Source organism: Eucyclogobius newberryi, unplaced genomic scaffold, assembly GCF_026437365.1.
Source record: "Eucyclogobius newberryi isolate DKJ021-1_F unplaced genomic scaffold, fEucNew1.0.hap1 SCAF_20, whole genome shotgun sequence".
NCBI classification, from domain to species: Eukaryota; Metazoa; Chordata; class Actinopteri; order Gobiiformes; family Gobiidae; genus Eucyclogobius; species Eucyclogobius newberryi.
In genome coordinates, this window is record NW_027315835.1 from 12,545,371 (window position 1) to 12,617,459 (window position 72,089).

A 72,089-nucleotide genomic window follows, 5' to 3' on the forward strand; every position below is an offset into this window, starting at 1 on the left:
GCAAAGTCTTATTCTGTTGACAAATTGTAAAGGTAAGAAACCATATTATTTGCTAACATCAATTTGTCCAGAATAGTGGAAGAGAAATGCTACAACAAGACCAAAATTGCATTTAAAGCTTTAAACCTAGACTTAGAAATGCCTAAAATCACCTGTGTGAGATTTGCATGTTGCATTGGTGCGGATTAAAATAGGTGTTCGAGCTTCACTACACAAAGGATCCTTATTCAAGAGTGTGCTTTAAGTCTTTACTTTTAATAAAATAATTTAACCTAGTCTTCTTACTGTGTCTAGACTTCAATATTGCACAAGCAGGCGCTCTTTGGTGGAAGATTTATAATTCAAAATTGGATTAAAATTTGCTGATGCACAACCTGCATCAGGCGCCGTCGCTTGACGGCTGAAGCGAGGCACGCTACGCTTGCACTTTGAAGCCGAGCAGCCGCACCAGCCAAACAAATCTGTCCCAGGTCTAAATCCTTCCTCCGCAGTAAACAAATTCAAACAGGGGAAGGGAAAGTGGCATCGCTGGATTTGTTAAAAATCGGCTTCAGCATGTTTGCGAAAACCTCTTGATCCGTCTTGAATATGGACGCTAACCCGATCCCTCGCCGTACACTTTTCTACGCGGCAATTTGTGGTGAGTTCCCGATTAGCCCATACGTGATATTCTTTTGTCCAAATGCAAACAAGTGAGAGTTAATCTAACAAATGGCTGTCAGTGGCTGATACCAGAGAGGCAGCGCTCTGAATAATGGATCAGTCCATCTGTGCCTTTAATGGCAGCGCCGGCCGAGGCAGTGCGTGATGAACTTCTTTGTTGATTGAAGCTAGCGTGCGGCTCTTTGCTCCGTGTAGCAGCACTGCGTTAAAGAGTACCTGATAATGCCAAATCGAGTGCTAGCTAAACTAACGTTGACTTCAAAGGTGACTATTCCAAAGTCGAAGTAAAGATGGGAGAACTTAGCTGGAGAGCGAGCTTGAATGGTTTTTGGGGGGTTAGCCAACTTAAACGCAAATGACGAATGGATTTTCCGAGGGCGCTAGGAAACTTTTCGAATAATATATAGATACAAAGAGATGAAGGTACATGTTGAACGATTTACTCTATAATCTATCTTGCTTTTTACATAAGAAACAGTAAAACCATATGTGCGCTCTTTAAAATGAATGATGCTACGTTGCGCAACACGCAGCTGGTGGAAAGCAAGTAAAGACTGTCAAAAGTATTCATTAAGGACTAGTATTCAATCAGCTATTTTTCAGATTTATAACAAAAGAGTAAACACAGGAAAAACAAAACAAGACCAGAGAGAAAAGACATAAAAAAAAAAAATAAAAAAAGAGAAAAATCAGGGCAAACAGAAGCCAAAGAAAACGTCCCATTTAGTCTAAAGTCTGTCAAATTGCTCCATTTTCAAATTAAGTCCAAATGTAATCTTTTCCATTCACAAATGTCCAGAATAATGTTAGTCCAGTCTTTGTTCATTGGTGCATTTTGTGTCGTCCATTTTTATTGTGAGAGCCTTTTTCGCTGCACCAGGAGGATGCTCCAGAAAAGCTGCTGGTTGTGTCCACGGCAGGAATCCTGAGGCCCAAATACATCGTCCTGAGGCCCAAATACATCGTCCTGAGGCCCAAATACATCGTCCTGAGGCCCAAATACATCGTCCTGAGGCCCAAATACATCATCCTGAAATCCAGTGGGATGATGATGTCATGAATTGTCTGAATTGAGCTTAATCCAATACTTGAGAATTATTATAAGACCATGTTGGAATAGTCAGAAAGTACTATCATTTTGTATAGAAAATTACAAAATTGTCTAAAAAAACTGTGAGTATTGTTGTTTTTGTCATCCTTGTGGCATCAAAATGTGCATTGATTATCAAGCTTATTCCTTAGTATTGAAATGAAAATAAACTGTAAAAGAAAGTCCACGAGTGCATAAATCACTTTTTGTTGCACTATTCATTGAGGATTAAATGAGGAAATGAACTAAAGTTGTGGCTGTATGACGTAAGAAAATACAGAAGATACATTTTGTTGACATTTTTACACATTAAATATATCAGATTTCACTACTGACTGAAAAAAGACTCAATATTTTCAGTAGTCAATATAGCAGCAGTATCTTTGGTGGAATATTCGCTTGATACTAAAGAGATCTTAAGATACAGAGCCCCTAAAGTCTAAACATAAAAAACAATGATCTTGTTCACAGGAGGCAGTATCTCTTGACTTGAAGGGCTCTGTATTGATGAGTTCATTCAACTGTGACAAAAAAAAACCATTTGAAACAAAGTGCAAGTGAGTATCAGTACAATTAATTTAGTTCCAGTTCAATCACATCTGACAAACACTTATATTAAAAAAACGACCTTCAAAGTGGCTGTATCCAGTTTAAATGAGTCAATATTGTGATTCAAACGTATACCTCTGTGTGTTTGCTTTATTATTATGTCCCTAACTCAGACCAAACTAAAACATGGCTGGAGACATTATTCAAAGTCTGCACTAAACAGATTTTATAGGGGGAACAGTTGTGTGTGTGGAGGTGTCGAGGAACTTTACAACACTGTTTACCATTTCAGCTACACCGCTTTGTGCAATATAATACAGTATTTATAAGCTTATTTATGTTTCTGAAAGTGAAGGGCTGATTTGTGTTGCCCTGAGCTAATTCCACAATAATGTCCAGCCAGCAATGTTCTTTTCCACATATATTTTAGAAAGGAAAATATCTCCTAATCCAAGTATGTTTTGTTTTTGTTCATCGGGCAGTAATCACGGGCTGTAAGAATGTATGAGAGGAATTTATTAATCATAACATTTAATTTGAAACCAAAGTGTGGGCTATTTCCTGCTATTGCAGTTATATTTCAGTCATTTGAAATGCCAACTTACTGTGCAAATGGATAAAGAAAGAAAGAAGCAACAAATAAACACAGTAAATTCTACTTTTCCACTTTGTAACAAAACAAAAACAATATATTTAAAAAAAATATGAACATATTCTTTATGCCAATTTAAAACCAATGCATTGCACATCTTTTAATACTTGTCTTTAATCTTCATTACTTGCACTTTGAGCTTTCGTTACCATTATAATACAGAAAAGGTACGGTACCGTATTGTCAGCACTATAAGGCGCACTGGATTATAAAGCGAACTGTCAATGAATGGTCTATTTTTGACCATTCATTGACATTATTGCGCATTAAACGAAACGTGTACCAAACAAAATCGCTTCAAGGTCAGTAAGCACAAACGGAATTAATCCATATATATAAGGCGCATTGGATTATAAGGCGTTTTTTGAGAAAATGAAAGGCTTTTAAGTGCGCCTTATAGTGCGTAAAATACAGTAATCCTGTTTTACGACACAGTTCACAATATAGTACGAACACACGCCTCCTAACTACTCATCTTTCTTTGTATCCTCGCCTTCAGTGCTTTTTGTTCACACATACCCACTGGTGCTGCAGAGAAGGACGTTTCATCAGCGCGATTGGATACTCCGTCGCCCTGATGTCCCCAAAATCTCATCATCAGCAAATCGGCGTCGGCAATGGCCCTTTCCTTCACGGATGGAGGGAAAGAGGAAATCCCTTCTGAGACAAAGCAAAGAAAAAAAAAAAAAAAAGTCAAAGTCTGAAGGTGAAAAAGCATTGGTAAAAGCGCAAAGATGGACAAGAGTGTAGTCTAAAATGTAGTGTTAAAGATAATTATATCAAAGTCTGAAGGTGCAACAAGGTCAAGTTACAAGTCAGATCTGTGGAGAGGAGAAGGTAAGAATGCATGTTTTTAACCACAAAAAGCACCTGTAATTAAATAAATGCAAGATAGATATGTTTAATGCTCTATTTTCGGACATTTTAAGCAATAAGTAAGCTAAGCAATGTTACCAGAAATGTTACACAGTGGACCTTTGAGTAAAAAAAGCATGTTATAGAATAGTATTCAACTCAAGTCAGTGTAAATAAATAATTCACCATGAATATTTTTATGGTGAAAACAACATTTTATCTGCTCTCCCAGTTCTTTTTGGCCTAAACTGTAAAAAAAAATGAAATTGAATAAAAATGACGACTGACCAAAAGAGGACACTCCACCGTAAATAATCAGAATTGATATGCAAAGAGTAAAGCTCAGATGCCATTTAGCTGCAATTAAACCAGTCCAGTAAGAACTTCACCTATAATGAGTGAGTTCGTTGATATGCAGTGGTCTAACTTCCTGCTCTTTACCGCTCCACTGCAATTAGGATAAATGTCAACCTGGATTACGCGGGCCCCACGTTTCAGCCGCATTATTTTCATGATCATTCCATTATTTTGCCTAATTACCACATTTTTGGGCTGCTTAAGGCACTTGAAGGCGCCACAGAGAAAAATTACATAAAAGAGGCTGTTTTGACACATTTTTGAGGGGTGATTAGCCGCATGTGGCGAGGCTCAAGCGGCGACGTGTTTGGAAGCGTCCTGTCTTTATTCATAGCAATGGAATCAAAACTATTTTCTACACATGTAAATACCACTAACATAAACAATGTAGAAAATGAAACAAATACAAAAAAAAATACTTTTACTGCATAAAAGAGAAGTGTGTTTTGGCTACAGCTGTAAACTGTTAGCCACAGTTTAGATCATGTGTTGTTTATATTATTTTCGACTGTATTGCTATTGGTTACTATTGTTGAAATGTTTCCCTCCACAAACCTTTCAGAGCATTGCAAACATAAATATGTTTGATAGTTGGTCCTCATGGTCTGGTTCTCATGACATAAGACCGGACTGACATCATAAATGGCAAATAAAAAACATTCTGACTTTGTTTGACAGACTAAATGGGACACATACAGTTTTATTTTGTTCTTTCTGTGTTATGTTTTCTGTTTGGTTTTAAATATTGAAAACTCCTTTATTTGCCTTAAACTCAAACATCACTATTTCCCTCTCATATAATTGTCTGACATAAGCCAAAGGTTAAATGGAGTGGTGGTTTGTGCATGACAGTGGCGCAGTGGTTTAAGAAGTAACCACCTCAGGGTGGTGAGTTTGCTTCCCAGCCTTGCCCATTTGATGAATGTCTATCTCTTCTCTCCCTCCATTTCAGGCTGTTTTGTCTGATAAAGCATTCAGGCCAGAAAATGTAAAAGGTAAAAATAAAGGTTTGTTGGTTAATACAGTCACACCAGGCATCACATTTGTATAAATGACTTTGAAGGTCCAGGAGTGGTCTATGGTAACAAAAGCTTCTGTGGTCCATGCATTAACATCATCATATGAACTTTGAGGAATAGAAATACAGTTTAATTGGCTCTGACTCATGCTAAAATAACACATACTGACAGATTACACTGCGGCAGCAGACAGTTACGACTGGGTGTCAGTGACATGTTAATGACTTTACAAATGAGGTAAATACTTCACTGAAGAACACTTCTGTTCTTTTTGTAAAACATTTCAATTGGTGCTGCTCAGGGGTCGGGTGGATAGCACACATGTACCACACCGCTGTGAGTTCCAATCCGGCTCCAACAATTTGCAGCAGGCCCTGCCCCAGTTTATTACGCTCCAAAATGATCATTAGCATAAACATCAAGACAGAAAAACTTACCTTTATCAACAGAAGTGTCCTTCACAATGACTCTTTTAGTGACCAAAAGAGACAATTACTTTTATTTCAAACTTGTCTAGTGTTTCAAACTGATCCGTGGCATCTCATGTATTTTCCGACAGCTCAAAATGTGAAAACAACATTTCTTCAAGGATTGATAAATGCCGGCCGTATTGAACATTGTGTATAGGTCCGAGTGCAGTTGGACCAGAGGATTCACATAGAGTCTTTCTTTCATATCTTATCCAACACGGAGGAGCACAAACATTTACTCATCTGAGTGGGTAGTGAGAAAACAGTGGTTAAGTAACAAGAAACCTTTACTCAAATATTATTGCAGAAGAAAACATACTTCCAGTGAAGATTATTGTTTTATTATTTAAATCCCAAAATTAATATTCGACAACTGGGGTTTCTGTTGTAGCAGCAAAAATTACCCAATCCCAATTACCCATACGATTATTATAAGTGTCTGGTACATGATAGGCCCATTATTTGTTATTGACAACAACATCCCTGTCATCGCCCCTGCCTTCACACCAGCCCTGGGTTCCCCCTGCAACATCTACTCCCACTAAAGATTCATCATATTTCTTCTCATCTCCACTCTCACCCATGGGCCCATCCCCCCTCGCCTCTCACCTGGTCCCAAACTCTCCTTGGCTACAAAAGCCCCATCACCCATCCAACCTCGCCTTTCACCTGGTATCTCCCATAGCTAGGATGCACTGGGTCTCAGCGTTGCCGGGATTAAAAATCAAACCAACCCGGGGCCCTATGTAAAAAGAGCCCCCCCTAGTGCTATTTCTGTAGTCACATCATCACACAGATGGAAAAACAAAATGCGAGTCAGGCCCAATCTGAGAAATGTGTTTCATATTCCCTGTGAAAAGATAAAGCACAGTCCCACTGAAACTAGTCTGAAACTTGCTGTGCTGAATGTCAGATCCTTATGTAACAAATCTCTCTTAATTAATAATTTTATTTCTTCTTATAATCTTGATTTTATGTTTTTAACTGAAACATGGCTTGACAAAAACACAGGAAATGTAGTTCTGATAGAATCTGCTCCACCCAACTTTAAGTTTGAATCTGAAACACGAGAAAACAAAAAAGGGGGTGGAGTCTGTGCTGTCTTTAGAGATGAAATAATTACCCGCAGGTTGTCTTTTGGGGTGTTTTCATCATTTGAGTATGTATCCTTTAAAATGGAGCTAAAACGGTCTCCATCCATTCTCTTCATTGTTTTATACAAGCCTCCCCAGCACAGCCAAAGTTTTATTGATGGTTTTACTGAGATGCTTTCAGTCATATGCACAGACTTTGATGGTTTGGTCATTACAGGTGATTTTAATGTGCATGTTGATAATATTTGTGACAGAAACGCTAAAGAGCTTGATGCTTTCCTTGAAACCTTCAGTCTTACTCAGCATGTGAGAGGCCCCACCCACAGCAAAGGACACACTCTAGATCTCATAATTACAAAGGGGGTAAATATTTCAAATGTTAATGTGATCGATGTTGCTCTGTCTGATCATTTCTGTGTCTTCTTTGACCTGTCTGTTTCTCCCAAACCACCTGTTGTACTATTATTATTATTATTATTTTGAAGACATTTATAATCTCCTTTTAACATATTCATCAAGTACACATCAGCAGTTTACGTAGTACCACTTTATAATAACTACACCTTAATTACGGTAGTTACTAAGCCTGAATAATTCTCAATAAAGTATTTGTTCATTATGAATTAAGCTTTTGTTCATGCTTTATTAAGGTCCTGCAGTTGTTCAGAGGAGACACATAAGTGATGGCACAGGTGCACTGTTTATGGAAATGATAAACTTTGAAAATGTCTCATGTTCTAATGTAAATGATTTGTTGAACTCTGTTACATCTAGTGTTTTGAATGTTCTGGACACCATCGCCCCTATAAAGGCTAAAATGGTTAAAAATAAGCAGAAGGCGCCGTGGAGAAATGATGATTCGGTCAGGGCACAGAAAAGGGAGTGCCGCAGAGCCGAACGGAAATGGCGCAAGTCAAAGCTCCAGGTTCAAAAAGAGATTTACAAAGAGAAGCTGAACATGTACAGCCTAATCTTACGTAGAACTAGGGAAAGATATTTTTCTGAAATTATTGGAAGCTGCAGTAACAACGCGCGTGTCCTGTTTGCCACAGTAAACAGATTAACAAACCCTCCAGCTCAGCTGCCGTTAGAACTCATTTCCACATCCAAGTGTAATGAGTTTGCATTATTCTTTAATGACAAAGTTCAGGGCATTAAAAATGCTATAAATTCCACAATGCAAAAAAATACCCTAAAACCACCAAGACACTTAGAGCTAACTCACTTTGCACCAGTAACTGACAAAATTGTCCATGAGATCATAACCAGTCTGAGTTCATCTACATGCTGCCTTGATGTGTTACCCACCAGATTTCTAAAGTCTGTGCTGAACAGTTTGTTAGCACCATTCACTCACATAGTTAACATGTCGCTTCAATCTGGAACATTCCCAATGTCTTTGAAAACTGCGGTCATAAAGCCTCTCCTAAAGAAGAGCAGTCTTGATGCCGCAGTACTGAGTCATTACCGGCCCATCTCTAATTTGCCATTTTGGGGCAAAGTCCTTGAAAAGGTTGTTTACCAACAGCTCACAGATTTCCTCTTAATAAACAACTCATTTGATGTTTTTCAGTCAGGTTTTAGACCTCATCACAGCACTGAGACTGCTCTTGTCAAGGTGACAAATGACATCCGCCTGAACACTGACACGGGCAAAGCCTCAGTCTTAATTCTGTTAGATCTGAGTGCTGCTTTTGACACTGTCGATCATGGGATCCTCTTACAGAGACTAGAGGACTGGGTGGGCATCACTGGCACTGCCCTAAACTGGTTAAGGTCCTATCTGGAAGACAGGAAGTACTTTGTTGAAATTGGTAGCTGTGTCTCAGACCACATGACCCTGACCTGTGGAGTGCCCCAAGGGTCAGTCCTGGGTCCCCTTCTGTTCAACCTCTACATGCTGCCGTTAGGTCAGTTGATACGCAGTGAAAATGTGTCCTATCACAATTATGCAGACGACACTCAGATCTATGTTTCACTGTCGGCAGGTGACTATGGACCAGTAGATTCACTCTGTCACTGCATCCAACAGATCAGTTTGTGGATGCAAAACAACTTTCTCCAGCTGAACTCAGACAAGACTGAAATAATCGTCTTTGGCCCACAGAAACAAAGAGAAAGTGTTAGCGGTCACCTCCAGAGTCTCGCTCTAAAACCTACAAACCAAATTAGAAATCTGGGGGTAATAATGGACTCAGACTTGAACTTTAATAGCCACGTCAAATCAATAACATCAGCAGCTTTTTACCATCTAAAAAACATTGCCAAAATCAAAAATATAGTGTCAAAACCAGATTTAGAGAGACTTATCCATGCGTTTGTCTCCAGTAGATTAGACTACTGTAATGGCCTGCTCACTGGCCTCTCCAAACGAGCTGTTCTCAGGTCTCTGCACTGGCTCCTGTGGCTCAGAGAATAGACTTTAAAGCAGCTCTGCTTGTGTACAAGTCTCTCCATGGCCTAGCACCAAAGTACATCTTGGATATGTTAGTGCCATATGAACCATCTCGGACTCTGAGGACCTCAGGGACCGGCCTCTTGCTGGTGCCCAGAGTCAGGACAAAACATGGGGAATCTGCGTTTCAGTTTTATGCAGCTAAAATCTGGAACAGTCTTCCTGAAGATGTGAGACAGGCTTCTACTCTGACAATGTTCAAATCTAAGCTAAAAACAGTTTTGTTTAGCTGCGCATATGACTGAAAGGATTTTTTCTTTGCACTCTTCTATTTTATTAGTTTAGACAATCAGTTGGATTGATAGTTTTTAATTCAGTTAATTTTATTGTACTTCTGTTTCTGTAATTTCTTTGTGATTTGAATGCATTTTTCCTGCTGTGTGAAGCACTTTGAATTGCCTTGTGTATGAAATGTGCTCTATAAATAAACTTGCCTTGCCTTGCCTTGCCTTGAATATTTGCATGTACAATTCTCCATAGGTAAAAAGCACAAGCACAACTTTAAATTCTGTGTACACAGTGAGACCTCCCTTACACCTTACATACTCTTTCCTCTGAGCCCTCCTTGAACAGATCTCCTCCCAGATTCTTTGCTCAGATATAATGCATCATTTACATGCGGCGCCGCTGTGTTGTCTCCGTGTGTTTCAAGGTCACATGTTGCTCTCGCTTCGACAAACGCAAGTGAAGAACGAGGGAGAATTGCATGAGGAGAGAGGCGAGAGGAGAGAGGAGAGAGGAGAGTGGAGAGAGGACAGAGGAGAGTGGAGAGTGGAGAGAGGAGAGAGGAGAGAGGAGAGTGGAGAGAGGAGAGAGGAGAGTGGAGAGTGGAGAGTGGAGAGTGGAGAGAGGAGAGAGGAGAGTGGAGAGTGGAGAGTGGAGAGAGGAGAGAGGAGAGAGGAGAGAGGAGAGAGGAGAGAGGAGAGAGGAGAGAGGAGAGAGGAGAGTGGAGAGAGGAGAGTGGAGAGAGGAGAGAGGAGAGTGGAGAGAGGAGAGAGGAGAGAGGAGAGAGGAGAGAGGAGAGAGGAGAGAGGAGAGAGGAGAGAGGAGAGAGGAGAGTGGAGAGAGGAGAGTGGAGAGAGGAGAGAGGAGAGTGGAGAGAGGAGAGAGGAGAGTGGAGAGAGGAGAGAGGAGAGTGGAGAGAGGAGAGAGGAGAGAGGAGAGAGGAGAGTGGAGAGTGGAGAGAGGAGAGAGGAGAGAGGAGAGAGGAGAGTGGAGAGAGGAGAGAGGAGAGAGGAGAGAGGAGAGTGGAGAGAGGAGAGAGGAGAGAGGAGAGAGGAGAGAGGAGAGAGGAGAGAGGAGAGAGGAGAGTGGAGAGAGGAGAGAGGAGAGTGGAGAGTGGAGAGTGGAGAGAGGAGAGAGGAGAGAGGAGAGAGGAGAGGAGAGAGGAGAGAGGAGAGGAGAGAGGAGAGAGGAGGGAGGAGGGAGGAGAGAGGAGAGTGGAGAGTGGAGAGAGGAGAGAGGAAAGAGGAGAGTGGAGCGAGGAAAGAGGAGAGTGGAGAGAGAGAGAGGAGAGAGGAGAAAGGAGAGGGGAGAGAGGAAAGAGGAGAGTGGAGAGAGAGAGAACAAAGGATTGTTACGATGTTAAAGCTACGGACTCAAGGTAGAATTCTCTGTATGTTGCTAAGTGCTTTTGCAATTGGATCGCATAATTCCATGTCCTTACATATATTTATAACGCCCACTGTTCCTTATACAATACCAAGCTATGATATTTAATACACATGTGCACATACTGGATCACATTTGAGAACAAACAGAACCATGCCAGGCCAGTTTTATTTCCAAAACAATGCTGTGTAATACAAATATGGGCGGTTTATGGTATGAAGGGAAAATGCACACAGCACACATTACTTTGTGGTCAGTTGGTGGAGCCGCCATCGGGTCAGGAGTTTATACAGCCGGAATGACCGAGATGCAGATTTCATAGTGAACTGAGACCGACTTGCATGAATAACTTTCCCAACTTGAACTTCCGTTGCCCTTTAACCCCTTTAACGGAGCTGGAAACGCTGAGGTTTATTTGGTCTTCTGATAATGTATTTCAAAGGTTTTTTTTTCAGACTAGAGTTTGTTTGTTTGTGTGTGTGTGTTTGTTTGTTTGTTTACCTGACTCTCTTCTTCATAGTGTCACGTGATGTCGCTGTGACGTGTCTCGTCAGCTGATTTACACACAGGACAATAAACCGGGACGAGGGGGCCTTTTTACTCCGCCACACCTGGGATAATGTCCTAAAGAAGTGGGAGTGCAGACGGTGCTGTCGTCCTGCCCCTGGTGGTTAGAAGGCAGCGCCAAAACGTGTGTAAATGTGTAAATCAGTTGACAAGACTATGCACTAGTTCTAGGTTCTCATAGTACAGTGTTATTTTAAAAGTTATTAATGATATGATACGTGTGTTTAATCTTGTAGCAAAAGAAATTTTCCTCATGTGGGTTTATTTGAACATTTTGATGATATATGATGCTACACCTGTCATCTACTGAACTGAAGAAGATCTACATATACCGTATTTTCCGGACTATAAGTCGCACCTTTTTTCACAGTTTTGGCCGGGGTGCGACTTATACTTATATTTATACTTATAGACTGATACTTATACTCCGGAGCGACTTAGTGTGATTTTATTTGTTATTTTCACACTTGCAACCGCATTTCATACTCTAGTACAACTTATATATGTTTTTTTCTTCTCTATACTGCATTTTTTGACTTATACTCCAGAAAATGCGGTAAACGTTTGCCAGTAAACAGTGTATTAATATGATTAAGGCAGTTATTTCTAGTGAATTTAATGAATAACAGGGCAATATAGAGAGTTTTTTCAGTAATTATCCCCAGTATAACTCAACATCATCAACAACCACCTCAGCCTCTTCACCTTCTCCTCATTACCAGCCTCATCACACTGCAGACATCCAATCTTTTGGGATTTAAACTCATTAATACCTCTCTTCATTAAAAACTGTAAACTGTTATTCATGAGCTCAGCAGCACTTGTTGGATGCCAGTGCATCCAACAAGTGCTACTAACAGAGCAAGAAACCAGCCAAAATGTTCAAATCTGTAAAAATCAATGTAGTATTCTGCTGCTGTGTGCTGTGTACAATGAGTGAAGCGAGAAAATCAGTGTACAGATGTTTCTTTTGTGTTGAAATAGCCACATCCCCTCAAATCAGCGAAACAAAGACAAGTTTTGATTCATCCCTAATTCATTTTCGTTACTACATACAATACATAAGCAGTGAAAGTCAATTTGAGTGGATTTGATTAAGAAGGGATTCACTTGTTTTATTCTAAAATACATTTGGCAGCTGAAAACACTGCAGTGCAAACGGTAAACGACTGAACTGAACTGATTTGTTTTTAAACGGCACTTTTCTGTTTATGCAAATCAACCTTCAAGTGTTCAATTCATAATCGTAACGGCCACGTCTGACACTACGCATTTGACTAGCGCCGAATAGAGATATTTCACCCGTGCCACTTCATTGTCTGCCGTGCAAAATTCTGCCTTGCATTCTTGTCGCACTTTGCATACTGATAACTATAATTTATCCATATGACAAGAATGTATCACAATTAGGGCGACGTTAAAAAGCCATTATGGAAGAATTGGTTCAAGGTATTTAGGAGCATCAAGCACTATTTATTACATCTGTGAACATTGGCAGAAAGAAGAAATAATATCCATTTATTTATGCAGGAAATATTTTGCATATTATTGCTACTGTATATTCTTGATTTATGGGATTTGCACTCAATAAAAAATTTAAATAAAAAGATAGTTAGGTTAAGCAAGCAAATACTTAAAATGGCCATTTCTCACAGTTGCAAGATTCCTTTAAAATACACATTAACCTTTTTTTTGCCAGTTTAAAGTACAAAAAAATATAAAAACATCTGGTAAATAAACTTGCAAATTCATTCTACATTTACAACATTTGAAAAACTAAAAATGGTCAATATTGTTCAGTTCATATAAATCACAGTTTGAATCGAATTTTTCTTCATGCCTTTGCACACTTTAGCATCGCGCCCATGCTAACAATATACCAATAAACCTATTAATCTTTGATACACCATGAACCTGTCGAGAATGCACAATGAACACAATTGATCTCCAGATGGGGAAGGAGTGCACCTCGCCTCGACACTATTGAAGTAACAGAACAGAAACCCTTTTATTCTTTCTCTTTTGAGCATAATATACAACCCCAAACCAGGTATAGCTCCAATATCTGAGAGCCACAGCTGCAAGGACGGAAAAAAAGGGGGGAATTGAAAAAAAAGAAGTGTCCCTGGCCCTCGATGCCCCATGTTCATCCCAGTGTAATGACAGTATCCACAGGCGCTGGTGTATACAGCAGGGCATTTGTCAACAGGAGCCCAGAATACACTCCAAACCACAGAAACACATCAAACAACTGCGCCGTCTTGTGTGTGCATGAGATAAAGTAGCTCCAAACAAAAGCTGAATTAAAATTGATCCAGTGTTTGTGTGGAAAGTTGCCTCTCTGTTAGGTCTTTGCCAACATCACTCTGTGGCTGTTGTGGTTGTTGTTGTTGTTGTTGTTGTCTTGTCAATTGGTCTTGAATCCACGGTGCACTGGAGCGGTGAATGTGTAGTGAGTGTGGAAATGTAAGTTGTCGGAGTAAACACCGTGCAGTAAATGCAGGATAGTGGTACGATACAACGCGAGGTGTTCAAGGTTGACTTGGAAAAGAAAGAAATATCAATAATATACAGATTTGTAAATGGCATTATGAATGAGTGAGTGTGATCTCCGGGACACAAAACTATTGAGCATGTTCTTTCTGATTCTGACTCTGATGTTGTCCTATAATGTTTGTAGAAAAGCTTAACCAAGTAGGTCGGAGTATAGTAATAGTAACTAGTAGTATATAGTAGTAATAAATAGATACATAAACAAATAAATAGATAATTAAATAAATAAATAAACAGCAGGTATTGAACAGTGGTGGAAGATGTACTTAAGAAAAAGTACAGATACATAAGCAAAATAATTACATAAAAGTAAACATTAAAACAGTAAAGTATTTCACACAACTGTTTAAGCGTTAAATGTTATTTTGATAAAGAACAAAGCAATCCCAATCAATTTTCAAATGTTTCTAGTGAATTTGTTATAGTTTGCTTGTAGTGGGAACTTAAACCCAAAACCAAGGCAGAATGTTATCAGGAATGGGCTAAAAAGAACCCCTCAAACCGCACTTCTTTTCAGTCCAGTTGAAAACGTGGAGTTGAAAGCACAAATACTAGTACTTTTAATGTTGTACTTTATGTTCCACCACTGGAAGTAGTTAGTGTCCTCCTGCAAGTCTGGAAACAAGGCAGGAGACAAGGAGAAAAGTGTTTAGAATATTAAAGTGTCAGATGAAAAAGCAAAATGTGGGGGACATCATTATTCCAGTCAAAACTAACACAACCTTTTATGAAAATATATGCTCAGATCAAAAGAGGGGCAGTTTTGTTCATGTAAAATGCAAATGTAAAAAAACATTCTGAAGGTTTAGGCTGTTTCACATTAACATTATATACATACAGTTATGGAATTACCTCGAACTACGTCACATCTGCTCATGTCCAACCAGGAAGTAACATTATAAACATCAACAAACTGGTCAAACTGGGGCGAAACAGCCAACCTTTTAAGTAAACCGTAATCATCGAACCACGTCGAACCACGTCATGGGCACTTTTAATCTTATTTCAAATCGTTTCATGCTCACATCGACCTCGCTCGCGTCGAATAGACCTCAAAAGCGGCCATTGAATTTGACATTTCTAATCAAGCGTTGCCTTCCACAGCTCTTCACTGAACATGGCTTCACTGTTTACCGTCTCCACATTTCCACATAGTCATGATTTTAAACGTGGCTCCGGCGAGACCCCCGTGAACCCGTTTCATTCCTTGAAGTGGCCCTCGTCCCCCTTTCGAGCAGCTCCAGTACGGGCTCGTGTTTTTCTCCGCCGCATACTAATGTAACGGTTTGATGCGACGCACACAGCTCCCAGAATCCCCTTTGACAGCGTCTTTTCATATTGTGCCAAGCGGGGCGCCAGGTCCCGCGCGCTACGCTAGCACGGAAGAGCGGGGATGACACGCGGAGAGGGAGTTTGATAACATGCAATTAGGGCATAATTTGAGTGCATATATCTGTCAGTAGAGGAAGGAGGACAGCTGAAATGACTCCTTCTATCCTCAGTGTGTCTGAGCCAAATGCGCGAAAGCCTGGCGCCGTTTCATCTTCTTATGTTCAGAAATGTGGAGAGGCAAAAAAAATAGAGAAACATGCCAACAGTGCTACCTGGAGCGTTCAAATTGACTAAACAAATTCACTCTTTTTTTCAATTCACTATATTTCAGTCCAAGTGAGTAGAAGGCTCTGAGACAAAATGTGTTAAAATGTGTGGGTGGGCTAGGTGTCGCCCAGGAAGGTGTAAAGTGTATTTTGTGGGATAATACTAGGCAAAACAAAGGAGTAGTATGGCCAGTTTAATGAAAATGTAGGATATATAGCATATTTTCGAGTTTAAACATGTAAATCTGCTGTAAAAAGTAGCACATCTGTGTGATTTTAAAGATGCAAGTGAATACAGTTTGTAGAAAAAACATATCTCCCAGAAAATGTCAGCTTTGTGAGAATGAAGTACTGTGGATAAGAGGAAGTTGGTTTGTTTTGGAGGCATTTACAGGAGGAATAATGACTTATGGCTGCAAAGTAGATCAAGCTTTCAGGTGAGTTTTGCTTTGGATAAACTACAAGGATATAGTTTATGTTTTCTTCTTTCGACTTTGATGAGAAGAGTGATGGTAGTTGCTTGTGTTCTATAATAATGTGACGAACTGATGAGGATGCTGCACTGTGCTGTGGGATCAGAAATAATAGGAAAAAGAAGCAAAAATATGAGAGAACGACAGTCAATTTGCATGTTTTTATAGCAAAATGACCACTTTTATGGCGTGTTTAAACTCAACAACATATTTTTTCTCTCCTCCAACTATAAGTAGCCCTAATACACCTTTATAAAACATATGAAGAGAATATCGTTTCATTTTTCGTAATTTCTTTCTTTACAGTTTCATGAATACAAGTTTGCTCTTGCACTGTTCAGAGCAAATGTACGGAATAAAAGCAATTTGATGCCTGTGGTTGACCTTGAAACAGTTGAATGTTGGATTCAACGAGAAGTGTTTCTAAGTGTTGTATAAGTTCAGTTCACCTTTGTTTGCTGAATCATCACTTCTATTACTGCTGCATGTGTTCCATAACCCTCTTTGGAAAAACTCTAATCTCGCCTTTAGTAGAAGTGTTATATGACTTTTCTTATTGGTAAAAAAATATATATACTGCACATCTTGGAACGGAGAACAATACTTTCCATCAAACAATACTACAAACAGCTTTATCTCTCAGTATGCAAAAGTATTTGTTTGGTATTAATTGTGCGGCTTCATGTGCATTGTTATGTGGTTAGTGACTATACAACTTGTTTTTGTGCATCTTATATTACCCACGTATAATTCACATTACCCTGTATGTTAGATCACACAGAAATATGCATACATTTTTAATTATACAATGTTATAAAACCATCTTAACCAGTTCAGAAGGAGCGGTCTGTACTAGGAATCAGTTTAAACCAGGGGTGTCCAAACTTTTTTCACCTAGGGCCGCATTTTGAAACATACAGAGCAGAGGGCCTCAAACGACCCGACAATGTCAAACTTGCCGGATGAAATTTTGCATTTGACATAGTTTCGATGCTTTAATAAGACTTGGAACATCAAGATTAGGTTGGTATATCATCAAATTGCTTGAATTTTTCCCAATTTTACAGTAAATGTGCTACTTTTTGTTGTTTGGACCAACTTAGGAGGAAGCTGGAGGGCCAACAAAAATTGGTCTAAGCGCTGCATTTGGCCCCCGGGCCGTAGTTTGGACATACCTGGTTTAAACAAATACCCAACACATAAATTAATTCACTTTTCATTAATCTCTATTCAAAATATGCTGAAGAGGTAATTTTGTATGCAGCAAATCTAAACAGCTTCATGAAATTCACATCCACAAGCTCCAAAACAATGGTTGCTTCCAGGATGCAAAGCAGTCGTCCATTGGCGTGCTGGAGATTGTCGCTGCCGGAGTGGAGGATACACCCCAGCACGGCTCATAAGTCCTGCTCGATATTCATAGTCAAAGAGAGAGAAGCACGGTCCGTGTCCTCCTCAGAGACGTTCTGCCTCTGTGTTCACAGCAGCTGTGAAATTCATCTGGAAAAAAATCCCGTTTTACAGCGTGTGTCCCTCAAGTGTTTATATGCCTCATGTTTATGTATGACGGACATTGACAAACTGAACTGTTCACTGCATGCCTGTTTCTGTCCTGACTTAAACTGACAGCAACGTGTTGGAAAAGCAAAACACTTGGTCAAGTATGGTCATCAGACAAGTTTCTCAATGCAAAATGAGTCACATTTATTATAGTGCCATGGATCAATTAAAGGTGCACTATGTAAGTTCATTCATTCATCTCCTGCTTGTTCACATTAGAGGTCACAGGTGACTGGAGTCTATCCCAGTGACTGTAGGCCTTAGGGGGGAACACCCTGGACTGGGTCGCTGTGTTAACAAAGAGACAACCATTCACTCTCATTAGGGCCATTAGGTGGTGGGGGGAAACTGGAGAACCTGGAGAGAACCCGGAGAGAACCTGGAGAGAACCCGGAGAGAACCCACGGTAACACGGGATGGACATACAGACCCAGAGAGATGGAACCCACCATGCACACTCTATGTAAGTCGTTTAATGGAAATCTTATTGCTTTGCCTGGAATGCTCCATCGTATGGTATGAAACTTCTATCTTTCAATAATTCAAGGTGTTTTTATTGCTAAAAATAGTTGGCTTTTCCAGGCAAAAACAACCACATAAGTTTAGAATTTCTTACGGTCAGACCTGTACTTTAGTGTCGCTCCTTGACAGGTTTTGTCAGGCATATATACAGAAATCCTAAAACGTGAAGGCCTAATGAACCTAATGGGACCATCCACAGGTGTCGGCCCCTCGTACACAGTGAACATACACAGTGCCTCTTTATAGAATGGTTGACTTTGATTCAGCACAAAGTCCCGCACATTCAGATCTTTGCTCTGTGAAAATATGTCAAATATCAAGTCTCAAATGACTTCATCGACATTTACGAATTCCAAAATGTGTGACTGATTAAAAACAGGAGGCTGTAATTTATAATATTAACCCATATTAAAAACATAGTGCATAAAACGACTGCGTGGCAAAACACACATTTGAAAGCAATTAGCGTATTCGGATGTTACGTCTGGCCAGAATGCACTTATTGACGTTTCATTGACAACACGTACACATTTTTTCAATTACAATTAATTTAAATGTCATCTTATTTATAGCTGCTGGCCTCGTCTAAACTAACAACTGTAACCTGGACGATGCACTGCACTCAAACACCAAACCAATTTTACCGGACATAATGGAATACAATTTTCTATAAAACAAACAGACATTTTTTCAGAGCGGTCCGAATGCACTCTCGTAGTTTAAAAGCATATCTAAGCCTCCCGTGTTGGAAAATTTGCCACGTAACTGTCTTTTTAAGCAATTTTTGAGATTTTAAACCTGGAGAATTGAATTGCGATGTCTGTACTCTGACAAACAAACAAGCGCGTAATCACCTTAGCGCTGCTTTGACAAATTGCTGTAAGTGGCGCGTGGGGCTGAGGCTGTCAGTTACTGTGACGACCGCAGCCTCTGAGCCTTTGTGCACTGGATAATGTGAGCGAGGTGGTTGTGAAGCGGACTTTAATGTGACCGTAAGGAGAGAGAAGAAAGGCACTCGTCTACAGCTATGACTGAAGTGCCACCGCCAGAGAGAGATTCGTTCTCTATTTTCAAAATGTTGGTGTGTGATATAGTGGCACAGGATAAGGTTTCAGAGGGGTGAAAACACACATTATGTTCATTTGTGTTGGAAGTCCCATTTGATCATGTTTGTAATGTCATCTCAGTCGTTTAGGCACGCGGAGAAAACCCACCCGTGCAAACTCTGACTAGTTTTATCTCAGACAAATATATGTTAAGTATTTCTGAACATTACAGTAAAAAGTCAGTTTGTGAACTGTACAACTTTACTTCAATTAATGGATCATGTCGACTGATACTGATACAGATATTTGCTGATATCTGTCACCACAGCAAGACATCGGACAGCAATATTCATGTGTTTAAATTCCAGCTATATGCAATATTTTTGATACATTTGACTGGTTCAAATGAATACTTGGTTTTGAATTGCTGATTGCTCGGGCAACGTTCTTAATTCTTGCTCATTCTGAAGATTTCACGTAATACACATTTTCTTTATGGCTTATGACGCAGTTTGAGATGTTCTTTTGTTTTTAAATGTGTGAAAATTGTGCCAGTTTTAACTTGCCCTGTGCTTGTGTGTGTGTGTTAAGCACTTTGGTTCAATTTGTTGTATTTAAAATGCACTACATATAAGGTCGGATTGGATTGGAACACAAAAGTCCTTTATTTTCTGAAATGGTAGGTCTACTAGTAGCCATGAGAAAACTTACTGCCGTGGACACAATAAATGTAGGCGAAAAGGCCATCACAAAGAATACGACCGAGGACTGAACTGACAATAGCAGACATCAGACAAAAGGAAAAAATGACATTCTTACAAACTGAATAGAATTTGGATTAAGTGGGGCCTTTATTTTAATTTAAATGTGCCGTGATTGTGTTTCTTTTGGTGTTTGATTGAGGTCTATTTGTATTCTTATTTGTTTTGTTCTGTGAAGTTCTGTGTTCTATGTTTATTCTTTAAAAATAATATACATATAAAAAGAAAAGGTCATTTATACGGAGCATTCGACATTATTAAACTATGGTTTTGTCTGCATTGTGAAACAGCAAGTTTAAAAAGTAAAGTTTTTAACTAAAAGATACAAAATATGACTCAATGTTGAATAGAAATGCATCTGGCCACAATGTATTTATTTTTGTTCGAGGTTAAACTACATGTGTGTATCTAGTTTAATTATTAGAATAACTTTTTAGACCCTCCCGCTGGTAAGTAATTACGGAAATGAACGCTCAACGGGGGATAAGATAGTGAATTTAAAACAAAATTACCAAAAGAAAACTAAAAATAGTGACAAATTGTGTGTGACAGAGTGGCTTTGAAAATGTCAAGTAAAGTTTGTAGATTTCCTGATTTCTGTGAATGGAAATTATCCGAATGGGTGTGGAAATTACTAAGTTTATCCCGCTGAGCCTTTAGTTGCTGGTAGTTATGGCAACCACATGTGACTCATACCAGAAAAAGGTGCAGGAAGATAAAAGTCGAGGTAAAAAAATAAATACAAATGTTTTCAGTGAAATAACCTTTTACAAAAGTCAAACATTTCTAAAACCAATGTTGATTCAAAGCAAAGAACTAAAACCACAGATTTGTCACGTACTTTTCTGCTTTTAAATTGGCCTACAGAGTGAGATATAATTATATACTCCTTCTTACAGAGAATTTGCTAATTTCCCCTCTTATCTGACATGAATAAAACGCTACCTACACAATGTTTCTTGCAAAGGGCACAACATTTAAATGATATGTTCTCCTTCTATAGAGGCTGAAAGTTGTGCATTTATCTTCTTTTCAGTCTCGTACATTTTGAACCTGCCAAGTGCATGCGTCACCTGCCAAATGACGGGTCCAAAATGATAGCCCTAAATAATAAGCACATGTGGGAGCTCTCACCGTGAAAGCTGCTAAAATCAGGACCCGAATAGAGAAAATCAGAGGCCACGTGTGATTCACTGTGGATTTGGCTTTTCCGTGAGCACTGCACCTGTGTTGTGGTCTGTGGCTGCCATGGCGCTTGTCATCAGAGCGGGATTCTAGCTAAATAGTAAACGCATGCTTCTAAGTAATATGGAATTAATAAAATCAAACTCAAAAGGAGCAGTTTGATTGTCGTAATGATTGCAGGGGTATTATCAACGTCTCCAGAATAAGATATTCCTTTATTGTCCACACGTGGGGAAATTTCGTTGTTGCAACGCAGTAGATACAGGCGGAAAGGACAAAAAAAAACACTTTTAATAGAAGAACTCTTATAAACAAAACAAAAAACTCTTATTAACAAAACTCCTCTCATATCTTAATAGGGAATGGAGGGAGAAGAAAATAAAAAATAAATAAAATAAAATAAAAAGATAAAGATAACGATGAATATAAAAATAGAATAAAATAAAATGAAATGAAATAAACTAAATAATACTAATACTAATGGTAAGTAAACAAAACACTCTTATTTACATCAGTTGTATGCACATGAATATGGCCTTAATTGCTTGTGAGTACGACAGTAATTGCACATGAATATGACGGTATTGCACATGGGCCACAGAATGTGCCATACTGTCAGAAGTGTGTACGTGCATGCTGTCATTATAGAAAGAAGAAATATCTGGATTTAAACGGAAAAAACTCCAGTTGAGATATACGATTGTTTTTTTATTATTATTTTTGTACCTCGATCAATTCTAGAGTCATTAAACTCAATAAACTCCACACAGCCTTCTTCAGATGTATCAAGATAATACTGGAATTTCAAAAAGCTAAAAAAAAAGATTAAAAAAAAGGAAATACATATAGATCGTTTTAAACAGAGAGCTATACTTCTCACCCTGGCTGGAATGCAATGGCTAAACAGGTCATTTGCATATCACATTTGTTTGTTCATTCATTCATTCTCTACTGCGTGTTCCCTTTAGGGGTCGCAGGTGACTGGAGCCGATCCCAGTGACTTTGGGGCTTCAGGCGGGACGCGTTCTGGACAGGGGCCAGCTCGTCGCAGGGTATCGCATTTGCATAATCGCTAGCAAGGAAGCGCAACCTCAGAATACAGTGTAACTATGACTTATGAGGGGAATGAGAAGTAGTAAAGAGTGGGAGGTGGGGGAGGTGGGGGGGCACGTGACCCAGAAGAGGGAGAGGAAGGGAGCAGGTGGTATCACAGGGACAGGAAGAGGCCTTTTGTTGGCAAACTGCAGACATTATGTGTGATTGTCATATTCTCAAATGGGGCCGTCTCCCGTTGATGACTTTGTATTTTCATAATGAATATCGGAAAAGAAAATTCACAAACGTTTAAAGTGATCATTTCAATAGCCTATGTCAGTGGTTTCCAAAGTGGGGGTCGCTTATGAAACTTTGCAATAGTTAAAGTCCAACAAAACAATAAAATAATCAAAAAAAACAACAACAATGTAATAATGTATTATAAAAAGTATTACTTGCAACAGTTTCTAACCCAGGCTAAAAATAACTCCTGGCCTATGTAACTACTAGAACTCTGCATTTAAAAAATATTCATTTAAATCATTATCTATATTAATTAAATATGAATGTCCATGTGATGTAATCTGAAACTCAGCATTAGCCAAACCAATACAAACAAGTAAACAAAGAGTTGTGGAACAATCCTGTGAACCCAAATTTGAATGAAGATAAGTTTGTTATCTTAATTTCAAGAGCAGGACCACACCCCTTTCACGCCCCTTCCTGCGGCTACACCATTTAGGCATCCAGGTCACACACATCAGGATTCGTGACTTTGTGCCCCTCCCTTCCATCCTCCTCTAATTATTCTAATGTATGTCCTTGATGGGGGTATCGAGCCCCGGAGCCCACAGCCCTCATCCCCTGAAGCCCCAAAACGACATTCATTTCTGTCAAATTGTGTTGTTCATGTTTCTCGTACGTCAATAAACACTTCGTAGCTGGGGTTGTGGTCCTTGCTTGTGAACACGTGGGTTGTGAATACTAACTGCTGCTACTGTGATTAATAATTCTGGTCCAATCCCCATGAAACAAAAGCAGTACAAATGAACTCGGCAGAAATATATCTATATTTGAACAGATACTGCCCATCTCAAGTCTCTTCCGTGCAGGCGCTTCTGTCACGTGCAGCTCTTTTACGACCCAAAGCCAAAACAAACTTGGGCCTTTCATTGCTCCGTCCCTGAGGTTAGCAGCGCAGCCACAGATCTCGTATTCCAGGCTGAAAAAACAGGACACAGAATACATGAGCGCGCTACGTGTGCAGAGGTATGAAATGCAAGCTCTAATTTCTCATGCGCGCTGCTGCCAAACCAAATGTCTTTGTTGTTGGGAAGTGTTCCCTTGTTTAGCTCTCAGCGATTCCAACTGAGATTTGATTTATTATTATCAAATATACTGTGTAATGAACACTTGGGGGCAAAAACAAACTTGAAGTAGAAGACATGCCAAATGTAGTAACAGTACACTGCCAAAGCACTAGTTTCTTTAATGCATTTTTAAGTAATCTTGAATTTACATAGAATAGATACATACAATGTGGGACATTCAAGTGTTAATATTTACTTGTGTGATTAAAAGATGAGAAAACACAGCTGTCTGCTCAGAGCGGCCGGTCAGCATGTTGACATGAATTGTTAATGTATTGTACACAAGTAAAGTTTGGTGACATTGAGATGTTCTGGGAGGAGGATCATTATTATTATATAGTATTATTATATATTAGAGTAGCGTGGATTCAATCACTAAGAAACTCGGCTGTTAAACAACTTTTTCCCGTGAATAAAACAAAAAACAAAACTAGTACTTTGGACTTTTGGACTTTACAAGACGACACTCTATTTGAAGTGATTAATGATGTCACGAGGGCACAGTCCGCTGGGTGTGACTGACAACCTCTTATCTACCACAAGCTTCAAATAAGAAGAGGCTGTGGTGCTGCAGGAGATAAGAAAAGCTATGAGAGCAAAACTATTTATCCAAGTATGAGACATGGACATAACAGGAACTTTGATCCAACATATCTAACATTGAAGTAAAGCACTACTTGCTCTAGATGCAGGAGTCTGGCTGTTGACATATTCAAGTTCAAGTTTTTACGTTAATTAGGGCTGCATCTAATGATCATTTTGTTAATAAATTAGTCAAGCGATTATTCTTTTGGTTTGAGTTGTTTAGAACGCAAAAGACACGTGATTTTTATGGATTTTGACCCAGATTAAGCTGTGATGTGAAGCCGTTCCTGGATCATGGTGGGGCACATTTATGGAAATGTACGAAAGTATTTGCATCAAATACACAAAATATATATATTATCAAAAACAAACAAACAAAAGCATATTTGGTCTTTTTAATTCAATAAAAAGGCAACTGTATTGTCAAGTTATTAACCAAGATATAATTTTGTTCTCTTATTGAAAACATTCATGAGTATTTGAATAATCCTACACATTAGTACGGCTCCTCAACGAGCTGATGTCATGAGGTGATGCCCGTCTTTAGAGTGCTCCCCTCGGTTTTTAAAGTCCATATAACTTCACCTAAAATTAGAGATCTCAATTCGCCTTTGCGCCCTCTGCTACAGACAGAACAGAACAGAAATTAGGGGTTACTTTTGCCTGTTTTCCATGCACTTTTTGATACAAACCAGTGCAATTTGCTTACAAATAATCAATACTCGGGTGACTTTAAAGGCGCAATATATTATCTTGTTTGGTGTTTGTTTCCAATGAGATGATGTTGCATTGCTTAGAATGAGAACCTATCTATTTCCATGCAGATGATGCCACTAGGCCTAAGTTACAGGTCAAATCTATGGAGAGGTGACACACTCAAAGTCAGAATGCATGTTTTTAAGATCATTTCAAACATCTTTAATTGACTAAAAGGAGGATAGATCTGTTTAATTTCACAGTGTGGAATATTCAAAGAAAACAAACACATCTCTATGGACACACGCAGACCCTCCACCAAAACAAGTTACTTTTTAAAGAACCATGACAAGAGAAATGGCCTGACCTGTTCATTTGTTTTTAGTTTCCTCGGCACTTCACATTATTTTTCCGCTGTCAAAATCCGTGTCAATTGGATGTGTTTTTCCTACAGCTGCTCTTCTCTCTTCACCTTTAACTGCTTCCTCTAGATGTACTTTCTTTAATGTGAAAAGTTGGCAGCGAAGCAATTTCTTTACAAGCCCTATGACCTACAGGCTATTTCCAAGAGTCTAATTAACCTGCGTCTCTGTTGCATGTCTTGATTCTGGGCCAAAGAATAAGCTCCTTTTGGCCCCAACATTTGGAGTCTTCTGACTATGAGCACGCCAATGCACCATACGGCCTGGAAAATACATTTACTGATCAGGAACTTGGAACTGTCAAAGAATAGATAGATAGAATCCTTCTGGTGGGTGAATTTACTTAAATGCATTTTAAAATTTAAAGGTACACTATGTAACTGTTGGTGGTGGATTCGACACGTGCTTGCCTCCATGGAGATGTTATTGCTTTGCCTGCTGTTGACATGAAACTTAAACTGTGCATTACAGATGTCTTCTTTGCTAAAAGACAAAATAAATAGACGTTTTACATTAAGGGCACATGATTTCACAATAAAATGATGCATTAGTACTTTATGATTCATCACAAATTACCACCATTTCTTTGGTTTCATAGATAGATAGACTTTCATGAATTAAACTGTTAACTACTGTAAATAATTCAAGAATTCCTCATAGTTTTGAAAACAACTGAACAAAAATGATGCATTAATCATGATATTAAAGCTCCTCCATGAACATCATGACTCATCATATCAGTGGTGTGCGGTCAATGATAGAGACACAGGGCCAATAAAATATAAAATTACCGTATGTCACAACTTTATATAAATTGTTCTAAAATATATCCAAATAAGCCTGTTTTCCCCTCACTTCTGCAGTTAAAGCTTGGTTGAACTCATAGTGAGTTGGCCTCTACAGGCCGCTGGGCAGTACTGCACGGGAAGCATTGTTCTTCTTCTCCCACAGCGGCTCAGTCTGTGACCTTGTGGGAATCAAGGATGTTTGCAGGTTTTGCCCTAACTGAGCATATGCGAAGCGACAGCAGCGCCACGTTTCAACAAACTTTGAAGTCTTTGTCAACAAGTCTTTGTTTGTAGCTAAGGCTCTGTTTACGTTTCCAATGACTAGATGTTAGTTAGAAATACAGGAAGTCATGTAACAACATAGAACACAAATGTGTGTAATCGATTGGTCAATGAAGTATTCTTATTTACCAAATTAGCACACTACTATGGTATGTGAATTTAGCTCAGTAATATAGGTGTTTGCCCTTCACGTGGGAGAGCCAGGTTTGAAGCCCACCTTTGCATTGTTTTTCCCTTTTCTATTATCCACTAAATATTAATGAACACTGCTTTCCCATCCATAAAATCACAGCACATCATATACTATGTATGCTAAACATGCGGACGCAGAACCGTATTGTCTAATGACCGCTCCAGACCAGTGTGGTGTCCAGGAAAAATGTACCCTTTGCAGATTTTTCCAGTGCTTCGAGGTCAGTGTAACAAGGTGCATTTGGTTTGAATCACTTGGTAAGTCATGAGCTGCTCTGTCTCCTCCTGAGTGGTTCTGGCTCCACTGACTATCTGCAAATTAAAACACGTCCGTCGATATTCAACCAGCAAATCTTGGATTATATTGGGTTTAATTTGAATTGTTAAAACAAATCCATCAAGAAACAAACAACTGAACAGCAAAGCGCCTGAGTGTCCGAAAATATGTTTATCAAAACCTAATGTTATCTGCAAAAACCTGTGTGCTGTTTCAGAACAGCAGTGCACTATATTCTTCCACAGAAGAAAAATATTAAATTATCCTTTACCTTTTGCTTTTCTCTGAAAATTGCATAAAAACACACAGGGTTGTTTTCAGATGGGTTACCATAAGCGTTTGGGTTTTAAATGCATTTTTTTTTAGCCTAAACAATGCAGCCTTTCTCCTGCAGCCTGCTTCTAAGTATGTAATCCTAACCTTTTGCATAAGAGCGTCGATGCCAGTTCTCCAGGCTGCCAAAGTAAAAAAGTGTGTCAGTATGTTCCCTCGTACAGTGTAAATGGACACATCTCTGCATTGTGCTGGTACTGCTCCAACTCAGCTCTGTGGACATTCAGAAACCTCAAGTCCTCAGCCCTTTGGAGCACGGCCAGTCTTTGATTAAAGCACAGAATCTCAGATTGAGTCACGCCACACGCGTAATTATTGGGGAGACCAGATAGAGGAGGCGCACTGTGAGGAACAGTACATCGTGTCCTACAGAGTGAGCCGTTTGGATTGTTATAATTAGACTTCTTTTGGAGTGGCAGTGGTGTATAGGTTGAACATTTTCCCACCAACTAGAAAGTCAAAGGGTCCTGGAATGCACATGTGTCGTGGCCTTGGGCAAGACGTCTCTGCAAAGCTGACATTAAAAAACACAACATGCTGATTACAACTGTGTGAAGGTTTGCATCTCACCATAAATGCGATCCAAACTGCAAATTATTATGGATTAAACATTGAATTATTCTTCCAATTTCAATATCTGACATCATATATCATTTTAGGCATTTTGCTTTAAATATACCACAATCTACATTTTCATGATTAAAATGCCGTCACCGCCAATTTTATCCCGTTCTTATGTCTTTCTAATTATTGCTTAGTTTGTTTGAGTCAAGATTGTTAAAAATATTAAAAGGAAAGTACAGAAGTCATCAATAAGCGACGTTCCATTGAAAATTCATGGACATTTTACACTCAACTGACGATTTTTTCTGATAGTTTAAACCATCATTAAACAAAACAAGTGAGTGAGCAGGTATTATTATAAAACCATAACTATTGTGTACTGAAATGGATTTGGCCCTTGTTCACAATATGGTTGCTGTTGAATTCTACGTGAGTCACATCTGCTGCTCACGTCCAACCAGGAAGTGACCGTCACCAAAAATGGTCAAACTGGGGAAAAATAGTCAAAATTTTTTGCTAAACCTTTAAAAAAAACAATCAAGTTTAGCGAAATGTGTTGTCAAACCTGTCATTTTTTACTACTACTATTGCTGCTACAGTCATTTGATTTTGTTTGTTTTGTGGGGCGAAAAAAAGCTTAATTTATGTGAAAACTTTACTGACGTCAGACCACATCACAAAACTTTTCCATTTCTCGCTCCTTGTCCCGCTCGCTTATATATTCATGCCTAAATGCAAAGCGCTCTTTAAGTAATCACTTGTGGACATCCAATATTAATGTCACGACTCTGGAGCCTGGCTAAACACTGATATATGTTTTATGTGTTAACTAGCTCAGTGGAGGACAAACGTAAGCGTGCTACTTCCCCGTTCTTGCTTGGTATTGACGTCCGCCTCTGTATTCTGCACAATTATCCCCTTGACCTTTCAGGCTTTGAAATTCCGAGTGAGTGGGCGGACAGACAAGGTGCACTATACCGCTTCTGACATGGAAGGCCGGTGATAAATTTCCTCCTTCAATCATCTGAAATTCATGAATTCACCTAAAGCAGCAGAAAGATTTCCCCGTCCTTGGAACCATTTTGAATTGTCTCATAAAAGATGCATTCCTCCCTTTTTCCACATCTAACATTGACTCTGGCTGGGAGTTAATAGCACACTTTTTTTTTTGGTCCTGGCTTGACAATATTGTTGATTCGTGATTAATATTTGATGAGCGAGCGATACGGGCCGAAGCGCTCGCTCTTATTCAGGTGCTGACTTGACAGGAAGTCCAAAGCTCTATAAGCTCTATCAAATATCACCAGCAGTATGAGGTTTTCTTTATTGTTGGGATACACATAACGCTACGGTGAAGCCCTCAGCGCTAATGCAGGGCTAATTAAAACACATAGCACTATTCGTAGTGACCTCTGCTTTGCGTTTTCTCGTTGGGATTCATCTGTCTACGAAGCTCGCTGCTCACCTGCAAAATAACTCAATACAAATGCATTTATGCTGATGTATACCGGTACTTTATTGTCCCCATAGAGGATTTGTTCTCTGCATTTGACCCATCCTTCAATAGCGCTCGGAAGCCGTCAGGAGCAAATATCACTTTTGCTGCTGATTTATTGTTAGGTATTCATGATTTCTCAAACGGTAACAGGAGGCGGGATTTAAATAGACTTGATAACAAAGCAGATGGTCTTTGCTTTATCCGCCTGTTTTTGTGCTTTTTCTCTGTTAATGTTAAACTCCACGATTGGTATTTATAGACTGTATTTTCAATAGGTTTTCAGTGTTACAAAGCGGCGATGTTTACCCTCTAACCAGAAGTTTGTGGCTTGATAACCACCGTAAGATTCTGCCACTGTATTTCTGGGAAAGACACTACAACGCTGTTTGTGGTTTTCTGCTGGAAAGAATATTCATCGTAAAAGTAGAACACACTGAGACTTTAAACATTAGTATAATTTTGACAGTATGACTCAACCGCAAATTACTAAAGGGATGTCCTGATGATGTTGTGTCTACAAAATAATCACTTAGCTACAACTGAAACTAAAGAGGATTTGGAGATTTAAGATAAGATAAGATAAGATAAGATAAGATATTCCTTTATTGTCCCACATGGGGAAATTTCATTGGTGCAACGCAGGTAGATACAGAGGTAGATACAGAAGAACAGATCACTTATAGGAAGTCTGAAAAACACTTTCAGTAGAAGATCTCCTATAAACAAATAAAAACTCCCATAGACAAATAAATAAATAAATACCATTGCATGTGATCCCGACAGTAATTGCACATGAATATGTGTCACGACAGCACATAGATTGCACATGAATTCCAACAGCAATTGCACATATGACAGAATTGCACATCAGTATTAGGTTAGGTCAGTATTGCGACGGGATAACGTGACGATCTCCGGGTAAGACGACTGTTCTCCGCAGTTTCATCAGTTCTTCCTTTGTGGAAACGCGGTACGGCGCCGGCCGGGGGGCGGGGCCGGGGGGCGGGGCCGGAGCCGGGGGGCGGGGCCGGGGGGCGGGGCCGGAGCCGGGGGGCGGGGCCGGGGCCGGGGGACTCAGAGCCAAAACACATCGCAACGACACGACGAAAACACTCAATCCAGCCGAATAAAGTCAAAACAAGTTAATTTAAAGCGATTCCAGTGCGTGTCCCGATCGTTCGTGAAGTTCCTCTTTCATATAAACGTGTATATAAACGTGTACCGACGACACGCCGTACTTTAGCGCGGCCGGAGGGCGCGGGGGGCGGGGGGGGGGGGGGCTGGTGGGCTCGCTCGGAGCTAGCTCACGTCACAACAACACAACGAACGCAACGAAAAACGCTCAAATCCAGCCGAAAAAAGTCAAAAACAGTTGAATTAAAAAACTATTCCAGCGCGTGTCCCTATCGTACAGTAAAATAGAAAAAAATATACTAACTATATTTACAAAATATAGGAGATAAAGCACAATAAGTGTGAGAAAGAAGAGAGAGCGTTTACACCGGGCTGCCAGCTGTACCAGCGCCTGTGTGACAACATGCAATGCCATGTACTTACGTGGTAGTGATTGTTCAGGTTCGATGGAAAGGTAAGTAACATGTTCTTTCAATTAAATTAAGGCTGAAATAACCAACTTTTTTCACTTAAATGAGTTGCTAGTGGCCAAAAAATGCATGTGAATAATAGTGCATGTGAATAATAGTGCATGTGAATAATAGTGCGTGTGAATAATAGTGCATGTGAATACTAGTGCATGTGAATAATAGTGCATGTGCATGTGAATACTAGTGCATGTGAATATTAGTGCGTGTGAATACTAGTGCATGTGAATAATAGTGCGTGTGAATACTAGTGCATGTGAATAATAGTGCATGTGAATATGAGTGCATATGAATACTAGTGCATGTGAATAATAGTGCATGTGAATAATAGTGCATGTGAATAATAGTGCGTGTGAATAATAGTGCATGTGCATGTGAATACTAGTGCATGTGAATACTAGTGCATGTGCATGTGAATACTAGTGCATGTGAATAATAGTGCATGTGCATGTGAATACTAGTGCATGTGAATATTAGTGCGTGTGAATACTAGTGCATGTGAATAATAGTGCATGTGAATATGAGTGCATATGAATACTAGTGCATGTGAATAATAGTGCATGTGAATAATAGTGCATGTGAATACTAGTGCATGTGAATACTAGTGCATGTGAATACTAGTGCGTGTGAATACTAGTGCATGTGAATAATAGTGCATATGAATACTAGTGCATGTGAATAATAGTGCATGTGAATACTAGTGCATGTGAATAATAGTGCATGTGAATAATAGTGCATGTGAATAATAGTGCATGTGAATATGAGTGCATATGAATACTAGTGCATGTGAATAATAGTGCATGTGAATAATAGTGCATGTGAATAATAGTGCATATGAATACTAGTGCATGTGAATAATAGTGCATGTGAATAATAGTGCATGTGAATACTAGTGCATGTGAATAATAGTGCATGTGAATAATAGTGCATGTGAATAATAGTACATGTGAATACTAGTGCATGTGAATAATAGTGCATGTGAATAATAGTGCATGTGAATACTAGTGCATGCGAATAATTGTGCATGTGAATAATAGTGCATGTGAATACTAGTACATGCGAATAATTGTGCATGTGAATAATAGTGCATGTGAATACTAGTGCATGCAAATAATAGTGCATGTGAATACTAGTGCATGCGAATAATAGTGCATGTGAATATGAGTGCATATGAATACTAGTGCATGTGAATAATAGTGCATGTGAATACTAGTGCATATGAATACTAGTGCATGTGAATAATAGTGCATGTGAATACTAGTGCATGTGAATAATAGTGCATGTGAATAATAGTGCATGTGAATATGAGTGCATATGAATACTAGTGCATGTGAATAATAGTGCATGTGAATAATAGTGCATGTGAATAATAGTGCATGTGAATATGAGTGCATATGAATTCTAGTGCATGTGAATAATAGTGCATGTGAATACTAGTGCATGTGAATAATAGTCCATGTGAATACGAGTGCATGTGACTACAAGTGCATGTGAATACCAGTGCATGTGAATACTAGTACATGTGAATACTAGTACATGTGAATACTAGTGCATGTGAATAATAGTGCATGTGAATACTAGTGCATGCGAATAATAGTGCATGTGAATATGAGTGCATGTGAATAATAGTGCATGTGAATATGAGTGCATGTGAATAATAGTGCATGTGACTAATAGTGCATGTGAATACTAGTGCATGCGAATAATAGTGCATGTGAATACTAGGGCATGCGAATAATAGTGCATGTGAATACTAGTGCATATGAATACTAGTGCATGTGAATAATAGTGCATGTGAATACTAGTGCATATGAATACTAGTGCATGTGAATAATAGTGCATGTGAATAATAGTGCATGTGAATAATAGTGCATGTGAATAATAGTGCATGTGAATATGAGTGCATATGAATACTAGTGCATGCGAATAATAGTCCATGTGAATACGAGTGCATGTGACTACAAGTGCATGTGAATACCAGTGCATGTGAATACTAGTACATGTGAATACTAGTACATGTGAATACTAGTGCATGTGAATAATAGTGCATGTGAATACTAGTGCATGTGAATAATAGTGCATGTGAATATGAGTGCATGTGAATAATAGTGCATGTGAATATGAGTGCATGTGAATAATAGTGCATGTGAATGATAGTGCATGTGAATACTAGTGCATGCGAATAATAGTGCATGTGAATATGAGTGCATGTGAATAATAGTGCATGTGAATATGAGTGCATGTGAATACTAGTGCATGTGAATACTAGTGCATGTGAATATGAGTGCATGCGAATAATAGTGCATGTGAATATGAGTGCGTGTGAATACTAGTGCATGCGAATAATAGTGCATGTGAATATGAGTGCATGCGAATAATAGTGCATGTGAATATGAGTGCGTGTGAATAATAGTGCATGTGAATAATAGTGCATGTGAATACTAGTACATGTGAATACTAGTGCATGTGAATAATAGTGCATGTGAATACTAGTGCATGTGAATATGAATGCATATGATTACTAGTGCATGTGAATAGTAGTACATGTGAATACTAGTGCGTGTGAATACTAGTGCGTGTGAATAATAGTGCATGTGAATAATAGTGCATGTGAATAATAGTGCATGTGAATAGTAGTGCGTGTGAATACTAGTGCATGTGAATAATAGTGCATGTGAATATGAGTGCATGTGAATAATAGTGCATGTGAATATGAGTGCATGTGAATAATAGTGCGTGTGAATAATAGTGCATGTGAATACAAGTGCATGTGAATACTAGTGCATGTGAATAATAGTGCATGTGAATACTAGTGCATGTGAATAATAGTGCATGTGAATATGAGTGCATGTGAATAATAGTGCATGTGAATATGAGTGCATGTGAATAATAGTGCATGTGAATACTAGTGCATGCGAATAATAGTGCATGTGAATATGAGTGCATGTGAATAATAGTGCATGTGAATATGAGTGCATGTGAATACTAGTGCATGTGAATATGAGTGCATGTGAATACTAGTGCATGCGAATAATAGTGCATGTGAATATGAGTGCATGCGAATAATAGTGCATGTGAATATGAGTGCGTGTGAATAATAGTGCATGTGAATAATAGTGCATGTGAATACTAGTGCATGTGAATATGAGTGCTAATGAATACTAGTGCATGTGAATAATAGTGCATGTGAATACTAGTGCATGTGAATACTAGTGCATGTGAATACTAGTACATGTGAATACTAGTGCATGTGAATACTAGTGCATGTGAATATGAGTGCATATGATTACTAGTGCATGTGAATAGTAGTACATGTGAATACTAGTGCGTGTGAATACTAGTGCGTGTGAATAATAGTGCATGTGAATACAAGTGCATGTGAATACTAGTGCATGTGAATAGTAGTGCGTGTGAATAATAGTGCATGTGAATACTAGTACGTTTGAATACTAGTGATTTGAATACTAGTGATGTGAATACTAGTGCATGTGAATACTATTGATGTGCTATGATATTTTAATACCTACTTCCTCCTTTCACGGTTTGAAAATCACGTATGCCAGCTATAATAATGATTTAATTGTTTATTCAATACAAAGTACAAATACAAAGTACAAATACAAAGTGTTTCTCAAGATTATTTTATTGGTGTAAAAGTCTGTAAAGATCTAAATTCTATGTTTGAAATAATTTGTTTCCAGTTGGACAAGGGCATACGCCATCGGTTGTGAACAATATTTAACCCATCGCAAAACAGTTAAGCCTTAAAAATCTGATCTTAACACACACTGTCCCTCGATGAACACGATACATCTGATGCGCTCACTCTCCCCGTGTTTTCTTTGGTCCACTTTCAACCCAAACACAAAGGACCGGTCTTTAGATTCTTTCATGTAATGGGAAAATGGACGCATAAGCTTCATTGTTTTCTTTCGGCGCGCTAACAACATCTAACTATTCTCTTCAATTCCCTCATTACGTGGCACAGTAAAACACAGCAGAAACTCGACGCGGTTTGTCCGTGCACATCGAGCCACAGTACAGTAAATAGCAGGAAATTATTACATGGAAATTGGCAGCATTTATTCGATGCGTCAACAAAGGCAGGAAAACGTATAGCCAGACGCCGCAATGCACTATGGGAGCGGGATCTATTTGGTACCAGCCTGTTATGTGGCTGAGTAAATAAGATAGGAAATGGAAGCAGGGAGACGTATAACATGGAGAACGACCTATTTTTCAGCTTTCAAAATAATTATGTCTTATTTGAACATATATGGATGGCTGATATCTTAACCAGAAACGTTACGCAATGCACCGTAACTAACAAACGCTACTTCAAAAAGAGGTCATTTTAATTCTTTATTCTGTATATTTGTTGCAGAAATCACCCACAAAGTTAAAGTATACTTTGTTGTCCCAGTATTTGTCTGTCAGGAGTACATAGCTTAATAAATAAATAAATACATAAATTAATAAATTATATGATTGAACAAGGCCTTTTTACTTATTTTTCTAAATCTCATAAGTAGCTCTGTCCAGCTATTAGTGGTCTGGTTTACCCCCACCGCCCCAACACAATTATACTACGCTATTGTGTTAAAGGAGAGCTAAAAATGTACTTTTAGGAGCTTTTAACCATATTATAATTGTTTTCCCTTCTCATTTAACCTCTCAAAGTTGTATTTAGTTTGTGATTTATGCATGTTTGAGTCATCTTTACTCTTCTGCGGACCATTGCAGATGTTCACTGACACACGACCGTTGCTCTTTACTTCTTCTACAATGTTGTTTTCATGAACAGTGACAGAAGTAGGATTTGGCAGCATCGCGTAACCATTATCAGCACACATTTCATTTTAAAAAGTTGTTTTAGATCATCATTATGATTTAAGATGTTTATCCATGGGTGTCATAGATTATATTATATTATATACAGCAGACAAAAACACAATAGTTCTTCTTTAGGCTGATGGGGGAAACCGGACCACTCTGATGACTCCCAGACTCTACATAATTCTGATCCAACCCAGGGCCTTCTTTTTGTGGGACAAGGGTGATAACAATGTCACATCACTAACAAGCAAAACTGTCAACAGCTAAATCACGTTTCATTATTCTGAAGTTAGTGAACAGCCCATAAAGTGTGTGCTTCCTGTGGCCCAGAATAAATCAGCCTAGTGAACATTTAAGTCTGCTTATCCTAAAGTAGCCATAATGATTTATACATTTTGTGTTAGCAGCTCTGCCGCTAACACAGGGTGCTGCTCCTACTGGGGTCAATTAGCTCTGGCTGAATGAGTGAGTGGTTAGCATTAGCTCCTTCTCTCCCTCTCTTTCCCCCTACTTCTCTCCCTCCCTACCCCTTTTTTCCCCCTCTAATTTTCTCACTTTCCTTCCTTCTACCTCCCTCTCTCTTTGTCTCATGCTTTCTCACACTCTCCCCCCCTGCCTCTCCCTCTCCCACCTGTTGTTTCCTCTTTTTCTTACTTTCCCTCCCTCCTTCTCTCCCTCTTTCTCTTTTAATCCCACACTTTCTCTCATTCTCCTGCTTGCTTTTCCTCATTCTCCCTTTGCCCCTCTTTTTATCTTACACCTTCCCTCCCTCTCTCTCTCTTTCCATCCATCCCTCACTTTCTCTCTCTCTCACTTACTTTTTCTCTTTGCTTTCTTCCCATCCCATCTCTCGCCCTGTCGCTCCGTTTCTCTCACGCATTCAACATCTCTCTCTGCCTGCCTCTCTTCCCTCTCCCCCTCTTTTTCCCTCGCTCTCCATCTCCATCTCTACCTGCCTTTTCCTCCTCTCTATTTTTCTCTGCCTCCTTCTTTCTCCCTTTCTCTTTCTCAATCTCTCTTCCTCCCTCCCTCTCTCTGTCCCTCTAAGGCAGCAGACAGCAGCCATTAGTGGCACACCAGAGCCGAAAGGGATGTTCCAGGTCTCATCAGGCAGTAATGAGTGGAGGGAGCACAAAACGTATACAGCCCAAGTCTATTAATAATACATACTCGCAGATGAGACGTGGATCAAACGGCGGGAGTGTTTTTAGCCCATCTCGCACAGCGTCGGTTTACACAGGGGTATAGTGCCAGGCTTGTATGTACACTTCTCCAGATGGTAAATGTCAAAAGTGAATTGGCGACTGAAGACTTTATTAAAGTGTTTACTGTAAAACTAGGAATCATGTGCAAACACTGTAAGTGCAACGGGGCAGCCACCACGGAATATGGAACACACAAACACTGGTGCGAAGCTACATTTACTTCTCTGATCAAATTGTACTTTTGGTCTTCAGACACTATGTTTACTTTAAGTTGAGAAATGTATTTGCAGTATAAAGTTTGATTAATCTTTCCATATTTCGAATAAGTGACAATATTAAGTGATTTTAACACTTGTTTCAGATATGATTTTGTCATTTTTGTGGTAGGCCTAAATAAAGGTTGTTCATAATTTAATGTTTGGCCTTTTATTTACATTAACTTCAAAAATTATAGATCAGATCCAGACAGTTACTCATACAATTACCCTTACATGTAGTTTTTCATCAATCTTCTATTTGAGTATTTTCTTAATGTAAAATATTATGGTTTTTTTCAGTTCCTTCAGTTTTTTTTCAGTTAGAACTATATCTAACTATAAGAAGATCATCATTTTACATTTTGTTCATTGTAAACTACAACATAATAGAAATAGGTCCATCGACTTCCAGTTCAAACCGGCCGAATTGACAGTGACATTAACCGTAACAAGCATTTTAGAACCCTATGATCTACTTGAAGTCTTAATTTTTCAAATGATCCCAGTCAATACACAGTTGCAGGACAATACAGAAAAACTCAAACACGCATGCATCACTAAAAATGCAACTAATGATGAGGACACAGCGTTATAAAAATGTTCAAAGTAATCGTAATACAAGTACAATGTTCGGCTGGTCCATCCACTTCTGCCCACAAACCAAGGGGTTCCCAAAACATTCTAAATTTAGACGTGCCCTTGCATTGAATCGTGACAACAGGGAGGACGTGATGAAAGAAAGTTATCCATATTTTGAACTCGGGTTGCTCTGACGGATGAGATATGTGCCTGACCAAGTGAGCCAACACGGCGCCCTGAAGGTATATTATTACCTCGGCCAAGTTTGTGTTATCGGCAGCATTAGTAATTTCATCAGTAACATGCTGATAAAAAATACTCGGCATTTGGTTCATGAACATAATTCTTGTGTGTAACATTTAGGTTACTAGTGACAAATATTTAGGAAAAATGCTTGAACACTTTGGCCAGCATTCAGAAAATTCTCTCTTTGAAAGATTCTAGTTGTTTAGCACAACCTTGTGAAAACTTCTCAAACACAAAATTGGTTTCAAATGGTGTCCTGTTTCTGTGGCAACATACTCCATTATGCCACCAAATGAATTTGTCATAACAAAAAAGTACAAGTTTATGAATTGTCAACTGTCATTGAAAAGATGTTCTCCAAGAGCTTAGTTGTATAGTACAACCTTGTGTAAAGTATCACCATCGTATCTCTCTGATAGTTAAATAAATAAATAAATCTATATATATTTCTATAATAAGCACAGAAACCTCATTCAATTCAATGATCAAAGTTGTTTTAGAAAATCCAACCTTAAGAGACAAACCTTGGAAAATCATTACTGTGAGTTGAGTCTCATTTATACAATTTTACATGTAGTTCTTACTAAAGCGGACAAAAACACAAACTTCAATAAACCTCCTCAAACAAAATGTCCAGCGTGTTTAGACCAGACCTCTCATTGTCAAGTCAAGATCATAAACGTAATATTTGTGTACGTATGCGCTTTATAAATGAGACCCGTGATCTGTAACTTGGCCTGACGATGTCTCCTCTTTGAATCTAATGGAGATACAGTAGATATGATCGGTGCCATACTGTGGAACTTTGCCATGTTTCACCCTAAAAGTTACCTTTAAAAAACATGATCAAACTTGTGCGGCTTCTCCTATTTTCAAATGGTGCTATATTTCAGTGGCAACATAAAAGTAGGTTAACACATGCATTTTTCATATCAATCACACTAGTTATGTTCAATGAAATATTAATACCTCAAATATGTGTTCAGACAACGAGCCAACGTAACAGCAAATCCCCTCAAGAAATAAATAATCCAGGCTGCTTCTATTGAACTCATGGACAACACGAGATATGAAACTCTATTGAACTAAAAAACAAACTAGTGGCCATAGGCTCCCCAAACAGAGCTCACATGAAAAGCTATTTCACTTCACCAAACTGGAGTCTGGTCCCATTGATGAAAAGAGTATTGACTTGGGGTTATTTGTCGCTGGGCTGAGCTGCTGTGCGGCTCAGAACCCCGCTGCACTCACGCTCTGAACACATGCTTTGAACAGATTGGCCTGTCTCTGCCGTGACCACTTGGAAAGACAGGTTTGTTATGTTCACTTGAAATTCTGGATACACCTCTGAAATAAGGCGGTTATATACTGCGTCTATGATAAATGACACATCCTTAAACAAACGTAATTACTGATGTATAAGAAGAAAGGTTCAGCGAGGACATACTGTAACTGAATATGAATAATGAATATTGCACAAACTTGTAGGTGTTAAGTGTAAGTACTTAGAGCCACAATTGCCCTGGAATTGAAGAACTTGGCAGTAGTAGTAGTTAAAGTAGAGTATACACAAGTAAGAATGGAATGGTAACACTTCTGGTTACAGTTGCACAGTCGGTCTAAATATAAGTCGCACCTTTTTTCATAGTTTGGCTGGTGCGACTCCTGAGTGACTTATATGTGATATTAACACATTATTATATCATTTTGTTGATTATTTTCACACTGAGAACCACAAGAGGGCGCTCTAGGCTCTAAGCGACACAGAAGAAGAATCTGCACTTCCTCTACCTCCGGAGTTTGTGGAGTTGTTTAGAAGTGACACAGAGGAAGAAGAATTCAGTGGATTTAGTGATTTGGGGTAATACTGATGCTTTGGTAAACTTGTTAGCATGTTCTTTATGCTATAGTTATCTGGATAACTGTTCAGATGTTACGTTAACATACCAGACACTTACCACAGTTCTGTCTGTGCCTCATGTAGCTGAAGGTGTTAGCGTTAGCATACGTACACCTATTCACCATGTTCTCTCATCTGTTATTATTTTAAACTGCATTTCAAGATTAAAATGTCTGTTCTTGGTCTTGGATTTTATGACATAAATTTCACCCCAAAATGCAACTTTTCTTCTTTATTATGCATTTTTTCTGCTGGTGCGACTTAAAGTTTGGAAAATCCGGTGCAGGTGCCTTATGTATTGTCACGCACGTGTGTAATCCACGCCCTTCTAAACCCCTCCCACTCCAGGAAGAAGAGCATCAACAAGGCTTTCACATGAGTCATTTCCAACCTTTTTTCCTTGAAGCCACATATACATAAATGATTCCTAATTAACATGTATTTCAGACAATGACACACCAATGGGTTTGTTTTTGTTCTTCTAAACCCTTTTCGCTTTAGTTTTGAACGCCTTTACCCTTATTTTCTCTCATTGGCAAAAACAGTTACATCACTTACACTCATTCAGTTTATTAACGACTTGTCTGTCCTTTACCTTAATGCATCCACTGGACTGCATCTAATTAAAGTGTTGTTGCTGTTTATTTATTCAATGCCATTTGAGGACAGGCGACTGAACCGGAATATGCAACGAGTCCAGCGATGCAAAATGTCAGGGCTGAATACGTTAAGTTGTCTTTTGCTGGTCGAGACGGGCCGATTATGCAGGAATTGGCACTGTGACGGGACGACGAGGTCAAGTGTATCCAAGACATCATTCGGTGCATGTAACGTCGAGTCCAGCATCTGTATTTGCCCCGCAGGTGTGACAGGTGAGGGCCGGTGTCAGTGGAGATGCAGAAGACGCCCGCCGAGATAACAAGGTTTACATGCACTCAATTAACCCCCCATATCATTGACCGCGTCCTTCTTGAAGGGCCAACGGAGCCTGGAGAGGGCCCCACCTGCACGCTATATTTAATGTAATCACACACGATCAGATTACAGTTGGGATTGGGGCGTGTCTTTGAGGTTTAAATGCACTGAATGTCATTGATAAGGGAACACACACAGTAGACTCACAGTTAATTGCAGATACAAGCTTGGCCACACATTTAATTGGACTCCTGCTTTTGTCCCGGACTTGCATTAGGGAATCAATGGGGTCAAAGGAGGAATGTTTTTACAATTCGGTGCACAAGGAAGGCCTGTTCTAGTTTTTGGGGGGTCCTGTGTGGGGCCTCTTTGGGGGCTCTTAGTTTGCCAAAGATGTGTTGCCCGTAGGATCCAGATCCATTCTTTTTTAGAAATGGAACATGTTTTCCTCTTTATTGTAGGAAAGTTAATCCAGGCTACATTTCTTTCAGTTCTAGATTATGGTGATATTATGTATGCATTCTGGAGCAACAGTGTTAAAACCCCTGAACTCGGTTTATCATTCAGCTCTAAGGTTCAGCTCTAAGGTTATTTTCTAAGGTTCAGCTCTAAGGTTCAGCTCTAAGGTTATTTTCTAAGGTTCAGCTCTAAGGTTCAGCTCTAAGGTTCAGCTCTAAGGTTCAGCTCTAAGGTTCAGCTCTAAGGTTCAGCTCTAAGGTTATTTTCTAAGGTTCAGCTCTAAGGTTCAGCTCTAAGGTTCAGCTCTAAGGTTCAGCTCTAAGGTTCAGCTCTAAGGTTCAGCTCTGAGGTTCTGCTCTAAGGTTCAGCTCTAAGGTTCAGCTCTAAGGTTATTTTCTAAGGTTCAGCTCTAAGGTTCAGCTCTAAGGTCCAGCTCTAAGGTTCAGCTCTAAGGTTCTGCTCTAAGGTTCAGCTCTAAGGTTCTGCTCTAAGGTTCAGCTGTAAGGTTCAGCTCTAAGGTTCAGCTCTAAGGTTATTTTCTAAGGTTCAGCTCTAAGGTTCAGGTCTAAGGTTCGGGTCTAGGGTTCAGCTCTAAGGTTCTGCTCTAAGGTTCAGCTCTAAGGTTCAGCTCTAAGGTTCTGCTCTAAGGTTCAGCTCTAAGGTTCAGCTCTAAGGTTCTGCTCTAAGGTTCTGCTCTGAGGTTCAGCTCTGAGGTTCTGCTCTAAGGTTCAGCTCTATGGTTCTGCTCTATGGTTCTGCTCTGAGGTTCGGCTCTAAGGTTCTGCTCTAAGGTTCAGCTCTAAGGTTCAGCTCTAAGGTTCAGCTCTAAGGTTCTGCTCTAAGGTTCAGCTCTAAGGTTCTGCTCTAAGGTTCTGCTCTGAGGTTCAGCTCTGAGGTTCTGCTCTAAGGGTCAGCTCTATGGTTCTGCTCTGAGGTTTGGCTCTGAGGTTCTGCTCTAAGGTTCAGCTCTAAAGTTCTGCTCTAAGGTTCAGCTGTAAGGTTCAGCTTTAAGGTTCAGCTCTAAGGTTCAGCTCTAAGGTTCTGCTCTAAGGTTCAGCTCTAAGGTTCAGCTTTAAGGTTCAGCTCTAAGGTTCAGCTCTGAGGTTCTGCTCTGAGGTTCTGCTCTGAGGTTCAGCTCTGAGGTTCAGCTCTGAGGTTCAGCTCTGAGGTTCAGCTCTAAGGTTCTGCTCTAAGGTTCAGCTCTAAGGTTCAGCTCTAAGGTTCTGCTCTAAGGTTCTGCTCTAAGGTTCAGCTCTAAGGTTCAGCTCTAAGGTTCTGCTCTGAGGTTCAGCTCTGAGGTTCAGCTCTGAGGTTCTGCTCTAAGGTTCAGCTGTAAGGTTCAGCTCTAAGGTTCAGCTCTAAGGTTATTTTCTAAGGTTCTGCTCTAAGGTTCAGCTCTAAGGTTCAGCTCTAAGGTTTAGCTCTAAGGTCCAGCTCTAAGGTTCAGCTCTAGGGTTCAGCTCTAGGGTTCTGCTATAAGGTTCTGCTCTAAGGTTCAGCTCTAAGGTTCAGCTCTAAGGTTCAGCTCTAGGGTTCAGCTCTAGGGTTCAGCTCTAAGCTTCAGCTCTAGGGTCCAGCTCTAAGGTTCTGCTCTAAGGTTCAGCTCTAAGGTTCTGCTCTAAGGTTCTGCTCTAAGGTTCAGCTCTAAGGTTCAGCTCTAAGGTTATTTTCTAAGGTTCAGCTCTAAGGTTCAGCTCTAAGGTCCAGCTCTAAGGTTCAGCTCTAAGGTTCAGCTCTAAGGTCCAGCTCTAAGGTTCAGCTCTAAGGTTCTGCTCTAAGGTTCAGCTCTAAGGTTCTGCTCTGAGGTTCTGCTCTAAGGTTCAGCTCTAAGGTTCAGCTCTAAGGTTATTTTCTAAGGTTCAGCTCTAAGGTTCAGCTCTAAGGTTCAGCTCTAAGGTTCTGCTCTAAGGTTCAGCTCTAAGGTTCAGCTCTAAGGTTCTGCTCTGAGGTTCAGCTCTGAGGTTCAGCTCTGAGGTTCTGCTCTAAGGTTCAGCTGTAAGGTTCAGCTCTAAGGTTCAGCTCTAAGGTTATTTTCTAAGGTTCTGCTCTAAGGTTCAGCTCTAAGGTTCAGCTCTAAGGTTCAGCTCTAAGGTTTAGCTCTAAGGTCCAGCTCTAAGGTTCAGCTCTAGGGTTCAGCTCTAGGGTTCTGCGATAAGGTTCTGCTCTAAGGTTCAGCTCTAAGGTTCAGCTCTAGGGTTCAGCTCTAGGGTTCAGCTCTAAGCTTCAGCTCTAGGGTCCAGCTCTAAGGTTCTGCTCTAAGGTTCAGCTCTAAGGTTCTGCTCTAAGGTTCTGCTCTAAGGTTCAGCTCTAAGGTTCAGCTCTAAGGTTATTTTCTAAGGATCAGCTCTAAGGTTCAGCTCTAAGGTCCAGCTCTAAGGTTCAGCTCTAAGGTTCAGCTCTAAGGTCCAGCTCTAAGGTTCAGCTCTAAGGTTCTGCTCTAAGGTTCAGCTCTAAGGTTCTGCTCTGAGGTTCTGCTCTAAGGTTCAGCTCTAAGGTTCAGCTCTAAGGTTATTTTCTAAGGTTCAGCTCTAAGGTTCAGCTCTAAGGTTCATCTCTGAGGTTCTGCTCTAAGGTTCAGCTCTAAGGTTCTGCTCTAAGGTTCAGCTGTAAGGTTCAGCTCTAAGGTTCAGCTCTAAGGTTATTTTCTAAGGTTCAGCTCTAAGGTTCAGCTCTAAGGTTCTGCTCTAAGGTCCAGCTCTAGGGTTCAGCTCTAAGGTTCTGCTTTAAGGTTCAGCTCTAAGGTTCTGCTCTATGGTTCTGCTCTATGGTTCTGCTCTGAGGTTCAGCTCTGAGGTTCAGCTCTAAGGTTCAGCTCTAAGGTTCTGCTCTAAGGTTCAGCTCTAAGGTTCAGCTCTAAGGTTCTGCTCTAAGGTTCTGCTCTAAGGTTCAGCTCTAAGGTTCAGCTCTAAGGTTCAGCTCTGAGGTTCAGCTCTGAGGTTCTGCTCTAGGGTTCAGCTCTAAGGTTCAGCTCTAAGGTCCAGCTCTAGGGTTCAGCTCTAGGGTTCAGCTCTAGGGTTCTGCTCTAAGGTTCTGCTCCAAGGTTCAGCTCTAAGATTCAGCTCTAAGGTTCAGCTCTAAGGTTCAGCTCTAGGGTTCAGCTCTAGGGTTCAGCTCTAAGCTTCAGCTCTAGGGTCCAGCTCTAAGGTTCTGCTCTAAGGTTCAGCTCTAAGGTTCTGCTCTAAGGTTCAGCTCTAAGGTTCTGCTCTAAGGTTCAGCTCTAGGGTTCAGCTCTAGGGTTCTGCTCTAAGGTTCTGCTCCAAGGTTCAGCTCTAAGATTCAGCTCTAAGGTTCAGCTCTCAGGTTCAGCTCTAGGGTTCAGCTCTAGGGTTCAGCTCTAAGCTTCAGCTCTAGGGTCCAGCTCTAAGGTTCTGCTCTAAGGTTCAGCTCTAAGGTTCTGCTCTAAGGTTCAGCTCTAAGGTTCTGCTCTAAGGTTCTGCTCTAAGGTTCAGCTCTAAGGTTCAGCTCTAAGGTTCAGCTCTAAGGTTCTGCTCTAAGGTTCTGCTCTAAGGTTCTGCTCTAAGGTTCAGCTCTAAGGTTCTGCTCTAAGGTTCTACTCTAAGGTTCTGCTCTAAGGTTCTGCTCTAAGGTTCTGCTCTAAGGTTCTGCTCTAAGGTTCTGCTCTAAGGTTCAGCTCTGAGGTTCAGCTCTGAGGTTCAGCTCTGAGGTTCAGCTCTGAGGTTCAGCTCTAAGGTTCTGCTCTAAGGTTCAGCTCTAAGGTTCTGCTCTAAGGTTCAGTTCTAAGGTTCAGCTCTAAGGTTCAGCTCTAAGGTTCTGCTCTAAGGTTCTGCTCTAAGGTTCAGCTCTAAGGTTCTGCTCTAAGGTTCAGCTCTATGGTTTTGCTCTAAGGTTCTGCTCTAAGGTTCTGCTCTAAGGTTCTGCTCTAAGGTTCAGCTCTAGGGTTCAGCTCTAAGGTTCTGCTCTAGGGTTCAGCTCTAAGGTTCTGCTCTAGGGTTCAGCTCTAGGGTTCAGCTCTAAGGTTCAGCTCTAGGGTCCAGCTCTAAGGTTCAGCTCTAAGGTTCAGCTCTAAGGTTCTGCTCTAAGGTTCTGCTCTAAGGTTCAGCTCTAAGGTTCAGCTCTCAGGTTCTGCTCTAAGGTTCAGCTCTAAGGTTCAGCTCTAAGGTTCTGCTCTAAGGTTCAGCTCTAAGGTTCAGCTCTAAGGTTCTGCTCTAAGGTTCAGCTCTAAGGTTCTGCTCTAAGGTTCAGCTCTAAGGTTCTGCTCTAAGGTTCTGCTCTAAGGTTCAGCTCTAAGGTTCTGCTCTAGGGTTCAGCTCTAAGGTTCAGCTCTAAGGTTCAGCTCTAGGGTTCAGCTCTAAGGTTCAGCTCTAAGGTTCTGCTCTAAGGTTCAGCTCTAAGGTTCAGCTCTAAGGTTCAGCTCTAAGGTTCTGCTCTAAGGTTCTGCTCTAAGGTTCAGCTCTAGGGTTCTGCTCTAAGGTTCTGCTCTAAGGTTCTGCTCTAAGGTTCTGCTCTGAGGTTCAGCTCTAAGGTTCAGCTCTAAGGTTCAGCTCTAAGGTCCAGCTCTAAGGTTCAGCTCTAGGGTTCAGCTCTAGGGTCCAGCTCTAGGGTTCTGCTCTAAGGTTCTGCTCTAAGGTTCTGCTCCAAGGTTCAGCTCTAAGGTTCAGCTCTAGGGTTCAGCTCTAGGGTTTAGCTCTAAGGTTCAGCTCTAGGGTCCAGCTCTAAGGTTCAGCTCTAAGGTTCAGCTCTAAGGTTCTGCTCTAAGGTTCAGCTCTAAGGTTCTGCTCTAAGGTTCTGCTCTAAGGTTCTGCTCTAAGGTTCTGCACTATGGTTCTGCTCTAAGGTTCTGCTCGAAGGTTCAGCTCTGAGGTTCAGCTCTAAGGTTCAGCTCTAAAGTTCTGCTCTAAGGTTCAGCTGTAAGGTTCAGCTTTAAGGTTCAGCTCTAAGGTTCAGCTCTAAGGTTCTGCTCTAAGGTTCAGCTCTAAGGTTCAGCTTTAAGGTTCAGCTCTGAGGTTCAGCTCTAAGGTTCTGCTCTAAGGTTCTGCTCTGAGGTTCAGCTCTGAGGTTCAGCTCTGAGGTTCAGCTCTAAGGTTCAGCTCTAAGGTTCTGCTCTAAGGTTCAGCTCTAAGGTTCAGCTCTAAGGTTCAGCTCTAAGGTTCTGCTCTAAGGTTCAGCTCTAAGGTTCTGCTCTAAGGTTCAGCTCTAAGGTTCAGCTCTAAGGTTCTGCTCTAAGGTTCTGCTCTAAGGTTCTGCTCTAAGGTTCAGCTTTAAGGTTCTGCTCTAAGGTTCTGCTCTAAGGTTCTGCTCTAAGGTTCAGCTCTAAGGTTCTGCTCTAAGGTTCTGCTCTAAGGTTCTGCTCTAAGGTTCTGCTCTAAGGTTCAGCTCTAAGGTTCAGCTCTAAGGTTCAGTTCTGAGGTTCTGCTCTGAGGTTCTGCTCTAAGGTTCAGCTCTAAGGTTCTGCTCTAAGGTTCAGCTCTAAGGTTCAGCTCTAGGGTTCAGCTCTAGGGTTCTGCTCTAGGGTTCAGCTCTAAGGTTCTGCTCTAAGGTTCAGCTCTAAGGTTCAGCTCTAAGGTTCTGCTCTAAGGTTCTGCTCTAAGGTTCAGCTCCAAGGTTCAGCTCTAAGGTTCAGCTCTAAGGTTCAGTTCTGAGGTTCTGCTCTGAGGTTCTGCTCTAAGGTTCAGCTCTAAGGTTCTGCTTTAAGGTTCAGCTCTAAGGTTCAGCTCTAAGGTTCAGCTCTAGGGTTCTGCTCTAGGGTTCAGCTCTAAGGTTCTGCTCTAAGGTTCTGCTCTAAGGTTCTGCTCTAGGGTTCAGCTCTAAGGTTCTGCTCTAAGGTTCTGCTCTAAGGTTCAGCTCTAAGGTTCAGCTCTAAGGTTCTGCTCTAAGGTTCTGCTCTAGGGTTCAGCTCTAAGGTTCAGCTCTAAGGTTCTGTTCTAAGGTTCTGCTCTAAGGTTCAGCTCTAAGGTTCTGCTCTAAGGTTCTGCTCTAAGGTTCTGCTCTAGGGTTCAGCTCTAAGGTTCAGCTCTAAGGTTCTGTTCTAAGGTTCTGCTCTAAGGTTCATTACAGAAGGACACAGAACTCACCACTGTCAATTATATTTGAGTATTTCTAAGTAGAATGTGATCATTGGATGTAAGAAGAGAACAGCACTGCCTTTTGTTTGTGTATAAGGCTCAAGTTTGCATTTTGCTTCATTATTTATTACACATCAGTTCAGATATTCACAGTTTGAGGTCTCAGGACATTTTTATCTGACAATTCCATCGTGTCAACACAGAGACAGGAAAAAAGACTTTCAACAACTTTGCTCCTGTGGAACAAAACACTTTTTAAATTAAATCATTTTATGCCTTAATGATTTTAAAGAACTGTTTTTATGTATTGGTTCGTTTTATTGAATGTTTTATTTGTGTTTTAGTGTCCTGTGTTTGTTTGTTTTTATATTTTGTGACAGAGACTTTTGGCTTTTCCCTGTATAAATAAATATAATGAGTGAATGAAAGAGTTATACAAGTGAAGAGTGCAGATACAATCCTTGCAGTCGTACGCACAGCCAAAATTCTTTGGACATTTGACTTTTGGATGCCTCGGTAGTTGCAATATGCAAAACATTATACAAATATGTTGACTGCCTTTCATGTGCCAACTTCATTTCCTGTCTATCTACATCCATAATTCTTAACTATTCCCTTCCTCTCCGACATAAATGCAAAATACAGCCATATGTTCTCCTTTGTGATGGCTCCAAAACATCTCCTGCTGATGTGCACGTTTCTAACCAATCCACGCTCATCTCTCCAAACCAAACCTCTCCATATTCAGCTTCAGCTTCAGCTTCGACATCGTCTCATTGCCATTGTCACCATCATTTCATATACATTTATTCAAGCGCCATGCGAGGTTTACTGTCCCGGGATTTGCAAAACGGTTCACAATAAAGCCAGACAATCGTGCAATTAACTATTCACCAAACATAAGTGATAAGTGAGTTTCCATGAAAAATGTTGAAACAATATGCAATAAGTCCTCCGTGTGTCTGATTTATGTACGTATTTGACAATATTTATATTTATTTCAATTGTGTGTCATTCGCATTAACATAAATTCCCATCACAATTGAAAAGTAGCAGAGACACACTGTTTTACATTGACACGCCACACTTCAATGGGTGAGTGTTGTTTTATTGTTATTATTTAATTCATACCATTTGATTATTATTTATTTAAACTGTTTCTTAAAGAATAAGAGATTAGTTGATGTTTTTAACTTATAATCCAGAGAGTTCCAGAATTTTACACCAGCCACAGATATTCGTATATTTCTTTGTCTGTGGTTCGGGCAATATTTGTGTGTAATTCTGTTCCTCTTTGAGCAAAACAAAAAGTCTAATGCCTATTTTATCATTTCAATAAGTTTAGAAATAAACTATATCCATTCAGTGCTGTACTTGCTGCAGATTTGTAAAGGATACTTGACATGCAGGCTCTGTGGCCGTTGCAGTGGCTAAAATAACTGGCCGTTAAAATATTCCGATATTAAATATTTCATCATATCCAACATTTGAGCTAAAATCTAACCGACCCCAAAAAAACAATATGATGAAACTGTACAGAACCGACTCCATTATTATATTCAAACTGACTGATCTACATTTATATTACACTGTAGGAAGAACTTTGCGCGTCCTCAGCAGCGACGCGGATCGATCTGGCGAAAGCAGCAGTGTCGTAATAAAATCCCGTTTCATTAAATCATTGGATAGAAAATATGCATCGAGGTGCTGCCCTGTGGTCGAGTGGTAAAGGCGTGAGTTTGTGAGTTCGAATCCCGACAATTTACTGCATGTCGTCCCTTCTCTCTCACCCCCATCTCACGCTCACCTTTCCTGCCTAACGAAGCCTTCGGGCCAAAGAATTCAAAAAAAAGGTAAGGTAAGGTAACTTTATGTGTACCCGAGGGTAGATTTGTTGCAGGTAAAAGAGAGTGGGCTGCTCACACACACATAAACAACATTGATTACATACGGACAGTGACATAACAGAGACGACTAGAGCTCCAGACATAGCGACATGGATAACAAGTATAGTAACAGTTATTAGTGTCAGAATACAGCGGGTAAAAGACAGAGTAAAAGCCATCATAGATACAAAAAGAAAAGAATAAATAAATAGGTTAAGAAGGCTGTGCAGTCTGGCTATTTAGTATTTTAATAGCTGAGGGAACAAAACTGCTCCTGTATCTCGTAGTGTTGCACAGAGGCATTGTGTACCTGCGGCCGGATGGAAGAAGCTGAAATTCACCATTTAGTGGATGGAATCCGTCTTCTAAGATGGACCCAACGAGCCTCTGTAGCTGTCTAGTGAGGAGGGATTCTGGGTTCAGCTGTGGCTCTCCAATCAGCCTAGTAGCCCACCTCACAATTTGGTTGAGCGAGTTCTTATTTTTTAAGGGTAGGTTGCTGAACCAAGACACCAGAAAATATGCATCAAGGACACATCAAGATCCATGATTCAGAGCGATTTGAGAACCTTTGCGTTAATTTATGCAAATCAACTCCAGACATATGCTTTTGGCTGGCCATTTTCTCCCATTAGAGCCAATATCGACTCCAAGATTTGTGTTAATTATTTTAATAGGTCATTTCGTGATGCATCCATCTTATTATTTTACAATGTGACCTTTTAATGTAGCCTTTTACTTTAAGCTTGATTGCACTGAGAAAATCAATTTAATTATCTTGGAGTTAATGTTTTCTTCTTAAAGATTCCCTTAAAGGTGTGGTCCGGGCGGATTTCGAGGCACTATGTCTTGTTTTGTTAACTGAAGTAAAATGCAACAATACTACTACAATCAAATACTGATTAGAGTAGACCATTTACTGAGCACTCACATCTGATTGGATATAAGAAATAGAAGCAATTGAAAAAAGCACTTTTACTTAAAAGCTGGAGTGTTTTTAAGAGAGGAAAATGTGTAGAGCAAATGTCAGGATTGAGTAAGTTTGACATGAAGTGTTATTCGCTTTGAGACTCTTGAAAAACTGCAGCTTTTGAGGTGTTTCCAGTTTGTAAATAACTATAGAAGAGAAGAGTGGTGAAGAAGGTGGAACAAATGCTGTCCAGTGTGCTTTGACAAGAAAACATGCACAATAATGAAACTCAACTTCAGATATAATGTGAAATAAACCAAAATAAAGTACAAAATAAAGACAGTGAGGACTCAAAAAAGCAAAAAACCAACAAAGACATATTCAGGCATTGACCATCCTCAGCATCCTCTCATTTTTGTAGGACAACATTACAAAGAAATACAAAAATGAGAGGATGCTGAGGATGGTTTATGCCTGAATTATGTCTTTGTAGGTTTTTTGCTTTTTTGAGTCCTCACTGTCTTTATTTTGTACTGTATTTTTGTTTATTTCCTGTTTTGTAAAAAAAATCAAACTTTATATATTTAATATAGCTTGACATGACTCAATATTTGTCTATTATCCAGACGACAAAATGCAGGTGATACTATGGCGATCCATCCAAAAGTGCTAAAACACATCTGCACTAGAAAAAGTGTGAATAACTCAAGTCTAATCTACCACAAAAGTGAAATAACAGTGTTTTAAATATTCTAAATTACAGTTTTTCCCAAAACAACAATAGCAATATTATCATTTTTTTTATTCCTCCGGCTCTAGCTGAGTACAGTAGTGACCGTTTGTCCGGTACAGCCCTGTGCAGTGCGTTTTATCCCCACAACACGCGGCGCAGTCCGAAGCCCGCGTCCTTATACATGGCTGGACTATTGACATGTCACCTCTAATTAAATGAAATACACGCGGTACACCGGGCAAACCGACAGCCGATCAATGCGGCGATCATTAACCATCACCATTCTACTGCGCTATTGAGCCAAGACCCCACGGGCTCGGGCTCCATCATCTCCCGTTCTGAAGCCCCCCGCGGCTCCGGCTCGATAACATAATGAACGTTAAAGCATGCCATACATTATTGCATGTTACTTTCACATTTGTAAGTAGCTTCATCTAAAAGGCATCGATATTCCCGCCAGCGAGCCTCTTGACCGGCCGGCTCCTGCTCATTAGTAAAACAGTGGCGCCAACGCTCCGCACGGCCACGGCTTTTAGTCCCGAACGCTCAATCAATGCTATTTGTTTTAACACGAGCTGGTAAAACAAACACTGTAGCAACATCAATTAACGAAGGATAAGAACAATGGAAATGCACACTCAAGCCTGTAGCACCTGGCAGTCCAATCGATGGGACTAATGCGCTAAGTTAGAAAAACTATGGGGAAAAAGTCCAAGTTCAAGGTATAGATTTGGTCTGAATCTAATGCTGCTTGGACTTCACCTCCCACTTGGTCCAGTCAGGGTGGTCCGACCGTTTTAACAAAGCAACCTTCATTGTCAATAAGCAAACACCGACTACATCGACAAACACAACAATACACACTCTGTTCTGTACACAAATTCGTGAAAGCAATTATCCCCGTTTATCGGCAAGACGTAGGTTTCTCTTCGAACTCGATGTGTACTTTAACAACTTTCATCTAATTCTGTAACGTTTGATTTGTGAGTTTTCTTCGGACTTCGGATTCACCCACAATGACTTTAACGGTGCGCTGTAACTTTTTCGGACTTTCCAAGTAGTTTGCCTCCCACTTATTCAGGAACGTGAAGAATATAAAAGACGTCACACAAAAACAAGTCCCACCTCGCTCGGGAATTGAACCCAGGACGAGGGCGGAGCCATTTAGAAAGATTATGTAGTTGTGTTTTTTTTCTGATAAGCACTGAGATTGCAATTAGATTTGATGTTTGATGTTTTAGAGGTGTTTTAACCAAAGGTGGAAAGTGATTCATTACAAATACTCATGTTATTGTAATTACCGTATTTTCCGCACTATAAGGCGCACTTAAAAGCCTTATAATCCAGTGCGCCTTATATATGGAGCAATTCTGGTTGTGCTTACTGACCTCGAAGAGATTTTGTGTGGTACACGTTTTGTTTCGCTTAATGCGCCTTAAAGTCCAGTGCGCCTTATAGTGCGGAAAATACGGTAAGTAGACTTTTTGTCCCGATCGTCTCATGTACAGCTCTGTCTCTGCCCCTTTCTGAAACTACAATCACACACAACATCGCTGCATCGCCTGCTCTGATTGGCTCGAAGAATATGCAGATTGCCAACTTGAATTCTGCTTTGAACCATTTAAGATAAGATAAGATAAGATATTCCTTTATTGTCCCACATGGGGAAATTTCATTGGTGCAACGCAGGTAGATACAGAGGTAGATACAGAAGAACAGATCACTTGTAGGAAGTCTGAAAAACACTTTCAGTAGAAGATCTCCTATAAATAAATAAAAACTCCCATAGACAAATAAATAAATAAATACATAAATACCATTGCATGTGATCACGACAGTAATTGCACATGAATATGTGTCACGACAGCACATAGGTTGCACATGAATTGCACATGAATTCCAACAGCAATATTTACTGTATTCAATCAAGTTTTCTATAATAGACTGATCTAAAATTACACTGAAACTGTGTAAATAGTGACTGGTGTAGTTTTGCATACTTAAGTAAGATAAGATATAATAAGATAAGGCTCTATTTGTCCCACAATGGGGAAATTCCAGTGTTGCAACACAAAGTAGGCACAGAAGTAAATCATGAAAAACAGATAACTTATTTAAAAAAAAGTCCTTATAAAACATTGTGACATTTTTAGTCATCTTAGAAACCCTTAACATTGACGTTTGAGAAAAGATGAATATATGAACAAGACCCAGACGGACCATCCGCGATAAGGTGAGTAGGGTTTAGCAAGACATTGTTTTCTGTTGCTTGAAGAGGAGATAATGTTATTAAAATAATTGCAGTTGTTGCGATTTGGATTGGTTATATATATATAACACCTATCTGTGCCCGACGACAGCATTAAAAAAGGCGAGCGGGGAGAGAAGCACCTGGAAGGACAACCCAATCAAAGCCGCGCACTGTCGTCCACAGAAATGTACGAACGCCATTAGACGTGGCCGATACTAGACGAGCGACAGGCGACGAGCCGGGATTAAAGATAGTCGGCCTGGTGCAGATGATGAGAAGCCGTGAAGCAGTGACAGTATCTGACTAGGGCGGATTACCAAGTCTGCGGCGCTCCCACAGATTTCTGGAGAGCTAAAATCAAAGCGAGTGCCGCGAGAAAAAGGCCGACACTTCGGGACAGTGGCAGAAAGAGAATGACAAATGCCATGCTTAGCCTTCGAGGTGGAGCGGGGGAAACTTTACTCCACACCCGCCGTCCCACCATATTCTAATATTTTATAAAGCAAGGGGATGAAAACCAGAAGCGGTGTTGATTGAAGAGCTCTTAAAAAATGCAAACCCATCAAAGCGCTTCCCCGAATCCATAAGAAACGACTGGAAAACTCGATGGAAATCTGCGGTCGTTTTTTTTTTTTACACAGCGCCCTCTAATGTTTGTCTCGAGCAGCTGCACGTGAATGTTTTCGTTGCGGATGTGTTTACTGTACCTAACAGCGCAATAACATTATGTAAAGAACGGTTACATTATTTTGTCATTGGCGCTGGTTATCTTGGCGACGCATCCTCAGTCGGTTTAATGCAAGCCGCGAATTAATTTCCTGTGGAAGACAATCCTCACTAAACTAATAGAAGCTGCGCAACATCGCCATAGCTCCCGGGCTATGAAAATATATAAAAAGACTGCTTTATACATGTTTAAAAATGTGATGGTGACTAGTGTAATGGCTGTTTAGTCTGTTACAATGCACGTGTATGCCACTGTTGAAAACACAGTCGGGGAAATGTGAGTGTACAGTTTCATCAGCCCGCCTAAGTATATGCGCATAATTAAAGCGAATGCCACTCAATGCAAATGTAAACGGCACGATTACGGTAAGCAGCCGAGCCACATCTGAACACAGCCCCCAAGTAAACAAGTAAACACTAATTAGTGATAACATGATTCATTGATTGACAGGCCGCATCGTCTTGATTATTATTGTCCCAAGTGTGAGCTTGTTGCATCCCGGTCCATTTACGGCGTATTTTTAGCCCGCACCAGTGTTCAATAAGGCGGAGCGTGTCGGGGATGTAACGCCTAAGAACAAAAGAGAGTCTGAAATGGGAGAAATAAAAAGCTAAATTATAAATGAATCAAAAACAAAAATAAAACGGGAGAAATCACTGCTGAAATATGTAAAAGAAGACACATTTGAAGACACATTATTCGGTATACTACAGTTTTCTGAGCAAAGATTGGAAAATGACAAGCAACGTTTTAAGAACATGTTAAACTCCTATGTTAGGTTTATTACAATACAGTGGTAACGCAATAACGTCACCATGGAGACAAGTAGGTGGCAGATCCAACATGAGAAAAGTTACATTGTGCTCCTTAAAATGCCTATATACACCTCCCCAAAACCTACTACAGTAACTTCAAAAAGCACTAAATCAAGAGTTATTTTATTTTGATCTAAAATGAATTCATATTTTACATTGTACAAGGTGCTTTCTAGATTATAAAGTGTGAACAAGTACGGCGGAAGCCTCAACAGCCACTAAACCGAGAACACGAAGGTCAGACAGATGGATGTTTTACGAGGCGCAGTCACACTCCTCCCTCCGCAAGGGAGGGAGGAGTGTGACTGTAAGGGACCGTGACATTACTTATTTATTCGGACAGTTTGTATGATATTTATGTGCCCGTAATGGCGCGGACATACAGTATTTCCTGCCTGCCATGCATTAACGATGATCGCATTTTCACTTATTCTAAATGCACCGGGGCCTGCTGCTTCTGGCCGAATAAACCAAACACACGTGAGTACTGACTCCACAAGGTCGGGCATGAAAACACATATGTTCGTCTGTGGAGAGGGAGACAAAGCAAAGAGCTCGGAGACACGCTGCCAAAGTCTGTCTGTGTAACTGTTGCCGCTGTGGCGTTAGAACACTGCAGATGCAAGAAGGCGACTAAAGCGACACACAGAGAAAGAACATAATGCATCTGAGAGGACAAGATAATGCACAAGAGAAAAGTGAATATTGTTGTTCAAGGTGGGATTTTACAATGGAAAAAAGGTTGGACACAAGAGAATCGATGACGGTTAAAAGGTAGAATCGAAATGACTTTAGCATCTGTAAAGCCTTTCCAGTTTTGTATGTATGTTATGGCTGAATTGACACATTGAATTCAGATCAAAATTGAGAGTAAACTTGGACTAAACCTGGACTAGACAAGGACCAGGACTAGAATGGGACCAAACCCGAGTCAAGACTTATCTGTGAAATGACTTCGACATACCTGATCTATAGGCAACATGTAAAGGCCACGAGTTTAAAAAGCATTTTCTCGTTGTACATCTGAAGTAATTTATTTTAAATAGAAACTATTCATTTTTAGTATTGGATTAAAGTTAGGGAGTGTTTCCTGGGTTATACTTGGTTTATACCCAGTTTAGTCTTGATTTAAGCTGGTTTAGTCCAACTGCTGTCCTCTTTATAACCTGGACCTGTTTTGGTCCATTTTAGTCTTGTGTACAGAGATCAGCAGCTCAGGTGGAGGAATCTGTCCACGGCACAAATATCTGTAGCGGACTTCACAAATCTGGCCTTTATAGAAGAAGAAGCCGTTGTTGAAAAACAGCAATGAGAAGTTCTGTTTGCAATTTGCCAGAAGCCATGGGTGGGACACAGCAAACATGTGGAAGAAGGTGCTCCGGTCTGAAAGTAAAGCGCTATGTGTGGCAGAAAACTAACAGGTCACATGACCCTGAACACACCATCCGCAGTGGCAAACATGGTGGTGCAGCCTCATGTTGTGGGGCTGCTGGTCTTCAGCAGAGACAGGGAAGCTGCTCAGAGCTGATGGGAAGATGGATGGAGCCAAATACAGAGCAATCTTGGAAGAAAACGTGTCTGCAAAAGACTGGAGACTGGGCCAAGCAGGACAACGACCGTAACATACAGCCAGAGCTACAATGGAATGGGTTCAAACAAAACATGACATGTGTTGGAACGGCCCAGTCAAAGATCAGACCTAAATCCAATAGAGAATCTGTGGCAAAATGCCACAGATTCTCTATGTGTATGCAAAGCTGGTCGAGACATACCCTAGAGACTTGCAACTGGAATTGCAGAGAAAGGCCTGAATACTTTTGCAAGATGCAGTTTTCAGTTTGCTTTTTTAAATAAATATTAATGTGCATCAATGTAAGACGACAATTTAATTTTCAAAGCAAACAATTCAGTTGTTCTTACTCCGAATAAACAATACTTAACAAACAGTAAAACACAATTTACCAAATACAAATGTCCTGTTCTTGTGTGTGCATGTACGTTATCCTGGGGGACATCGCACAACTGAAGCACAGATGAGCAGGAAGCAAAGCATGAAAGTGCACGTCTCCGGACATTATAGCATTCCACACATGACTACACATTTACACACTATTGCCAAAAAACAGGTCTACCTGGGGGATCCTGGGACAATCAAGTGTAACCCCTATTTTAAAACTGAGCTCCAGGACAGGTCAGCATGCATTTATGTTATCTATTGTATAACTGTAAGACTGCAGACTTGTTGACCTGGTTTACGATTCATATCTTTGTAATTACTGGGTTTATCCACATGAAACAAACTGGCACAAAGCTCGACGCCTTCTCTGTCTGCATAAATAAACAAAGTGAAATTGTTCTTTCGAGCTTCAGAAAGTAGAGCAATTATTCTACTCTGGAGGCACAATAGTTGTAGATTGAAAATATTAAAGCCTACGTATATAAATTAAAAGTTTGTGGAGCCAATCGTGTAACAAATAATGATAACGCTGAATCTCCCATAGAGTGTACAGTATACCGAACACAACCTATGAAGACAGATCTTTCCCTTCTATCAAGAAAAGAACAGATTTTTGGCAACCTTATTAAATCCCCACTGACTTGGTTTGTCAGGACAGCGTTTGAACTCCTAGTGTCCTCCATTCTGCGGTGCCGATTCGCTGCTCTAAACAAACGGTCAATCTCTGAGGGCCCGAAAGTGAAGCTGAACAGATTGTGACAGTGTTTCTGCGGCGTGGGCTCATTCATGGGGAATTTTAATAGGCAGCAGACAATTCATTGCTTTACAAGCGCCAACACATCATTCAAGGTACAAAAAAAAATCTCTCAATCTTGTTCTGCCTCTTGAAATGAATTTGCGTAGCTGCCGGGGGAAAATTGCATCGCCGACAAACTCCGATTGAAACAGAACAAACGATGTACCTGCTACTTTGACAGATACTAACACCTCTGAACTTTTGTTATTGGCGTGTCTCTTTTTGAGCGCTTTGACGTCTTGATAACGACTTGACAGCAGGAGTGGCGCGTCGACCCTCAAATATCATCATTTCCGGCAGCGCACTTAAGGAGCAGAGAGATAAAATGTCCCTGAAGCCGATCAATAAACACACAGTGGAAGTGACTCATCATCGCGAGGAGATAAGGCGAGAAGCCCCTCCCGCCTCCGCCCCGGCTCCCACGGGTGCAGAGGCGAGCTTAGGCTGCCCGAGCACCAGAACTCGCAGGGAGAAATGAGACGGCCTCACACCGTTCATGTGGAAAGAGCTGACACATTATCTACGCGTTTTGGTTTGGATTGTGATAGAATACGTTCTGGGTGTATCGTTCTTACTAAATGTGGATGATAAATGTTTTTTTTCAGTGTTAGATTTTGACCATGGACTTTTTTGTGTGCTACATAAGTATATGCAGACCAAAAGTGTGAATAATAATTTGTTCTTAATGTTGTCCCTGATAAAATAAAGTTAAATATAGTTGAATAATAATAAATATGGCAGGAGGAGTAGTTATACCAGTAATAAAAGGAGTCGAAGGTCAAAGAATTACTATTGATTCGTCCTCAGGCAGGACACTTCCTCCTCCTTGCCCATGTACAGTATCAAAGTGTTGTGGGTAACACTTTATTTTAATTGTTTATAATGTGCAATCACGTTTCTGCAAGTTACAGATGCAGGAGTACGTAGACTGCATGAATTGAACTAATAACTAAAAAAAATCCTCCTCAGTGACATAAACTAGATAAATAAGTATTACCGGTATTTTCTTTTTAAAAGTAATATTTTCCATCAATACACACTTATTTTTGTAACTAGACTGGTGGTGGTCTGAATACGTATAAGTAAGTATAATGATAATGCACTATTTCCAAGCTACAAATGCTCAAAACTACAATGTAATGCTAGATAGAGCTTGTTGTTAACTTAAATGGAGGTGCATTTACCGCCACTTACTGTAGTTGTACGTCTTGAAAGTATGTGTTTTACGCTATACTGTAAAAAACTTTAAAGAAAGAGAGTGCTAAATTGAGCTGAGCAATATCATATCATTCATGAGATATCATAATTTGTCGTTTGTGATATTTGAAACTTGGACTATTGCGATATAATTCCATGTGCACTAAAGCAGATTTGGCTAATCTTAATGTCTAGACCTTGACATTCCCAATGAATACTGATTGTAAAACGGTGTAGGGAGTGGAAGCAGCAGAACTTATAACCATCAATTGAATATCTACTAAATATCTTTAAATAACTTGGAACAAATATTATAGATGCCACCCTTTGGCAATCATCAATTATTTACGCAATTATCTCATCATAAAAAAAATGTCTCTTTTCTTGCCGTAATGCTAGACCTACAACTAACATGATGTAAAAAAGAAATGTTAAATGTAATTGCAGTGGCAGAGGTAGAAGTTGCTCTAGTAATATCCAAAAGGGTTCAATAATAGTGTCTAAATTGGTAGTTCGACAGCCGCAGTGGCAGAAGAAGTTGAGCACATCCGCTTCAGTAAACTCGGCGACTTCTCTTCGAGTCCATCCTCCGTCAGTGTCTCCAACTCGGTCGCCAACCGTCTCATTGATTTCCACAGCTCGTCTGATCCTGGAAATATGACTGAGGGCTGATCATTCCCTAATGGGATCACCGCCGCCGCGTGCTGTAGAGCCGCCGGCCCGTCCACATGATGAATGCCACTCGGACGGATGGGACACTCTTTCTTCTCATTGTCAGCTAATCGTCTCATGTCTCGGTGCAGTCAAGGCTAATGGTAGACCCAGGCTACACCCCCCCACCCCGCCCCCGCGCTACCGCCCCTCCACCCCCTTCAAAGCCTTTCGGATCAATGTCATACATATATGCACAGACCACTATAGGCTCTGTCCCGCACCACCCAGCCTCCCATCCTCCCAAAGGGCACCGCGATGAGTGCTGCTCTCATCGACGGCTATTGCACTTATGGTAATACATTCGCGATGAAATGCTTTTTCCTTGCCGTCAGCTAGATTTCAATTAGTATTCAGCCCATTGGCGAGATATACGCGGGAGGGGATTCAATTAGTTGTGGCTAGCCTATAGAGTTCAATAACAGTTTTAGGGAGGGTTGAGCTATGGGGAGCGCTGAGGCTACTGGCGACGAATGAAAAAGTAACAGTTCACTTTAAAGCGTCTTTGAGCAAGCGCCACCGCACGATTTTAGGAACTTAGGACCACGCAGCGCGATTGGATGAACTTCAAGTGTAAAAGCCTTGTTTATGCTGCTCGGCACTTTCTAAATGCAAATGTCGGCGAGTGATTTAACACGTTTTTGAGACAAAGATCTGAAAGGCTTTTGAATAAGTAATCACATGCCATATCAATCGACACCTCGGTAGAACCAACGGTAAACACGCAATCATTCAGCGCGTTACCGACGGCCGTGCTGCGGAACTGTGTCCTTTTCAATCGTATTTGTACCGACCGCACTGTTTGACTTGGCTGTGTAAAATAAGCGCTAATCATAGAGTTGTGCAGAGGTTGCCAGCTGATGTTATCCTAACATCATATTCAAAAGGGGAAGAGATACGATCGCTCCAATCAGTCATAACAAATATAGAAATCCTGGAGAAAGTCCGGCAATGTTGGCTTACAGTAGTGCAATCTATTTCCGACGATACGATATGCACAAATAGTAAATGTTGACAGGCTGGTTCACCTCAGGCGGCCCCGCCCGCACACGGTCGGCACATGGCACTTGGCATCGGTCGAGCGGGAAATCGACTTGGCGGAGAACGAGGGAAAAGTTTCACCGCTAAAACATGCTATAAAGTACATTGATTTGTGTAAAATGCAAGTCAGCAATGCACTCATGTTGTCTCGAGGTCGACAGTCCTATGTTAACTAACACAACTGGAAGAAGGATTTTGTCGTACGGCGGCAAACTTTCAGAATAAGGCGAATACATTTCAGTACTTGCACACCTCAAAGAATTTACAATATATACTGTATTTTCTATACGGTATATAAGTCGCACCGGAGTATAAATCGCACCTGCCAAAAAATGCATAACAGAGAAGAAAAAAACATATATAAGTCGCACTGGAGTATAAGTCGCACCAGCCAAAAAATGCATAACAGAGAAGAAAAAAACATATATAAGTCGCACTGGAGTATAAGTCGCACCAGCCAAAAAATGCATAATAGAGAAGAAAAAAAACATATATAAGTCGCTCCGTATAATTATCCATCCATCCATCTTCTGCCGCTTTATCCGGGGCCGGGTCGCGGGGGCAGCAGTCTGAGCAGGGACTCCCAGACTTCCTTCTCCCCAGACACTTCCTCTGACTCCTCCGGGGGGATCCCGAGGCGTTCCCAGGCCAGCCGAGAGACATAGTCTCTCCAGCGTGTCCTGGGTCTTCCCCGGGGCCTCTTCCCGGTGGGACATGCCTGAAACACCTCCCGAGGGAGGCGCCCAGGAGGCATCCGAAACAGATGCCCGAGCCACCTCAGCTGGCTCCTCTCGACGTGGAGGAGCAGCGGCTCTACTCCGAGCTCCCCCCGTGTGGCCGAGCTCTTCACCTTATCTCTAAGGGAGCGCCCAGCCACACGGCGGAGGAAACTCATTTCGACCGCTTGTATCCGCGATCTTGTTCTTTCGGTCACTACCCAAAGCTCATGACCATAGGTGAGGTCAGAACGTAGACCGACCGGTAAATAGAGAGCTTTGCCTTTCGGCTCAGCTCCCTCTTCACCACAACGGTCCAATGCAGCGACTGCATCACTGCAGTCGCTGCACCGATCCGCCTGTCGATCTCACGCTCCATCCTTCCCTCACTCGTGAACAAGACCCTGAGATACTTGAACTCCTCCACTTGGGGCAAGGACACCCCACCCACCTGGAGAGGACAAGCCACCTTTTTCCGGTCGAGAACCATGGGCTCGGATTTGGAGGTGCTGATTCTCATCCCAGCCGCTTCACACTCGGCTGCAAACCGTCCCAGTGCATGTTGCAGGTCCGGGTTTGATGGAGCCATCAGGACAACATCGTCTGCAAACAGCAGAGATGAGATCCTGTGGTCCCCAAACCGGACACCCTCCGACCCCCGACTGCGCCTAGAAATTCTGTCCGTAAAAACTATGAACAGAAGCGGTGACAAAGGGCAGCCCTGGCGGAGTCCAACATGCACTGGGAACAGGTCTGACTTACTGCCGGCAATGCGAACACAGCTCCTGCTCCGGTCATACAGGGACCGGACAGCCCTGAGCAAAGGGCCCCGGACCCCGTACTCCCGGAGCACCCCCCAAAGGACACCCCGAGGGACACGGTCGAAAGCCTTCTCCAGATCCACAAAGCACATGTGGACTGGTTGGGCAAACTCCCATGAACCCTCGAGCACCCGATGGAGAGTATAGAGCTGGTCCAGTGTTCCACGACCGGGACGAAAACCACTCTGCTCCTCCTGAATCCGAGGTTCGACTATCGGTCGGATTCTCCTCTCCAGTACCTTGGAATAGACCTTACCTGGGAGGCTGAGGAGTGTGATCCCTCTGTAGTTGGAACACACCCTCCGGTCCCCCTTCTTGAACAGAGGGACCACCACCCCGGTCTGCCAGTCCAGAGGCACAGTCCCTGAACGCCACGCGATGTTGCAGAGACGTGTCAACCAAGACAGTCCTACAACATCCAGATACTTTAGGTACTCAGGGCGGATCTCATCCACCCCCGGAGCCCTGCCACCGAGGAGTTTGCGAACAACCTCAGTGACTTCAGCTTGGGTGATGGATGAGCCAGCCTCCGAGTCCCCGGTCTCTACTTCCTCTTCGGAAGACGTGACTTCCGAAGAGGAAGTATAAGTACATAAATATAGAAGTATAAGTCGCACCCCGGCCAAAACTATGAAAAAATACGGTACTTCGGTTTGTCAAGTCAATTTAAGTCAAGTGGATTTGATGTTTCAGAGATTATTCAACTTCCAGTAAAACGCTAGAAGTCTGAAGGAGTTTGGAAATAAAGAAATAAAGAAAAATAAATGCCGTCGAAATATGTTTCTCTTTTTAAATGTACCATACAGCTCCTTTTAACGTACTTATTGACATATCTTAAACACTGACAAAACAGGAAACAAAAACCGGTTTGACTGACTGCTTAGACATGAGACGCTCTCAAGCCTTATTACCTACAATATAGTCGCTCCGCAGTAACACTCTTTCCTTTCCCTGCATAATTCCCATTCCTTATTTTCATCCATCATCATTGGAAGACTAAGTTGTCCTTTTTCCAAATCTCCACGGCGACAGAATGATATGTAGCTTGAACACATCCTTACATTAATCACGTCTCTGTGCAGATGTCAAATTAGAAACCATATTGTACTTCCGCCTATGACTCCGCGCCCTGAATTTAAAGCAGCTATGAATAAATCAGCCGTTCATTTGTCTGTTACAAAAGCGCTGTGATATAGTGAGCCCGCGACTGTCCGCCGAGAATACAGAGGGTCACCTGAACTCATTTCATTTGAATAAAAGTCCATAACAAGGAACGCTCCGTGTACAATACTCTCCGGCCTGCAATATACCTGCAATAAGGAGCCCGCTCGGCACTGGGAGGGGCAGTAACAGTAGAAATAGAAGACCTATTCAACCTCTTTCTCCACACTTTTGCAAACACATAAAGTTCCAATGCGGACCCGAGCAGGAAGCCATTACTGGGCTTTATATCCTCGACGCGTATACAGTCGTGGGGCAACGGAGGGACCGACTGCGACCGTGGCTGACCTTGAGGGCTCGGGCTCGGGTTCAGGCAGGAGAGAAATAACTGTGAATAATTTCTCCAAAAGGAAAGAAAGAAGTAAAGAAGGAAAAGGGACGGGTCGAAAGGGAAGGGTTGGAACGCCCAATGACCCGGCATGAAACGGCAAAGTGGTAAAAGGTAAACAGAAATCCAAGCTTGTCACAAAAGGGAGTCTCGGAGGAGAAAGGGCGGCGTGGTGGCACATATCTTTACGTTTTGAAAGTGACAAAAGAAAAGAGAGGACGCTGGGAGAAGAAGGGTGGTGCAAAGAGGAGAAAAGAATGGTCCGGCGTCCTGGGATCCTGCCGCAGTCTACATAATTCATAGGCGCACCGCAATCACCCAGGCAAGGGCGACTTACATCACTCATCATTTACATGCGATTGGCCCTATGCATTATTAAAATATGTGACTCTGATGATCCATAAAGTAAATAGGTGAACTTCTGCAAGGAAAGGCTGCGCTAGAGGTCGGGCCAATGTGAGTGAGCACTAGAATAAACATAAAGGAGATTCAAAGGGTGTGGTAAAAAAGAACTTCTAGGGAGGCCGATAAATCAGAGGTTGGTGGAAGTAAGTCATAAACTAGACAAAGAAAATGTAAATTCCAAGTGCTAAACTGGAGTAACTGTAATTGCACATTTCAAACTAACAAACCATCCAAGGATAATTAATGTTCTATTGTCACACAGTTAGCTTAGGTGTTCTTCATATTTCCCTTCACTGAACTGGAAGAAGGCAGTGATAATCAAATACAAAGTCATTTAAATTCATGTGCCTGAGTTATTATTGCTTCCCCTTATGTTAAGTTAGTACAGCTTTCAACAAAAGAAGGTGGTTTCGGACTTGAAAAGATCATCTGACTCAAATATGAACATTCACTACTATATACTTTATTATATATATTTTAATATCAATAGCATGACAATATTCAACATTAATAGATTAAAATTTTCAGTAATAACAACAGTAATCATAATTTAGTATTAGTTATTTTTCTTATAATGTATTTAATTAGACTTAATTACTACAAGTGATGGGTAATATCGGGGATGTGGTAATATCTGTTTACATATTGGTGTTAGTGAGATTTACATATATATCACGCTGATATATTTATTTCTGTATTGAAAATGCAAGAGCAATGAAGCTAAAAAGTAGCTATGTATATACAATCATCATAACAAGTACAACAAACTATATGATATTTGAGAAAAAACAAGTCTTATAAAATATTGATATTGGCAAATAGCACTTCTGCCATGGACACAATAAATGGATACCTCTGGAACAGACTTTTAGCAGCAGGATCAAAGACCAACACAAACTGAATCAATGCTTAAGGACTGGACCCAAATAAAAAAGAAAAATGGAAAATGGAAAAATTACATTTGAACAGACTTTGGACCAGATGGGACAATTATGCTGGACTACATATTTAGGACTAATAAGTGTTATTTTTAAGTGTTTAAAAATGTCTCTTTTCTGTTGTGTTGTGTTCAAAAACTGCAAACAAATCTAATTAAAATTAAAATCATCCACTACAGCAAGACATTGGATATTTTAGTGGTTGGAAAAAAAAAATCCATTGTTTTTTTCATTTTGACAGATTCTATAACAAGAGCGAGTAAATAGTCCTATTTATTGTTTACTTTTCTTCGACACGAGTGCTTGCCAAGGTACAAATGTTGGATTCATATTTTTGTAGCAATCATTCAATTTAGACTCTGTCCTCGTTCTTCCCACACACAGACACCCACAAGCAAGACACTGTAATTACAAACTGAGTGAATGCAACTCTAACAGATCCTCAGTGCGTGAATGTGGGTTTGTTGTCACGTCGTTCCTCACCTGAAAAGCCTGGGCCTTCTCCTCTCACGTCTGTTAGATCGTAGATCTTTTGGAAGCGTGCCATTCGGGGGCCACGTGCAGACGAGGAAAAAGCAGGTCTCCAGGGCATCTGCAGCGGGAAGCATGGCACAAACACAATTATATTCTCAGTAAGCCTGTCCTCCAGCAGAATAATTAGACTTTTGCCAAGGGAGCGCACTTAAGACACACGAGCAGCAGGCGACAGCAGCGGCAGCAATGAATATAACTTAAAGGACCGGTGGTTCTGTTGGCTGGAATGCTCATTTGACATAACTAGTGCTTCACCTATAAAGCCACATTGAAATAAAACCAAAAAAGATAAACAAACAATAAAAAAAAGCAATATTGCTGCCGTTGGCCTTTTCTGTCGAAGGATGCTTGTCTCCATGGAGATGATTTGCTTCACTTTGAAAGTATTGGAATTAAACTTGTCTGTATAAATCAGTCAACACCGAGCTAAGTTAGAGGTCAGATCTATTTTTCAAGCTAATTAAAAAGACTCATAATAACATAAATGTGATGGATAAGTATGGTTAATGGTAAACATGCAGGCAAAGTGATAGCATCGCCATAGAGACAAGCAGCAAGTGTGAGAGTTAGCATGTTGTTCACTTAAGCACACCAGAAGATCTTAAAATCGTCACAGAAATGAGGACATTTATCATGGATTATGTCTCTCACACTCAGCCACAGCCGCACCACACACGACAGGTGAGGAGCCTGTCACAGTCACTGCAGCGCTGGTGAAGAATGAGAAAGTGTTGGTTTGGTTTGTGTTTTTCTAACGTTTAAGAGCCGTCACTAGGCAACGGAGCTGATTGGGTCTGGCAAAGTTCCCCACAACCTCACAATTTGAGGTTTGTGAGCTGCGACCCGACAAATAGCTGTAACAGAATCACATTGACACAAAGATATGAGGAGTTCCAGAAAAGATTTAAGAGAATGCTTGGGCCACGCCTCCTCGAACCCTGTCAAAAAAAATCCTCTAGTGTGCAATAGAGGAGTAAATGCACGCTTTCTTGGTTTAACTTTAAAAAACATTAGCCTTTAGTTCTGTTTGAAAAAAACCTTGAACAAGCCCAACAAACTTTTCTTATATATTTGACAACAATGCACACATTGCATTCAAGGATTCCTTCAAGAAACTTCATGCACTATGTCACAATATGCTCCGAGAAAACACCACTTCTTTGGCAAAATGCTTAGTTTTTAACAGCATTTATTTGTTACTTAGAAATCCTAGACAGTGTAAGATTAAAAAGATTCATATTGAGGAGAAATGAAGAATTCCTTGCCCAGTTGGAGGCCGTTTGTAACATGTTTTTTCAGCACAACAACTCTAAGTGAATGCATCCTGGTTAATTCATGTGCAAAGCTGACGTGCCCCTGGGCGTGAAGCTGCGGGTGTGGATTTACAGCAGCATGGCACAGCACACTCATGATAAATGCCTAAACAGTCTGGGTTCTCCTCTTATAAAGCCTGGCACAGAATAAATGATTAAAATGGAGTACAATTACTCATTGGAGAGGCGTCTGTTACCAGCGGAGCGTTGTACATTCATCACCAAATGCAAAAAGATTAAAATCACATCTAATAACTGAATAAATCTACAGCACACTATAGGAATAATTGAACCTGAGTGATTTACATTCGGCACCACGCATTCGCCCGTCTGATCTCAGCGGATTCACCCGGGCCTCATCAGGAGCCGTGATGATTAGATAGTGAAATATAGTGTTATACCGTGGAGAGCCGCGCGGTGATCAAAGCCAAACCGCGAGCCGTACGAGTGCTTCTGTATCGAGCAAATGTTGAAATATTTATCACATTTAAGCGTCGCACTATAAGTCCGTACGTGTAATGACAATTGCTTATGAGTTATGCCCTGATTTTCCACCCGACTCAGCGGGATGTGATAAAGGTCCGATGTAATGCATTATTCAGGCATGAAAAGCAATACAAAACACCAGCAGGGGGCGCAAGGACTGCATCTCCTGGCACATTAAAGAGTAAAGCAGTTTGTCTGAAGTTAAAAAAACAGCGAGACATTTGATTGCAGTTGCGATACAAGGATTTCTCTGCAGTTCAAATATTTGCAGTCAATTTAATCCACATTTTTGTCCTTATTTAGAACTGGTATAAAATATGTGTAGAACTATTAGTTTAAAGTCCTGATTTACATGTGCTTTAGATCTGGTGGTGTACTCAAAGTCAAATATATTGCAATACCGTCATATTCATGTGCAATTACTGTCGTACTCACAAGCAATTAAGGGCATATTCATGTGCATACAACTGATGTAAATAAGAGTGTTTTTATTTTGTTTACTTTACTTACTATTAGTATTATTTAGTCTTATGCTAGCTATTTTTACTTTACTTCATTTTATTTTATTTTATTATTTTATTATTATCTTATTTTTATCTTTATCTTTTTATTTTATTTATCTATTTTATTTTATTTTCTTCTCCCTCCATTCTCTATTAAGATATGAGAGGAGTTTTGTGTTTTGTTTATAAGAGTTCTTCTATTAAGAGTTATCTGTCCTTTTCCTCCTGTATCTACTGCATTTCCCCATGTGTGGACAGTAAAGGATTATCTTATCTTATTATTATCATTATTATATTTTTGTAGGTGGTACTTGGTGTGAAAAGTTGGAGATGCGCTAACATTTACAAGCAGCGGTGAGCGTAGCCAACATTATTACTGATGTAAGATTAAAAAAAATCAGTATTACTCGAGTCAAGTAGAGGTAAAAAAAAAAAACGTAGTGACCCAAATAATTGCTCAAGTTAGAATAAAACAGATCTTTTCTTCAGTCCAGTGGCCGCCTGTCTAATTACCCCGAGGCTAAAACTGCCCTAAAATGATGCCATCACCATAATGTTATGTCGTGGAAGCTTTTATCAGAACCATTTACTTTGTCTTCATGAAGATTCATGAACTGTCAAGACACTCAAGACACAACTTAGCTCTTAAGCAGCTAAACTTTTCCACAACATTGACTTGTCTGGTGGAGAGTACAGAACCAAACTCCCGTGAACACACAGCGTAAATAAAACATGGGCTACTGTATTATCTATCTTTAAAGGGGTAAATATTCATGTCAAATGTACTTTTATGCACTTTTATTCTTACTTTGTCCTGACTTTGAGTGTTACTCTCTATCCCCGCCTCTGATCTGTGCTATGATTATTCAAAAATATCAGACTCTAGGTCAGACCTGGGCATTTGTGGCCCCAGGGGCAAGATGTGACCCTCGGCGTGTTTTAATCCGGCCCCAAGAAAGATCTTAGTTTCTTTTTTTTAACTGTCTGTAACATCTGTCTGCACTTGTATCCTTAATAAAGATGACATGAAATGAATTAAATAATGGATTCAATAGCCTATATTTGACAGAAAAGTTATATTTTATTTTACATTTAATTATTTATTCATTTTTTCACACCGATGATCACGGGCCGGCCCTCGGCTACTTGCCTGGATTCAAATATGGCCCTCGGAGGAAAATAATTGCCCACCCCTGCTCCAGGTCATACATGTAAAACTGTCATATATGAATTTATTGTTGTGGTGCATTGTCACTACAAAGTCAATGAACCTGTTTCTGTTACTAAGCTGTTTTTGATCAATGTTGCAGTTTAGAATGAACAAAATGTAAAGTAATGACCTACGTACGTTAGCCTAATCCTAAATACTCCCAAAGAGCATAATATGTCATCTTTAAACTGTAAGAAATAAATCAATACATCATCTTCTGAGTTGATCCTCTGTAATATCGCTCAACTTGAACTTACAGCCTTCTGAGAGCCTTCATCCACTTTCAAAGAGCGAAAAAACAAACTTTTGATTCATGCTCCTGTCAGACCGACACGTGTAACACCAGCTAGTCCTGTTAAAACCTGGCTCTGCGTGCAAATGTCCTGAACACCGGCTTTGGAGCGCGGGTGGACTCAAAGTGTCAGGAAAGTAACGCGATTATCAAGCCAGAGATTAAATTACAGCGTCCTCCAGAAGGAAGTAATGACATGGGATGATGGCAAAGGGGGAAGGAGCATGACTGACTTGTAGGTTTACACATTTACACATCCTCTCAGCTCCTTCGCACTGAGCTCCTCGCCGTGGCCTCCTGTCTCCTCTGCAGCGTGAGACGTTTCCTGCGAAGTCGGAGATAACAAACAGACAGATCAGGACGGCTCACGGTCCATCGGTTGAAGAGTAATGGAAATCCAGCACCGTATTCAATTGTAATAGAGGTGGAAGGTAGCCTATATTAAAACAAAATGGATAATGCTGTGATTGAGTGTGTTGTTTATCATTAAAATGGTTTAAAATGACAGCGAAAAGAGAAAAGTGAATCCTCCAGACAAAGGTATAAAGTGATATTTCTGCCCTTTTGTGCTTAATTTTAAGGTTCAATCTCATTTTGTGCAATACTTTAACCTCAATTAAGACCTTTGTACGACTTTCCGGACTATAAGTCGCACTGGAGTATAAGTCGCACAAGCAAAAAATGCATAATAGAGAAGAAAAAAACATATATAAGTAGCACTGGAGTATGAAATGCGGTTACAAGTGTGAAAATAACAAATAATATCACATATAAGTCGCTCCGGAGTAAAAGTATAAGTATATAAGTATAAATATAAGTATAAATCGCACCCCGGCCAAAACTATGAAAAAAGGTGCGACTTATAGTTCGGAAAATATGGTATTTTTAATCGAGATCATTCATTTTTGTTAGTACCACCCTCCCCTACGTTGCCATTGAAATGAATGATTAAAAACTAAATCTTGTATCTTTTGAAAGGGCAATAGTCCTTAAAATGTTACCAATAAATAACAAGCTGAAACTCTTGAATATGTTGTGTTTGCGATATTCAAGAATCAAACGGATGACCAGGGCCTGTATAATTTTAAGGCTAGATAAACAAAATAATGACCTTTTTTAACACAAAATAATAAGTCTGAAAGGGAATTGAAGCAACAAATGGTGAGCGCTTCTAGGGATGTGCAGAAAAAGGCAAGCGGGCGCTCTCCGTATAGGATGAAGCAGATAATATGACTTGCAGTGTAACTAACAGCCAAAAAAGCATCCGAGGGCCCCTGTAGCTGTGAAAAAGTTCCTTGTTAATGCCCACTGTCTCTGCCACTGTTGAACTGCTAAAACCACCACTGCTGCTACAGTTTGTATTTCTTCTTTATCGCATTGTAAATTATTTACTTTATTTTTTATTGTAAGGTTAGCTCATTTGGCATGCTGAATATTCATGTGGCCATCAGCTGTTTGAATAAGACCTCCTCCTGTCATTAAACTCATTAATGCAATGCTGAGGCTGTCCATGTAGAATTAATAACTTTTAATTTTTTAACAACTACAGAGTGCCTCGAAGTCTTTAATTTACATTAGTTACACTGCAAGTCATTTCATTCTAGTCATTTGTGGTCTTATTCTAGGTCCAGTTCTCTCCTTTTTATTTATTTTTCAGCATCAATAGTTGTTCAACGTTGAAAGTAAAATAATGGAAGTTTTACAAGTTTAAATTTCTACTATTCTTATGTCTGACGCCTTTCCACTGAGAGCAATCGCGCGTCATATTCATGTGCAATTACTGTCATACTCACATGCAATAATGTCACATTCATGTGCATATAACTGATGTAAATAGAGTGTTTATTTTACCATTATTATTAGTATTATTTTATCTTACGCTAGCTGTTTTTATTTTTTTTTTATCTTTATTTTTCCCCTCCATTCCTTATTAAGAAATGAGAGGTTCTGTCTATAGGAGTTTTTGTTTATAAGTGTGTTTATGAGTGTTTTTTAAACTTCCTATAAGTTATCTGTCCTCTTCCTCTGTATCTACCTGCGTCGCAACAATGAAATTTCCCCATGTGTGGACAATAAAGGAATATCTTATCTTATTTCTTAACTGTTCCAGAGTTTGGTTTAGGTTCATTTCACTCACTGGAAACATAGTCAACTTTATGTCAGCTTTTGTTTCTTTACACCGTGTAACTTTTCTCGTTAAGATGCTATTGCTTTGCTGGGAATATTCCACATTATGGCATTACACATATTTACTCAGCAGTTATGCAATCTCAACTGTGTTTTTAGTTGTGTATCTGCACTTGGCCTGGTGGGGTCACATGTTTGTCTTCGCGGTGATAGACACGTTAAATGCTGTGCAACATTTTCGGAAAAACAAGTAGTTTGCTGACCCTTGACCTGAAAAAATATGACATACTGCACCTTTAATCTGATCTATAGTACTGTCCTTTATGGAGAAGATAAAGGGGGAAATGCATCAAATTGTGTGGTAAGCCCAGGGTAATTAATTATGAGAGTTCTGATTTAGTCATGGCCTAATACCCAGCAGTGCACCGCTAAATCGCATCCGAGTGAAAGCTAATTATCCCTGTCTCTTAAGCTGTAATGTGTTTTATTTATGACCGCGTTCTTCTCAATGCCTTTTTCATTCCCGCTGTTAAACATGAGTGGTCAGACATCTTCACCTATAGTGGAATTTCAGAATGGGATGTCACAGAACAATCATAAATTTCATTGTTGGACAGAACGAATGTGTTAATAGTGTAAAAGAAGAGCGGTTTATGAATATGCAAAGAGCTGCACGAGGCTTTATGATTTGGCTTATAGTCCCGCCCCGGGCACGCAGCTCATTCTCAAGAGTCGTTCATCATTTGAAGGTAACACTAACCCTCTTCTATGTAAAAGCGCTAAGTGGTTTTCAATGTCAGAGCTAATTGTTTGAGTCAAAGGAAGTATTCGTCTGACTCTGCTGGTATCACAAGTTTAGGTTTTTGTACCAACTTAAATATGTACTTTGGAACTTTGTGTGTGGAGGGAGAGTGCCACCTGGTTGTCTCTGGAGATTTAGAATGTTCCACTGTGTGGCATTGGATTTTTGCATTTACTGTGAATGGGCTTGCCTTTCCATTGATCTGACCTGTGACATAGACAAGGAG